This window comes from Schistocerca cancellata, chromosome 8 (genome assembly GCF_023864275.1).
Source record: "Schistocerca cancellata isolate TAMUIC-IGC-003103 chromosome 8, iqSchCanc2.1, whole genome shotgun sequence".
NCBI lineage: Eukaryota > Metazoa > Arthropoda > Insecta > Orthoptera > Acrididae > Schistocerca > Schistocerca cancellata.
In genome coordinates this window covers 149,243,533-149,315,621 of record NC_064633.1, presented here as the reverse complement: position 1 = coordinate 149,315,621, position 72,089 = coordinate 149,243,533, and positions in this window count along the sequence as shown.

Genomic DNA, 72,089 nt, shown 5'->3' with positions numbered 1-72,089 from the left:
GAGGACTCCTTCGTAACTATGAAGCCTGTATTATTTGTTGAACATCTGGAGGATAAGATTGGGAATGTTACTGATGTGTTGGCAAATGTGCCAACACCTTGTAGATAGAGGAGGCCGAAATGCACGCTATAATCTAATGCAGACGGGCGTGAGGTCTGGAACAGGATACGTAATGAATGCTATAAAGAAAAGTACGTAGCTGCTAGAATACTTAACTTTACTCCATCATTTGTATACAGCATTCTTGATGATACAAGTGAGACTCTTTAAATACAAGCACTGTAAGGCTAATGGCGCCTTGCTAGGTCGTAGCCATGGACTTAGCTGAAGGCTATTCTAACTGTCTCTCGGCAAATGAGAGAAAGGCTTTGTCAGTGTAGTCGCTAGCAAAGTCGTCGTACAACTGGGGCGAGTGCTAGTACGTCTCTCAAGACCTGCCGTGTGGTGGCGCTCGGTCTGCAATTACTGACAGTGGCGACACGCGGGTCCGACATGTACTAATGGACCGCGGCCGATTTAAAGCTACCACCTAGCAAGTGTGGTGTCTGGCGGTGACACCACAGTTACAAGGCTGTCCAAAAGGAAAAATGGGTCACTCTTGATTCAGTCAGCATCCCCAGCCCAGTCACAGGTGTTGCTCGCCTGTGACCAGCTGACACATATTTCTGTTTCCGCCACCCCATAAAAGCCTCAACATGGTCCAGAGGGCGACTCTCTCTTGCAGTCTGATGATGAGCTCCGCGCCAGTTGAGAACGGCGGGGTGTACACTTCATCTGGTGCGTCTATAGGGGACTCAAAGACAATAGGGTTGCTGCGAGTGCTTTCATCTTGGCCTATGAGGGTAATTCATTTCCTGAAATAGTCAAGGTGATGGTTTACCAATGTGACGTAAAACCATACTTCCCTCCCCCTATGCACTGTTTAAGTGCTGAAAATTCATTCACACCTCTTCCTGCTGCAATTCCAGCGCCACGTGTCGTGACTGCAGACATCCGGGGCAACCAAATACTTTATGTACGCCTCCTGCCACTTGTGTCAGCTGTGGAGAGCACCACCCCCCTGGCCTACCAAACTGCACAATACTCCACAAGGAGCAGAAAATTACAGAGCACAAGACCCTGGAGTAGCTGGCTTACAAGAGGCTGAACATAAATTTGAATGGCTACACCCCATCTGCTTGACATCTACATATGTTGCAGCTATGAAGACGTCACCTTCACTTGTGCAGGTAGTTCTGACACCTCTGCCACATACAGTGGGCCCTTCGAGCCGCCCAAATACATCCGCATCCTTGGTGGTTGGGCCACCTCTTTCTCCTTTGCTCCCTGAGCACGTACTGTGGGAGCAATAACCCCCCCCCCCCCCCCCCCGCCGTCCAAACATTGAGGACATCGGTCTCCTTCCCAAAGCCCACAGCCTCCTCTGGCTCCTCTCACAGGGAATGGGTCCCTTGGGACTCTCCAAGGTCTCCACTAATGGTAAAGTGGACATTCCCCAGTAGTTGAAGGAGCCACAAGCTGATAGATGAAGGACTTCAGTCTTCCTCCGTGCCTGAAGTTGTTTCGGAGAAGTCCTCCAAGCAAGCCCCTAAAGAGAAGAGAGAGGTCAATTAAACAAAGAATGTATGTGCTAAGAAACAGGCTCCCCCCCAGTGGCCCCAACACCAAGACTCCTTACCAGTTCTGTGTTGTCAGAAGTGGCAATGGATACAAATACTCAACTGGAGGCAGCAGGTGCTGCTGAGGCATGACCTGCCTCCATGATCATTTCCCCAACTCCAGAAAGCGTCATTCTCTAGTGGAATTGCAGCGGTTTTTTCTCCCACCTGACTGAGTTACAACAACTCTTAAGCATTATGCCTGCTTTTTGCATTGACCTTCAGGGGATCTGGTATCCCGCAATACGGAACCACGCCCTTCATGGCTGTCAGGAATAATACAAAAACTATAAGACTAATAGGTAGAGTTTGTATCTCTGTCTATAGAAAATCTGTGTCCCTTCAAACACCTTTCGAAGCTGTGGCTGTCAGGGTGAGGACAATGGAGGTAATTACGGTCGGCAACATCTACCTCCCTTCAGATGGTGAAGCACTGCACTGCCCCATCTATTGGCTACACTAATTTCCCAACTCCCCCCACCTTTTATTCTTGTGGGTGGTTTTAATGCCCATAACACTTTGTGGGGTGGAACCAAGGTTACTGTCAATGGTAAAGATGTCGAGGACCTACTAACTCATCTTGATCTTTACGTCCTAAATACAGATGCCCCCTCAGATTTCAGTGTGGCACATGGCACATACTCGACCATTCATCTATTTGTTTGCAGTACTGGCCTTCTCCCATCTACCACTGGAGAGCTCATGATGACTTTTGTGGTAGGGACCACTTTCCACTTTTCCTGTCCCTCCCAGTGCCCTCATATGGCCGCTTGCTCAAATGGGCACTTCCCAACGCTTACTGGAACGCTTTCACCTCCGCTACCGCCACTGAAAATCCATTGCACTTCAACATTGATACGGTGATCCATATCATGAATACTACCAATGTTGCCGCAGATATATCGGCGATCCTTTGTTCTACAGTTCACTCCCAGTGGAAGTCAGTGCCCTGACGATCGCCGGAAATCGGTGAAGCCACTAGAGACCATAGACAGGCCCTCCAATGTCATAACCGCCATCCATACCTGCAAAACCTCATTACCTTCAAACGGCTTCCTGCTCAGCTCCTCCTGCTCGTCAGACGACAGAAACAGCAGTATTGGGAACGCTATGTCTCCTAGCCAGGAATGACCCAAGCTCCGACGACTTTACGGCTATCAGACACCTGTAGATGTACCTAGAATTTCTACACATGGAGCTTTATCTACCGATCCAGGCATTATCACAGATCATCTTGTCGCTCTGTGTCTCATAATTACTGTCCTGCCTTTCGTCTCTTCTAACAGTGGGTGGAAGGATAACATCTCTCTTTTGCTCCGCGCCACCTTGAGCCATATAATGCTCCCTTCAGTGAGTGAGAATTTCTGAGTGCCCTTGCCGACTGCCCAGACCGTATCCATTTCCAAATACTTAAACATCTGTCGGCGGATTACCAGCGCCACCTCCTTGCTGTCTTCAACTGCATCTGGAGCAATTGCGAACTCCTGTCGCAGTGGCGGCAAAGTATCAATGTTCCAGTGCTAAAGCCTGGTAAGAACCTGCTAGATGAGGATAGCTATCTTCCTATCAGCGTAACCAACGTTCTGTGCAAGCTGTTGAAAGGTATGGTGAACTGGTGGTTGTGTTGGCTCCTTGAGTCTCGGTACCTTCTTTCTCCGTCCCAGCGCGGTTTTCGACAAGAGCACTTCACCACTGACAACTTGATCCACCTGTAGTTTGTCATTCTATCGACATTTTCCTGGCGAAAACACTTTATTGCCGTCTTTTTTGACCTGACAAAGGCCTGCAATGGCGCTTGGTGACACCATACCCTCACTACTCCGGGGCCCACGTCCGATTTTTATACAGAACTTCTTGTGGTTCCGCACTGTCAGATTTCTCGTCTGTGTTTCCCACAGAGCACCCTGTAAACAAGATATTGGGGCATAGCAGGGCTCTGTCCAGAATGTCCCACTCTTTTTAATTGCAGTCAATGGTCTTGCAATAGCGGTAGGGTATTAGTATTCCCATCCTATATGCTGACGGTCTTTGTATGTCCATCTACACCTCTTCTATTGGTGTGGCTGAACGGCAGCTGCAGGGAGCTACATGAAAATCGCAGGCGTGGACCCTCATGCACTCGTGTCGTCGTCGTACTGTCCACCCCCATCCAGAACTTTACCTCAATGACCAACTACTTTATGTAGTGGAGACTGGTCACATTTTGGGACTACTCTTTAATGTCTGCTTAACTTGGCTTCCCCAGCCTCGTCAGCTTAAGGACAAGTGCTGGCGACATCTTAGTATTATTGTTTGGTTCAAATGGCTCTGAGAACTACTCTGCTGCAGCTCTGCAGAGGCCTCGTACAGTCCTGTATCGACTACAGGAGTCTAATGTATGGTTCATCATCACCCTCCATACTGCCCCTGCTTGTCCCTATCCACCAGCAAGGAGTTCGGCTCATGATGGGAACTTTTGGAATGAGCAGAATTAACAGCCTCCTCATGGAAGCTGGCGTTCCTCCATTGCGACTCTGGCGGCAACTACTGCTTGCAAATTCTACCGCCCACATTCATAGTTCGCCTCGCCGTCCAAATTATAATTTCCAGCAACGTAGGCCCAAAACTGGGAATTCCCTTACTGTCCCTGTCTGGTCGCTTCTTACTGAACTCGCCGCTTTCCTCTACCACCTTTCCTGCGGATCCACTTAAGTACACCTCCATGATCCATGCTCCGGTCACAGCTTCGTCTGGACCTATCACAAGGCCCAAAAGTCTCAGTTCTACCTGAGGCCCTCTGCCAGCTATTTTTCTTTCTCCGCGAGTTCCAGGGCTCAGGAATAATCTACACTGATGGGTCAATGGTCGACGGTGTTCCTGCCTTCACTTACACTCACACTGGATGCACTGTACAGCGCTCTTTGCTGGAATACTGCGGTGTTTTCACAGCAGAGTTGGTAGTCATGTATCACCCTCTTGAGCATATCCACTCCTACGCCAGTTAGTCCTTCGTGATCTGTAGTAACTCCTTTAGCAGCCACAAGCTCTCGACCAATGCTTCCCTTGACATCCTTTGGTACTGACTATCCACGAATCAGTTTCTACCCTTGGCAACAGAGGACATTCAGTGACCTTCATTTGGACGCCAGGAAATGTCAGGGTATTGGGTACTCCACTTGCTGACAGCCTGCCCAAACAGGCTATTGGTAAACCAATTCTGATGATCGGCCTGCTGGAGCTGATCTCCGATTGGTCTTCTACCATAAAGTTTTCACGTTCTTGGATACTGAATGGCACACTCTCAGTTCACCAAATAAACGTGTTATCAACGAGACAACGAATTTGTGGTAGTCACCCATGCGAACCACTCACAGGGACTCTGTGGTCCTTTTCTGGCTCCGTATCGGCCATACCTGGCTAACACATGGCCACCTCCTCCAGTGCGAAGACCCACCTTGGTGTCACTTAGGCTCCAATATGACTGTCGTCGACATCTTGTTTGGACTACCCAATTTTAGCCACTCAGCAGCTGGGGTGGCCGAGCGGTTCTAGGCGCTACAGTCAGGAACTGCGCGACCGCGACGGTCGCAGGTTCGAATCCTGCCTCGGGCTTGGATGTGTGTGATGTCCTTAGGTTAGTTAGGTTAAAGTAGTTTTAAATTCTAGGGACTGATGACATCAGATGTTAAGTCCCATAGTGCTCAGAGACATTTGGACCATTTTTTTACCTTCCCAGCACCCTAGTTAGAGGGGGTGACAATGCCTCAATAGCTGACTTAGTTGTACGTTTTATTCGTGAGGTTCTTTTTTATCATACAATCTAAAGGTGGACGTCTGGCCTTCTCTCCCAGGCCTTCCCCTTCCCTCCATTTTACCTCTTCATCACTCCTTTGCATTTTGTTGGGTTTGGTGTTCGTCTTTTCCCTATGTGTGTTCATCTCGCCTTGTCCTTTAGGTTGGAGATTTTAGGGTGTTGCAGAGTGGCTGGTTCATCCTTAATTTTCCTTGTGATCAGCCAGCCTAGGCCATTTGCTATATGACTTTAATACCTTCCTCTACTTTTAATTTAGTGTACGTCTCCCCTTTTGGTTCGCTTCTTTCTATTTCTCTTTGGGTGTGGTTCCCCATAAGTCTTACACCCTTTTATTTTCCCCAAATTCCTTTGGTAATTGTTTTACCTCGAGAGTTGTTTGCATGAGGAGGAAGGGACTGGTGACCCTGTCTGTTTGTCCCTTTATGCTCCAACCTATCCAGCAACCTTGTACCCTTAAGTCTGTTGCCGGGATTATTGATTTATGACATGATGAGTATGTTGTTTGATTTTTAAAAACTTTTATTCGTAAATTTTAGTGTTTATTGCAGTGCGCAACTACTACAGGATCTCTAAGTCTTCTTGCCAACAGATTCTTTTTTTGTGTCATTAATCTGCTATTTTATGGTGTTCTACTTAAGTTATGAAGTAATCAGATTGCAGTTATAAGTGTGTTACTAATGTTGTGATATCCCCTCCTAAGTATCAGCGACTACCAGCTGATACACCTCTGATAGAACAATCATTCTTCACACCACATACGACCATACAGTTTCCTTTGAATGCTCCTTTGTGTAAAACACTCGTCATGTTCGAGCATGTCTATATCTGGGTATTAATTACTATCTGTTTTTTGTATGAATATTATGTATAACCTGTAACTCTCTAAACTTCCTAGACACTGTATTCACTAACATTGTAGACACAGGTCCTACTATCCTACTTCAAAAAGTGGTGGTAGAAGACGTACAATAGTCACAATCAGAGTTCCTTACTGAACAGTGGCACTTTCTTTCCGAAGCACATACTCCGTGTGATAATGGACTCCTTACCGCCATGAAATGAAGTGTCGTCCTCTCACGGTGTTTATTGTCTACGTGTGCTACATAAATGCTGTTTCACTTACTTAATTCAACTGAATCACCTCTCAGAAAACCGTTGGTGCTTCATAGGGAGCTAGGGATGGGAACACTGCGGACAGTAGTAGATCGAACTCGAGCCAAAGGCAGAACTGTCTTGTGCGCTACCAACTAGGCTAGGAGAACAACTGACACTAATGGCATTTGGTGGACCGCTAGAATTTGCGCGCAACGATCTGATTCTCTAACTTCGGTTCCCGTGGAACACAACAAGGTTTGGCAAACCTCCATTAGAATCGACATAATTTTTAGTTCTAGCAGTCGCTGTCTTAAAGCACACATATATTAATCAATTTTTCAAGGACAGACTGCACACTTGTATGAATGATATGGCTCATAAATATGAGCAACACAAGTACGACGGATGAACAAGAGCGTCGAGCATATGTACTTTTCAAATGAGCGTGGGTAGTACCGCTATATATACTCCCTACAGCCCCATAGTAACATTACTCCCTTGAACACAGCGTTTTATGGACTTCATTACGTCATACCCGTTTCGGCATTCAGCATTTACAAGGGGTCGACAGTAAAATGGGTATCAATGAGGAATACGTGATAACATCTAAAATAGCAAGTACATCACGACAAGCTATGGAAAGTCAAAACCTCCCAAAAATATTACACAATGTTTTACGGTAAACAAACAGCAGAATAAATCTATCAAATACACTGTGAGAAGCGTGCAGGGCTGTTGCAAGGTAGGTTGTGCTGAGAAATAACTGTTAAGAAAAAATTGGATACGTTGCGCCGTTTCCGAGTTAGCTGTTAACATCATAGCTTGTTGTCTTCGCCATTTTGACGATACTATTTTTTTCTTTTAAATTTTGTTGTGATTTCAGTGTTATTAGTTATGATATAAAACTTCAGTTATCAAGAGTAAAACAAACTTTTCTCACTTGTTAAAATTTTATTCACGAGTCACTCTGTACCAGTTATGGACGTGTGGGGTGTCGCATTGTTCTGTTGGAATTGCCCAAGTCCGTCGGAATTCACAATGGGCATGAATGGATACAGGTGATCAGACAGAATGTTTACGTACGTGTCACCTGTCAGTGTCATATTTAGATGTGTCAGGGGACCCATATTAATCCTACCTCACACGCCCCACACCATTACAGAGCCTCCACCAGCTTGAAAAAATTAGCAAAATTTGTGGTAAGTTCTTATGGGACCAAACTGCTGAGGCCATCGGTCCATAAGCTGACACAGTTCTCAATCACACTTAAACTTACTCTAAGGACAACACAAACAACCATGCCCGAGGGAGGACCCGAACGTCCGACGGGGGTAGCCGTGCGAACCGTGACAAGGCGCCTAAGACCGCTCGTCTACCCCACGCGGCACCAGCTTGAAGAGTAACCTGCTGACATGCAGGGTCCATGGATTCATGATGATGTCTCCATAAGCATACACGTCCATCCGCTCGATACAACTTGAAAAGGGACTCTAACGACTAGGTATCATGTTTCCAGTCATCAACAGTCCAATGTCAGAGTTGACAGGCCCAGTCGAGGTGTACAGCTTTGTATATTGCAGTCATCAACGGTAGAAGTAGTATTGGGGAGCCGAAGGCCCACATCGATGATGTTTTGTTGAATGTTTCGCACGCTGACACTTGAACCCAGAATTGAAATCTGCAGCAATTTGAGAATGGGCTGCCCTTCTGTCACGATGAACGATTATCTTCATTCGTCGTTGGTTCCGTTCTTGCAGGATTTTCTTCCGGCCACAGTGATGTTGGATATTTGATGTTTTACCGGATTCCTGATATTCACTGTACACTCGTGAGATGGTCGTATGGTAAAATCCCCACTTCATCGCTACCTCGGAGATGTGGTGTCCCATCGCTCGTGCGCCGACTGTAACACCACGTTCAAACTCAGATCTTGATAACTTGCTTTTGTAGCAGCAGTACCCGATCTAACAACTGCGCCAGACACTTGTTTTTATAGGCGTAGCCGACCGGAGCATCGTATTCTACATGTTTACTTCTTTCTGTATTTGAATACGAATGCCTATACCAGTTTCCTTGGGTCTTCAGTGTATGATATAACTGTGATCGCTGGGTAAATGTTGGAATTTCGGTAGAGATATAGTTTTGTGAAATTTGACACCGTGTCTCCATCTGAAGTCTATTGAAGTATGCTGTATTTTCTTTACTTCTTTACTGACATATAGTGGTAAAAAAAAAATTACTATTTTACAGCAGTAGGTCGCCACTACTTTTGGTGAAATTATAGGCGCGTTTGACGTGATATGTAAGTATGATCTATATTACAGCTTAAGACATGTAGATGTTCATTGTTACTCAGGAGGTGCCGCGTCGAGATGTCAGAAAATAGCAGATTACATTTAGAGCCACTGCCGTTAGTGAAGTGGACCATCCAGGAACTAATGCTGCAACGGGTCCGCCGTAGTGCTTGTGAACGTGTTTTCTCCCCGTAACTGTGGGTGTCTGAATGCTGTAGCATGGCATGGGTGGTCGTCAAGCCATAGTTCACGACTATGGAATAATTTATACCGAAGGAATAAAAATAACGAGCTGGAAGCAGCACTGTCTGTAATGGCAAAACGAGACAACACACATGAATATCCACTCTGTTGTTGGATAAGTGTATAATTAAATCTGATAAAATGTGCAAACTGACCTTTGTGTACCTACGAGCATCCACACTCCTTAAGCGATACCAACACAAAAATGTCAAACGACTGTGTTAGACCAGCCTTATCAAGACGTACAACAGGGTTTAGTATATACAATATTTAATTTTGATAATAAGCTAGAGTGCAGATATCTATGACTGATATCTAAATGAAGTTAAAATACATTGGCGAGTCTTTTTTTCCGTTGCGGTTATAGAAGCCTTTGAACTTGAACCATTGTGTCCTTCGTCGGACATGCAATTATTTTGCTGTATATCAGGACTGATCAGAACTTTGATTTACTTTTTCGAAATAAAGCATCTTGAACGCTTGAAAGCCGGTCATTGCCTTTAACGATAATCTGCAGAAGATATTATTACCCCTATTTTAATGTCATCAAACATGCCCCTTTTATAATGAAATTTGATCCACACGTGAACAACAACGCGATATAAGTAACATTTTACTTCATGTGCTGTAATGACCAGGAACAATGCATAGTGCACCGGAATAATTAAAGGGGGGATTTCACAGACGTGAAGCCAAGATTACTAGAAACCATAGCCCTTCGCGAAACTATTGTCATTGGTCCTAGAATTGAATTCTTGCGCTGGAACGGAGATGATGTCCGTGCTGATGCCACAAATGTTTTACTGAGAACATATCAGGGGTACTTTCTGGCCACAGTAGTGTCTCAGTATAACGCAGATAGATCATAGGGACACGTGCCATGCGTGGACGAGCTTGGGCCTGTGAAAACTGTCACGACGGTACCGTCTCAGAAGAGTTAACACAGGAGGACGCATCTAACATTCTGCGTGGTGTCTGTTGTTCTATGTCGTGTCTCCCTACCATTTTCGCGCAACGACGCTCTGAGCGTGTTTTTTAGGGAATTGACTAGTTTGAACCTCGGACCTGTTGCTGGTAAGGAGGCGCCAGACCACACATGACATGTAGAGTTCAGAAGAGTTCTGTGAGACTAGCGATGATATAACCAAATACTTAATGACTTCAGCGTCAGCTCCACTGCACTCCCTGTAAAATAATCTTAATACTAACTAAATTTAGTGGAAGGGGTTCAAGGCTTTCCTATTTTTAGTGAGCTGGTAAAATAACGTCGAAAAAGTAGTTAAGTTTACCATTGGAAATTTTATTCTACTCACAAAACATTGTTTATAAATTGCACTATTGATAAAAGGAAATGTTTTAATACGGGATGGTAAAAACCAACTTCGTTCAACAAAAATGTGAACGAATATTCCCTGAGTGGGTTTCCAAGTTCTACAATGGATCGAAGGATGACCTATGCCATATCACATCTATAATCTAGGTTTAAATTAAGTTTCACAAAAGAGAAAACTATCAAAATGGTCTACAGTGACCCTCAATTATCTTTAATTACTTATCTGACTTGTCGTAAATGACAGTGGCTGATGTGGCTTCTCAATAATTATATAACAGAAAAATCATCGCGTTTCAGATTTTAACTTACGTAGCAAATGTGAATACCATGAGCTTTAATTGACGATCGACACTAGTATTATGCATAACGGGGGTGTAACAGATGAGACTTCTGCAGTTCTGAGTGAAACTGTATGCGCTGTTATGCGGGATCGCGTGCGTTCATTACCTTGTCGTTGGTTAGGCAGTGTCAGGGGGTGTCGGTCCGCACAGCTCCACGCACCTCGTCGACTCGGAAGCAACTCTCTCCTAACTTCTCCTTACTACAATTTACCGAAGTTGGCTTAAAAAAAACTATCTGGCTGTGATTTCATCTGACCAATCAGGGTCTCAATGTTAACCTTAAGCTCCGCCTACAAAAATTCTGTCTATCCAATGAAAAAAGTTAGACTTTTTGTGGTGGGGCAATGTTTTTAAAGTCTGCAACCTAACAGAGACGCGAAAAAGTTTCACGCTAAAACTTGCAGCTAATGTGGCCCTTTTAGTGTTATCGTAAGATCTATACTATTCTTCTGGAGGGCTCTAGCTTGTAAAATGGGCTGGGGGGCTGTTCCTGGTGGTTAGCTGGCGACGTGGGTGTCCGTACCTTATCGTAGGGCATTCTAGCTTAACACAGTTCTGCTTTCGGCTTCTGTTCTCGTTTCTCCCCTCGGAACTGCGTCTGTCTCACGGTGGGAAGATATGACGTGCATTTAGGCATTCTTGTGTTAGTCTGTGGTATTCCATTTGCTCACTCGTTACTCGTATTACATTGGTTAATTTAATGTCACGATTTATTCGGAGCTATGTGACATACTACTGGATTTGCTTATCATGTCAGGGTTTTCATGGAAGGTGTTGGATTTGCCTGACACCTTACACGCAAAATATCCATGACATATCGTTGTGCAGTCACATTTCACTCAATCACTACCAGACGTGACCTGATGTCATCTCTCTACAGCACGAAGCCGGCAGCTGTGCCTTTCCAAAACAGGGGAAGGTTCGGACCTCTGGACAGGTAGCCACTATATTGCCTGACGATGCTCATTCGGGGTACTGCAGAAAACGGATTCATAGTTGTAGACAGTAACACACCGTTTATCAACATCTCATGATTCACAGTCACGGCATCACTCCAAACGTAGTCGTTTCTGTTATGGTGTTAACGGCGGCCTACACATGAGATTGCATTTGCCCAATCCAGCTGCTACTAGTCTCCAACCCATGATGCCGGATGACGCAGTAGGTTGCAGAACGTTGGATACATTCTCTCGCATGGTAGTCGGATATGTGAAATGGTTCTGGTGTGTCTGGAGCACAGTATGGTCGGGTATGATCAACCGCAATCTTACCGATTAGTATACCTCACATCAAGTTTCCGTGCAGCCCAGTATTGGGTCACTGACCACCCGAATGCCCAACAAATCTAAATACTGAGGAATTCGGCCGGCCTGCGATATTGAGACTAATAATGAGATCCACTTCTAACTCTGACAAGTCCTGTTAATGGTCACACTAGTACGCGACATCTCCGTGTACTTCGTGTATTGTTCACGCTCCTTATATTAGTGCGTGTGGTTTACGAGCGCCCGACGATGAGTTTATCAGCGCACTTATATACGCTACCACGTTTGGTAAGAACACTAAGCACTATGGACACTAACGCACTCTGGTGGTCGTTCAACCTAGAGAAATGCAACTCCAATCTGTTACACGTCAGCCGATGGTAAGTACATGTGTGACATTACATTGGCATCCCGTCAGTTCTTCTGTGCTTCACTAAGCTGAACCTCAATCTGTCATCACAATCCACACTCCAAAAAGCTTACGGAGAAAATAAAAATAGTCACTGTTATGTTACAAGAACTCACGGGCAACAGATGTCTTTACACAGGGGGTGAGAGTCGACGTCTGGTACCGAAAGTTTCAGACAAACTCAAAATAATTTATGAGGAGCCAATCTAAGCCACGGTTATGTTCAGTATTTACCAGACTCGGTGATCATCTGTCATGGTATTACGTTCCAGAGGCTCAACTTGGATTCGGGCGGTATCACGGCCTACCGGATCAAATGCGCGGACCGCTGGAACGCGAAATGGGACCTGTCGGGAGGCCCAATCGCTGGAAATCAAAATTAACAGGACGAAGAGCCAGGGTGACGGAGAGACGGATGGGGGACGGTAGGGGCGTGTACGTGTGTCTGCTGGGCAGGCCTAATTACGGTCGCGTCACGCCAGCGTCACGTCAGCGAGAGAATTCCGCACCCGCTGCGCTGTCACGAACGCTACCCGCTGTACAGGCAGCTCGGCCAGCGGTAGGGGCGCTTCCGCAGCGAAAGAACCCTACGGCGTGGCGGTATGGTTGCGATCTACACACGCTGTTACATTGAAGCTCTGTATGAATTGTGAAAATTGTAAAGATGGACAGCAAAAGTAATCAAATGAATCCAGTAACAAAATGCTGCAGCGTGCATAACTATAACAGAGGAAAAAAAAATATGGATGAAGCTGGGAGGAAAATATAACTGTGGGAAAGAAAGTTCAAAGAAGTTGCGTGGTGGAATTCAAAATGTAACGAAAGGTCGAAGTGCCAATCTAATAGAAGATGGGATAAATGCCTTTAAATATATCATGCAGTAGCAAGTGACAAGCGGAGGCCACGACGTTTGGAACGCGGATTTACTGCAAACTTTGTACACACGTCGTACTCCAAGAAGACAACAAAATGTGTAAGTAGTAGCGCGTACTTCTCAACCATTATTGAGAAAATCGCAAGATAATTTCAGTCGTCAAATATATATCTGGGCATGGCCATTTTTACCGTGAAGATGCAGTAGCCGAGTGGTTAGCGTTCAAGCACCAAAATCGCCGTATCGCTGGATCAAGTCCCGATCGTCAGTTATTTTTTTATTTTTCAACAGAGTCGTTTTCTTTACTATTTATATTACAATTGATATAATGGGGAAAATACGTGTAATCGGATGGACTTTTATTAAATTTACAATGTTATTTGGCCGTCTACAAATTTTTATTGTCACAAATAATATAATATTCATAAATTTATGTTTTCCATGTTTTGACGAAAAATACCATCCTGCAACTTGTACTTGTAATGTCGAAAGTGACGATTAATTGTACATCTTTCGCCGGGTGAGCCGGTCAAAACTTACAGGTAACAGGTAGTTTCGGGCTCCTTCCAGGTATAAGGGATATCTCAAATCACGGACGAGCATACATTCTCAGTATCACCTTATGCGTTTGGTCGTTTACTAGTGGACAGTTATGAATATAACTTGAGAAGTACGCGCTACTGCTTACACATTTTGTTGTCCTCATGGAGTACTACGAGCGTACGATGTTTGCAGCAAATCCGCGTTCCAAACGTCGAGGCCTCCCCTTGTGAGATGTGGACAGATAAGAGCATAATGTATGGAAAACTATACAAGAGTGGTTTACCCAAAAGCGCATGTCAAATGGCTGACGTTCATGAGTGATGTTTCCTTTCCCCACTTGCCATCACCGATATACACAGCGTTTCTGATGACATAATCCCCACGTTGTTAGAAGATATGTCACTCTTCATATTCGTACACGAGTGTGGTTCCAACATGATGTGCGTCGAGTATCGAGAGACCAGGAGGGCATTCTGTTCGAAGTGAGATCCTGCTCACTTCCAGAAAGTTGCTGTCGCGGCCAGCTCGCCGAGACACAGTCCGAGTCAGCCATCGGGGAGCGAAGAGACTTAGTCTCTCGTGGACTGTTCAAAATGGCTTTGAGCACTATGGGACGTAGCTTCAAAGGTCAACTTAGAACTACTTAAACCTAACTAACCTACGGACATCAAACACATCCATGCCCGAGGCAGGATTCGAACCTGCGACCGTACGTGTCGCCTGGTTCCAGACCGTAGCGCCTAGAACCGCTCGGCCACACCGGGTGGCTCTAGTGGGCTGTGCTTATGCGTCAACGCTATCAGAACTGTGTCAAAAAGTGTCGACGATCTTGTGTTTTCTAGGAACTGTACTGAAGCCACAGTACAGCGATTCTGAACTTGTAACAATGCGCCACTCATTAATCGTGGCTCATTCAGTGTGTTCTGAACCACAAGTCCTCGTGTGCTGTTTCAGAGTCACAGTCGAGCCTGGAGACTAAAAATAAATTTTGTTGTAATTAACAAAGTAATACTTATCCAGAGTGTGCTAATTAACTGTATTATTACTGGCCACGTCAGTGTCCGAGAGGCTGGACACAACAAGTAGAGTGACGCCAAGGATGTAGCTCGCGATTGTCTCACTGTGGCATATTGTATAACTAACCTCTGTTGCAGCAGTGCTATTTTTCTGTTCGTGTGTGTTGTTACATTGTGTGTTCACGATGACTCTCGGGCATGTGTCTTTAATGCAAGCTGCAGAATGGCAGGGACAAAGGATTGATTAATAATTACAGGACAGCAAAGAATTGTGACAGCTGCACAACTGCCACCCCGTCTGTTCAATTTGAAAAAAACTCTACAATTAAATTGCGCAGCTCACGGAGCATTTCAACGCCTGCAGCACAACCAGTAACCAGTGTATTTTATCATTTTATCTCTACCGTAGGCGTAGGTGTATTCCGGTTGGTAGTAAAACTGCTTCCCTATCGCCATCCTCATGAGGTCCCCTACGACGAGATAGTTGGGAAGCTGTCAAATCATTTTAAACCTCAAGTGCAAACAGTAGCTGCTTGTTATACGTTGTTCAAATTAAATCAGCAGCCACGACAGTCCTATAAAAAGTGGGTAACAGAACTTCAAGGCCTCACTAGACAGTGTCACTTGCAGTGTTCATGTGGGTTAAGTGATAGTGATATTATGAGGAGAGATGCGATTACTCAGAACATGCCCGATTCCTGAGATTCTAAAATATCCAAACCCAGACCTCCGTACAGTATTGTCAATTATTGACTCTCAACAGAATGTCGATGTAACTGCACATGGTTCTGAAGCATTTGCAATATTTTTTTGACAACAGCCCCCACTTCCCCCCCCCCTTTCCGATCAGTTCAGACGTCGCCCACTGACCGGGTTACGTACGCACCAGTCGCACCATCAGGCCATGGCGCAGCCCAGACAGTCACGGTGTCCCGACCCGTGTTGCTTTCAATCAGATGATGGGTCACAGTGCCCGTGCCGTAGAGTCAAGTGTTCCGCATATGGCAAACAAGGCCACTTACTTTCGGTATATTTAATTATAAATGGCATTAGGCAGTTTTTACATTCCTTTTCAGACAGAGATTCTAGCGAGGTTATGTTGTGTCAGTTGCACAACGTCCCACCGATCCTACTGTTGTTTCATCAGATTGCCAGGACTCAAACTCTGAACTTATCAATCGACGTTCCAATAAGTTGCATGTTCAATTGCGTGTGCTCAACAAGTATGTTAATTTCAAATTGGATACTGGTGCTACTGTTACACTTCTTACCCTCAACTTCAGCAATCACGTAGCTCGTCAGCATACTATGTGCAGTCTGTTCCAGTGCTTGGAGTTTTCAGTTTATTTACCACGTTTTGTGGAACTACTAAAGTAGTGTTCTTCCATGTGTTGTGCTCTCGCGTACCTAGTAACATTTGTAGATTGCATAGTTATGAGCTTTTCAGGTCGTCAGTTCACAGCACGGTTTTACAAATTAATGCACCTGGATTTCTGTCAAACAGTAATGCGTTGTGTGACAAATAAGTTTCTCTGTTCCAAGGTAGTTTGAGCAAGGTCCTAGGGTTCGAGGCCCATGTGACTCTGAAAGGCAATGTGCAGCCCAAGTTATTTCATGCTCGTCTTGTCCCTCATGCGTGATGGGACTGGGTCGCCACAGAGCTGCAGCTGTTGCAGGACAGTGACATCGTCAAACCATTGTCAGCCAACCCATGGGCGTCACCTATTGCGATCCTTAGTAAACCGTCAGGCGGGTTGAGACTCTACGCCGACTTTAAATAAACTGTCAATGCACAAACTATTGATTCTTTTCCGTAGTCCCTTTCTGAGGCTTTAATGGCAAAACTAGGTCAGAGTCATTTCTTTTCAAAAATTAATCTCCATGAGTCCTATCTGTGACTGCCTTTAATGAGGAGTCAAAGAAGACTTTTATGCTCAACACACACAAGGGATTATTCTAGTTTCACCCGTTACCAATCGGTAGCGCTTCCGCCTCAGCTATTTTTCGAAGGTACGTTGAGCAACTGGCGACGCAAGTACCTTCTTGTTCTATTTCGATGAAATAGTTGCCTGTGGACGTACGCTAGCAGAACACGTACAAAACATAGAGGCAAGTGATGTCCAAAATGGTACCGACGTGCAACCGTTCAAAGGGTTCCTTATTTCTCACTGAAAATGAGTATCTTGGCCACGTGATTAATGCGCTTGGCATCCATCCTTTACAGTCGTTCTTAGTGCCCATTTGCGACTTGCCAACTAACCAATAATTACCGACTAACCAATATTTCAGGATAGCAAGCTGTAATGAGAAAGCTAATCTATTAGATCCATTTTATCCTGAATGCCGCTCAGATCGCGGTGCTTCTAAATGTACTGCGCCGCAAGGGTGTTCCGTTCGAGTGGGCTCCAATGACACACCAATTGCGTTTGCGTCAAAGACATTGACCAATGTCCAATGCAACTGCAACCAACTTGAAAAGGAGGTGTTGGATATCATTTATGGAGTCACGCACTTCCATCATTATCCGTACGGCTGCCACTTTTCTTTAATGATGGACCACAGTGCATTGACGGCTCTGTTTGGGTCCCGTCAGCGTGTCCCAGCAAGTACAGCACGGAAGTTACCACAGTGGGCCCTTCTCTTGTCCAGTTATCAGTACGAGTTGTCACATCAGCCCATCACAAAACACTCCAACGCTGACCTCTTGTCGAGGATCCCTATTGGCTCCAATGTTATGACTGACTCCTCTGAGGACTCCTGTCATCTCATTGATTCAGAAGAAATCTGGCTTTTGGAATATTTTCTGGCCACAGTGCGCCCTATGGCGCAGGAGAAGGCATCGGGCCCGGCGTTTCAGATGGTGCTTGATCTTGTTGGTTGGTTGCTGGAGATTCATCACCCGGTGGTTCGTCGCTACTTTTGTTCATCAGCCTACCTTATCTACACAGGAGAGCGTCCTCCTAACGCATACCGACAGTGGTGAGTCAAGATTCACGGTCCCTTACTCCATCCAGCGGGAAGTTCTTTGGTTGTTGTACCAAGGAAACTGGGGTATTGTTTGCTCCAAGCAGTTGGCAGGGCGCCCTTATGCATGGCCTGATATGACTGCATGAATAGAGGCCATGACTTCATAGTGTGCAATGTGCGCAATCTGCTGTTCCACAGCAGCACTTTCAATGGGCATTTCCTGACAAACTTTGGCGACCCTGCACATAGGTTCTACTGTGCCATACTGGAACATACGCTGGCTAGTGGGTGTCGATGCACACAGCAAGTTATCCGCGACGTTCCAATGAAATCTATTATATCGGTCAGCAGAGTGTCAGCTTTTACGCTGATCTTCTGCATTGAAGGGTTACCTGAGGTGATAATGTCAGATAATAGGTTGCAGTTCACGTGTTGCGAGTTTGACACTTTCGTGCAGACAATGGTATTCAGTATGTCCTGGCAGCGCCCTTTCACCCGCAGTTCAATGATGAAGCTGAATGCTTCGTAAGGACCTTCAAATTACAGACGGACAAATTGCGAACCATCCACACACGAGACCAGACTTTGAAAGGTTCTCTGTTGTCATATAGCTCCCTGCTCAAAGATGGAAAGTCGCCGACGGTGCTATGCATGGTCTACCCGTTAGGACTTTGGTCCATTAACTAAATCCACTGCCACTACCTTCTGTCCCTCCTTTCGAGTCACAGTCTCGGCCTCAGCAGTCAGTGTCTTTCCGTGTGTTTGGCAGGGACGCAGTTGTAAACGGGGTGTGGTGTCTGAGGTGTTGTCCATTTCAACCCAGATCATCCACTGTCCGATGGTACAGGTGGCATGCGAACCAGATTCGCTCAATCCGATCGGGCGATTTTGCCACCCCATTTTTGTTCACAGATCTAGCACGCATCCAGAGCACACAGCAGATATCGTTACAGTAGCAGACGTCGACTCTGGCAGCACGGTCGTCTTTGCAATAGGAGACGCCCATGGACGTCAACCTGGCGCCGCCGCCACCATCGCCGTCGTGCAGGCACCCCTTGACGAAGCCAGCGACCGGGTCGCACCTGGTCGCCTGGCCGCACAGACTGGAGGACCCGGACTTCCCCTCCAGAGACCCTCCTGTGGCATCGACTGCCTCTGTGCCTATTGCCGCCAACGCGCACTCTGGTTTCTCGGTCAGCATTCCCAGCCAGGGAGGATATCGGAGTGCGGGTGCGTGCTCGTTGCAGACAGAAGTTTCGGCACCGTCTTCCTCCCCCCCCCCCCGCCCCATGCTTCCCCTAACCCTCACCACCGTGTCCCGTGTCCTATCTCCATACCCGTAGCGAGGAGGGATTTTTGGGTGGATAGAATGCAGTGTGGTCGAATATCGAGAGCGACGCAAGAAATATCGATCACCGCAGAGATACTGCTCTGCACAACGGCATTATAAGGCCCAAATATGGTAGGAAGAAGCGTGCCTGCCATAGTTTCGAGGTGCCTCCGCCGTGCTTCTGCCATGAAATAAGGTCGCCAAACTCCAAGAGGGCCATGGCACAGCTCGTGTCAATAGTCAGGGAGTGAAGAGATTTCAGTCTCTTACGAACTGTGCCTACCCTTCAACGTTTCAGAATTGTGTCAGCAGGTGTCTACGACCTTGTGTTTTCTAGTGACTGTAATGAAGTCAGAGTACGACCATCCTGAACTTGTAACAATTCGCTACTCAGTAAATGGCTCATTTAGTGTGTTCTGAACTTCAGTCCACATGTGCAGTTTCATTGCCACAGCCGAGCATGGCGAACAAAGAAAAGTTTCGTTGTTATTAATGATGTATTACCTATTCAGAGCGTGCTGATTAACTATATTATTAGTGGCCACCTCAGTATAAAAGAAAACGGACGAAACACGATGCACATCTTTCTCGTGAACATCTGCGTCAGACATATACCGGAATGTGGTTTTAGTCATGTTTAATTGGTTGGTATTTTTCAGCACGCAGAGTGGGCTGCACCCGGCACCTTTGCTTAATCCATTTAGTGCCTCACAGAGAAAAAAATACATCATTTTCAGTTTGAAAACCACTGATAAAGCCAAACCATACGTTTGACAGCAAATCGTGTGAAATGAAATTATCAATTATCCTTAAGCCCACTGAATTTTCGACAATTTTAGCAAACATTGATGGTATAGATACAGGTCTGAATCTGTCTGCATGATACCTTTCACCCTATTTATAAAGCGGCTTTACCAGTAGGTACTTTAATCGTACAGGAAACAGCCTTTCCTAAAGGAAAAATTACAAAACTGCCTAAGTACAGGGATAACACGTGTTGCACAATACTTTCGTATTCTGCTAGATACTCCATCATATGCCCGATAGTCCTTAGTCTTCAGTGATTTAATTATGCTATGTTCAGAAAGTGCTTCTTGAATACTGTACATATATCTGACTTACAAGTAACAGAAACATTTTTACTACATACAGACTTTATATCCTCGAACTTATGCTGCTGACCACACACTACCTTCACGACTGACCATACGTTTTCAATTTTATCCTGTGAAACAGGTATTCTGTTTGCGTATCACATATTCTTGGGCATCCTAATAACATTTTTCAGTACCTTGCACCACTGTATCTAATGGGCTACCGTACCTCGGTTGTAACATTTTGATATAATTTCCACTTCGTTCTGAATGATATTGTTATGCCACTACTCAGTCACCCAACCTGCCTCTCACTGCTAACACCCTGTTTTGAACGTTCTAATGGAATGTAACTTTCAAAGAGCATGATAAATGTCCTAAGGAAAGCATTATATCTATTATTTGTGTTATCAGACTACAAACATCCTGCCACTGTTGTTCCTTAACGAGGTTTAAAAAATTCCCTACTGCCGTTGGATTAGGTTTTCTATATTGTTTGTAATCATATATAAAGATTGAGTACAAAACCCATTTAGTGTTAAAATTTGTGCAACGTGGTCGGAAAGGCTACTCATCCATTTACAAACAGAATGCCCATTTAGGAATGAAGAATGGATAAAAATATTTTCTATGGCTGTGATACTGTTCCGCCGCACCCTGGTTGGAAAAAATACGTTGTATTTTGATTACTTTGAATTAGGAGGTCAAATTTATTATACTGCCAAGGTACCATAAACCTTCGTATGTGACGCACGTTTGAACTGGATACAACTACCCGTTCCTGAGAAATAGGGTTGTTAACAGCCGGACAGACAGACAGACAGAGAGACGGACAAAAAGGTGATCCTGTAAGGAATAAAATCTTCTCGGTTTTCAAGCCGCGTCATTTCGAATAAAATTCTCGAGCTCTCGATGGGTAGCTCCGTTGTGGTTGTCAGGAGTAAAACTACTGACTGCCACGGCTGGCACGATTTGCCGCTTACGTATCAACGATTGCGGCTGCTGGCACCGATCAGAGAGAGTCGCAGGCATATAAGTGGGAAATAGTACCAGCTCCGGCAATCAGTAGTGTTGCTCCTGACGACGTTGGCGGAGCTATCCATCGAGAGCTCGAGTGTTTTATCGGAACTGACGCGGCTTGGAAGCCAAGATGATTTTATTCAGACATATCGCCGCGAAAGGCTCTGACGTCACTGATCCTGTAAGGGTTTCGTATTTACTAATTGAGGTACATAACCCTAAACACGCATTTTATCAGTTGTCACTCAGTGACGTGATACATTTTAGGTTGTTTACCGGACGAAAAAGTGTCACTTGTTTAAAAAATGCGAATAATTTCGGCACCAATAAAAATCCATATTAGAATGCGCACATAAAACTAATAGCAGCAAAAGCAAATGCCAAGTTGAGGTACGTTAGACGAACCTTTAGGAAATGTACCCTATCCACAAAAAAGTGCCCTAACAAACCATTGGATTGGCGAATCTTCAATATTACAGGCTCGGACGCTTGCCATGGTGGATTAACAGAAGAGAGAGATAGAGAAGTTCCAACAAAGAGAACCAGGTATCGTCATGGATCGTTTGCTAAGTGCAACAGATTTTAGGATATACTAAATAAACTCTAGTAGCAGACGCCACAAGATGTGAGAGAACAAAAAATCAGGAACGAGGTTAAGCTGTGCTCCTTATTGTATCATAGTTCTTTAACACGAATTTTGAACAGCTTAAAAGAGAAAACAAGAAAAATAATTGACCTTGAACCACGATTGTGTAAGATTCGTTGACGAAATTGTTCTAGTTACAGCATGAGAAAAGGGCATGAACAACATGCTTGAAGTATTGGCTGCTTCTATAAAATAATACGAGTTAAGGGTAAACTCGTAGAGGGCAAGGATCCAGGTAGTGAGTAGGACCCAGCAATCGAATACTGCATTTGCAAAATTAGACTATTCAAAATCAATCCAGTGAAACAGAGCTGTTGCTTAGGAACCGTAATCTTGTAGATACGAGTAAGTTCTAACGCAGAAAATTTCAGAAAACGTGCTTTCCAGAAAGAAGAATGTTCTGAAAAGGCAACCTTTACAAAGATTTTACCAAAGATTATGTCTGTAGCTTATTCCCATATGAAAACAAAAACTGGACAATGTTCAGGTCGTATCAGTGCAATTTAGAACAGTGGATGTGGAGCAAAGTAACTGAAATGAGTTGGACAAATAGCAAAACGAATGAGGAATTGGGTGAAGGAGCGACTACCTAAATAAAGTGGGAGAAGGAAAGCATAAAACCTTTGCAGAAAAAATATTAAGAATAGACACAGGAGATGTTACACGTAAGATTTCATGAGAATCATGGTAACCAGGGACTATTAGTGAATGAAGCAAGACACGTAATAACAAAATAGATGATTGCAAAAGCAGAACTTGGCCATTTCAATGTAACATGACGTGTTTGTGTAATTATATGTTATTTACATAGTTCGTGTTTGATCGGTCCTGACTCCTTTCCTTGTTACGCTGCGTGGCAATGAATAAATACATGTATGAGAATTTTTCACGGATATACTCACAATTAATTCTTCACAAGAGGTTTAGTTACTTGTTTTAAGTTAATTTAAGCAGCAATTATATAAGTAAATAGCATTCCCATTATTTTCGAAATTTTTCTTTTTAATTTATTGTGTAATGTGTGGAAATCTTTATGAACGATGATTGAGTTATCCATGACAACATTATGACAAAGCAGTACTCGGCATACCATCCCGATTCTGCTTCAGGTTTTCTGACGATGTCCAATGGTGGTCGATACAGTACGGCACTTAAATATGTCAAGGTAAATATTCAATGTAAACGTCGAACATTGTCTCCCGAAAAAAGTTCAGAGACCTTTTCATTTTTGGCTCACATGCCAATATAGAAAATAACGTATAAGCTACGGAGGTACGCTTGTGAAACCCTGGAGACTGGGTAGAAACCAGGCGGATTACATCACATGTATTTTACAGAAAATATGTATACGAAGAAGGTACCTTTGAAGAAACCGTGAGTGAACGAGTTAACTAACGAAAGATGCAGACAACAGAAAACGGGATGGAGTACACTGGGGGACTCTACGAGATGGAGGAATTGTCAGCAACGTGATGGAAGAAATGATGGTATTTGAAGGATATACAAGCTCCACTAGTAGAATTTGAAACCATTTTGGAAGGTTTGATATTGAACAATGAAGAAGGCACAGATGAAATTCCTTCGAAATCTGTAAAAGCGTTCGGAAGAATATTATCCACACAGTCCCGAAGATACCAAAGGCACAAATGTGTGAGAACCATCGTACAATCAGTTTAATAGCTCATACATCCCAGTTTCTGACAATAAAAAGATACAAAAGAATGCAGAAAGGGATTGAAGATCAGCTTACTCCGTGACCATTATGGCAATGATACTGAGGGCGCCACATAAATGGTCTAAATACTAAATGTCTCTTTCAAAAACTGTTTCATAGACGAAGATCGCGCTGTAGTACCTCTTTAAACCGTCGCAAGAACGACAAAATGGCTGATATCGAAGTAAGTGACATCGGATTATATACACTACTTAAATCGCTCGACTGCGGAAAGTCCACTGTATGTGACGGTATACCACTACGAATCTACATGGGGTATGCTAAAGAATTGGCCCCTCTTCTAGAAGCAGCGTACCAGAGTTACCTGGAGGGGCAAAGTGTTCTTGATGATTGCAAAAAAGCTCCGACCATTCCAGTTTTGAAGAAGGTTCGCCGAATACTCGCACAAAATTGTAGGCCTATATTTCTGTCTTCAATATACCGTACAATGTAGGAACACGTTTTGTGCTCGCGTATTATGACAATTTTGGGGACCGAAATCTCCTCTGTAGTAGTCAACGTAGGTTTCTAAAACAACGATCGTGTTAAACCCAGCCAGCTCGGAATGCTGTTGATCCCGGCGTGCTGGTCGCATCCTTGTTGACTTCCGTTCTACACAGATCCGGACTGCCGTCTAATGAATAAAATACGAGCTTGCTGTATATCTGACAAACTGCGTGATTGGGCTGAAGAGTTTCTAACAAACAGAATACAGCATATCTCTCTCAATGGAGAGAGGTCTTCATACGTAAAAGTAATTTAGTGGGTACACCTAGGCAGTGTCATGGATGCATCACTTTTCACAAAATATGTAAATCTAGTGGACAACATCGAATGCTGCGTGACTTTTTTTGCGGATGATGCTGTTTGTGTACAGAGAAGTCATAATGGTAGAAAGTTTCAGCGAACTGCAGGAACACCTACAGGTGATGGTGCAGGGAGTGAAAAATGACCATCGAGATAGAAGAAAAATGTAACGTATTGCGTATACATAGACGGACATACCAATTGTTTTTGATTACATGATTGCAGAACGATCGCTGGAAGCAGTTACGTCCATAAAATGTCTAGGAGTACGCACATGTAGCTAATTGTAGGAAAAGCGGATACCAGAAAGAAATTCACTGGAACAACACTTAGGAAAAGTAGTGCGTCGACAAAGGAGGTACCTCATTCGACCAATGCCTGAATATTGGTCTTCCATATGGTATCTGTACCAGACAGGATTAATGCACGAAATATAGAAGATGAAAAGAAAAGCAGCGCATTTCGTTACAGGTTTACTTAGTAAACACGGAAATATCACGTTGATGGTGAACCATCTCGAGTAACAGACGCCGCAAGAGAGTCGTTACACATCATGGTGTGGTTTACAGTTAAAGTTCCGAGTCAACGAACATATTTTTCTCCTATCTGTATCTCGCGAAAAGATCGTGAAGAAAAAATCACAGAGATTCGAGCCCTCACCGGAGATTGCCGGCAATCGTTCTTCCCGCGAAGAATTTACAACTGGAACAGAAAAGCAGGGACGTAGTAATGGAAAAGAACTAGGCTACGCTACATAGAACAAGGTGGCTTGTTGAGTTCATATGTAGGCGCTGATGTGGATAGGATTGCCGTCACGAGGTTATAACTTGCGTAAATATTGTTATTGGTGAATCAATGAACTATTAAAAACATTTATCGTGATCTCGTTTACAAGATATATACTTCCCTTTATTCATGCTTTAGTTAAATGTGCCTCAAGTAGAGAGCAGCCAGTCTTGTTGTTGTGGTTCCACGTGTAGTTACTTCTGAAGAAAAAGTCAGTCTGATTATTATACAGGTATTTACGGCCACTGGATTATTGTAGGAGCTTCACAATAGTATTAAGTACAATGCCCTTCCATGCTAGCTACTTATCAGAAATTGAATAACCATAAGACGACTTGTGTTGTGTCGCTAGGCGCTGGTGTGTTACGTGTTGCAACACTGTGTCACAAAACTGTTATAATTTTTCTACACTGGGCAAGAGAATTAAAGGGTCACTTATTCGAAACCTCGTATTTCTGTCTCATTAGGTTTCAGAAGTTTCAAATTTGGTTTAAAGGTGCTTACAGCCCTCTTCTGTAATGGTGGAAACGCGTGGAAAAGCGTGGCTCCCTGCGACGTGTCCATTGGGCTCTTCGACGCTTCAGACAGCAAGGTGTCGACACATGCGAAAAAAGGACTGAGGTCAGATGTTCAAGTAAATATATGGGTATAACATTACATAATGGATATGTGAATTTCATAATATCTACATCTGCATTATACTCCGCAGTCCACCTAATGATATCTGGCGGAGGGTACTTTCGGTACCACTATGCGATCCCCCGAACCCTGTTCCTCTCGCGAATAGTGGGTGGGAAGAATTATTGTCGGTAAGCCTCTGTATTGGCTCTAATTTCTCGAACTTTCTCCTCGTGGTCAAAAGGCGAGATGTATGTGAGGGGAAGTAATATGTTGTCCGACTCTCCCTAAATTTCAATACTAACTCTCCCAGTGATGCACAACGCCTCTCTTGTAACGTCTGCCATTGGAGATTGTTTAGCATCTCCTTAACGCTCTTTCGCCAGCTAAATGATCCCGTGACGAAACGCGCCGCTCTTCGTTGGATCTTCTAAATCTCATCTGTCAGTCCTACCGCAGTCCCAGGTGGATGAATAATACTCAAGAATCGGGTGAACAAGCGCCTTATAAGCCACTTCTTTCGCGAATGAGTTGCATTTCGTTAAGATTCTTCCTATGACTCTGAGTTCTGTGTCGGCTTTTCCCACTATCTGTTTTATATGGTCATTCCGGTTAAGGTCACTCTGGATAGTTATCCCCAGATATTTTACGGCAGACATTGTCACCAGCTATTTGTCATCAATAGTGTAGCTGTACAGTAATGGATTTCCTTTCCGACGTATGCGAATATGTTACATTTATTTACTTTCAGGGTCAACTGTCAGAGTCTGCACCAACCATCACTTCTTTGCAGGTAATTCTGCAGATTCTTACTATCTTCTGGCGTTGCTATTTTGATATAGACAACTGCATCATCAGCGAATAGCCTTAAAGAGCGTCCGACGCTTTCTACTAGATCATTTCTATATATTGTAAAGACCCACGGTCCTACCGTACTTTCCTATGGTACTCCGGATCTTACCTTCGCATCTGTCGATTTTGTTCCGTTAAGCGAGGTGTTCTATCTGCAGTATACAACGAAGGGATGCCAGAGTCCTAACATGTATTTGTATTACGTATTCTTCCTTTGATTAAAGAGACTTCATATTGACCAAAATAGTATTAAAATATCATGCGTAAAACAGGAGCTGTAACATCATCTTTATTTGGAGTAAAGATAACAGGACCTCTGTGTTCAGTAGCCACCTCTGGACCATTTTTGACGTAATGAGTTATACAGTGATCTTGAAAAAAGCCGAGAAGCTATTTCTTTTCAGCGTTGTAGCCAAGCTGTGTACTCAGCATAGACTCCTGGTCGTTATGGCATGCTGTGGGTTTTCAAAAGTCAGCGTGAGCTAGTGCAACGCACTGTCCTGGAATTGCGAAAAGCGCACCAAAACGAGGCAGTTTCCTAGTGCTAAAAGAGGCTCCCAGCTATCGCACACATCCCGCTGTTGTGTCTTCAAATTTGCGCATTGCTATATCATTCGACAAAATGCCGCCACACCTCACGGACAATGATGTCTTACTGACACCAGACTTCACCACAATTCTGTCCTGCGCCACTTTATACTTATCACACGATGGGTTTGTCGTCACAACCATCCTTACTCATATTTGATCCCTTCTCTCGACGCCTCTGCTATGGAGGTCAGAACCACGAAGCTCAACGTTGTAGGCAAGCTCGTTTTTATGGGTGCCCGAGGAATACATTTAAGAGACATCGTCATTCAGCATCGACAAGAAAAGGCCTCAAGGGGTGGCACAAAGGGCGCCACCACTCCTTTCCTTGGGACGTTGATTCCCTTATATTTCGAGGTCTATGTCGTCAGTTCGTAGTGATATGAGCAACTGGACGATGTCTTGCCAACCATTGACACAGATGGCATCCTCCAGACATGGTGGACCGGCAATCCCATTTAAACCTGATCGTGTCCCTTTAGAACGTAGCACGACGGCAATTTTTGCTCTGGTGTACAGAGTGGAAACGCTAGAGACTGTTCAAAACCATTCGTCGAAACCTGTACGTGATTCGAGAAATCAAATGTTTTTCATGCTTTTGCAGCCCTCCTGTTTAGCACCCTGCTCTAGCGTGATCACTAGAGGCTGCGGCGTTGACACGTGAATGAATACTACGGCATAGGATCACTCTAAGCCCCCCACCCGTTTGGAAACACCTTCAGTGCCACCTACGCATCTTTGTTGGGCACTTCAAAAATGGTCATGTACAGTGACAGCCAGTCATTGATTCCTAGGCACCGTCAAGACAAGCATACCTTTCGGATACCCCTCAGAATACGCAAGCGGCCAGCGGACAGTAGCTCAGCGGCATAGAGTCCTTCAGGGTAGGACTGTAGAAATCGTCGCCTGTCACCCCGGCACTTAGGAATCAACGTCTGACTCTCTCTCTACCGGTACTTTTGTAAAGCACTCAGTAAAATTGCATGGGTGGCACCGATGATGTTGCCGAACTGGGAGAGCTTAGGTGGGCAATTTTCGTTTTATTAACGCACTTGTCAGTGTCGCAGCCTCCATTATCACACCACAGCAGGGTGTGAGATGATGGATGAAAAAACATGAACACACTTTGCCACTTCGGAACACTTTCAGATTTCGTTGATGGTTTTTAAGGGGCAGTAGCCTTTTCAATAGTTGCAGGGGCAACAGTCTGGATGATTGACTGATCTGGCCTTGTAACATTAACCAAAATGGCCTTGCTGTTCTGGTACTGCGAACGGCTGAATGCAAGGGGAAACTACAGCCGTAATTTTTCCCGAGGGCTTGCAACTTTACTGTATGATTAAATGATGATGGCGTCCTCTTGGGTCAAATATTCCGGAGGTAAAATAGTCCACCATTCGAATCTCCGGGCGGAGACTACTCAAGAGGACGTTGCTATCAGGAGAAAGTAAACTGGCGTTCTACGGATCGGAGCGTGGAATGTCAGATCCCTTAATCGGGCAGGTAGGTTAGAAAATTTAAAGAGGGAAATGGATAGGTTAAAGTTAGACATAGTGGGAGTTAGTGAATTTTGGTGGCAGGAGGAACAGGACTTCTGGTCAGGTGAGTACAGGGTTATAAATACAAAATCAAATAGGGGTAATGCAGGAGTAGGTTTAATAATGAATAAAAAAATACGTGTACGGGTAAGCTACTACAAACAGCATAGTGAACGCATTATTGTTGCCAAGATAGATATGAAGCCCACACCTACTAAAGTAGTACAAGTTTATATGCCAACCAGCTTGCAGATGACGAAGAAATTGATGAAATGTATGATGAGATAAAAGAAATTATTCAGGTAGTGAAGGAAAACGAAAATTTAATAGTCGTGGGTGACTGGAATTCATCAGCAGGAAAAGGGAGAGAAGGAAACATAGTAAATGAATATCGATTGGGGCTAAGAAATGAAACAGGAAGCCGCCTGGTAGAATTTTGCTCAGAGCATAACTTAATCATAGCTAATACTTGGTTTAAGAATCATAAAAGATGGCTGTATACCTGGAACAACCCTGAAGATACTAAAAGGTATCAGATAGATTATATAATGGTAAGACAGAGATTTAGGAACCGGGTTTTAAATTGTAAGACATTTCCAGGGGCAGATGTGGACTCTGACCACAATCTATTGGTTATGAACTGTAGATTAAAACTGAAGAAACTGCAAAAAGGTGGGAATTTAAGGAGATGGGACCTGGATAAACTGAAAGAACCAGAGGTTGTACAGAGTTTCAGGAAGAGCATAAGGGAACAAATGACAGGAAAGGGGGAAAGAAATACAATAGATGAATAATGGGTAGCTTTGAGGGATGAAATAATGAAGGCAGCAGAGGATCAAATAGGTAAAAAGACGAGGGCTAGTAGAAACCCTTGGGTTGTTTTGTTGTTGTGGTCTTCAGTCCTGAGACTGGTTTGATGCAGCTCTCCATGCTACTCTATCCTGTGCAAGCTTCTTCATCTCCCAGTACCTACTGCAACCTACATCATTCTGAATCTGCTTAGTGTATTGATCTCTTGGTCTCCCTCTACGATTTTTACCCTCCACGCTGCCCTCCAATGCTAAATTTGTGATCCCTCGATGCCTCAGAACATGTCCTACCAACCGATCCCTTCTTCTAGTCAAGTTGTGCCACAAACTTCTCTTCTCCCCAATCCTATTCAATACCTCCTCATCAGTTACGTGATCTACCCACCTTATCACTTCCATACATGGGTACACTCCATACAAATACTTTCAGAAACGACTTCCTGACACCTAAATCTATATTCGATGTTAACAACTTTCTCTTCTTGAGAAACGCTTTCCTTGCCATTGCCAGTCTACATTTTATATCCTCTCTACTTCGACCATCATCGGTTATTTTACTCCCTAAATAGCAAATCTCCTTTACTACTTTAAGTGTCTCATTTCCTAATCTAGTTCCCTCAGCATCACCCGACTTAATTTGACAACATTCCATTATCCTCGTTTTGCTTTTGTTGATGTTCATCTTATATCCTCTTTTCAAGACACTGTCCATTCCGTTCAACTGCTCTTCCAAGTCCTTTGCTGTCTCTGACAGAATTACAATGTCATCGGCGAACCTCAAAGTTTTTACTTCTTCTCCATGAATTTTAATACCTACTCCGAATTTTTCTTTTGTTTCCTTTACTGCTTGCTCAATATACAGATTGAATAACATCGGGGAGAGGCTACAACCCTGTCTCACTCCTTTCCCAACCACTGCTTCCCTTTCATGCCCCTCGACTCTTATAACTGCCATCTGGTTTCTGTACAAATTGTAAATAGCCATTCGCTCCCTGTATTTTACCCCTGCCACCTTCAGAATTTGAAAGAGAGTATTCCAGTCAACATTGTCAAAAGCTTTCTCTAAGACTACAAATGCTAGAAACGTAGGTTTGCCTTTTCTTAATCTTTCTTCCAAGATAAGTCGTAAGGTCAGTATTGCCTCACGTGTTCCAACATTTCTACGGAATCCAAACTGATCTTCCCCGAGGTCGGCTTCTACCAGTTTTTCCATTCGTCTGTAAAGAATTCGCGTTAGTATTTTGCAGCTGTGACTTATTAAACTGATAGTTCGGTAACTTTCACATCTGTCAACACCTGCTTTCTTTGGGATTGGAATTATTATATTCTTCTTAAAGTCTGAGGGTATTTCGCCTGTCTCATACATCGTGCTCACCAGATGGTAGAGTTTTGTCATGACTGGCTCTCCTGAGGCCATCAGTAGTTCTAATGGAATGTTGTCTACTCCCGGGGCCTTGTTTTGACTCAGGTCTTTCAGTGCTCTGTCAAACTCTTCACGCAGTATCTTATCTCCCATTTCATCTTCATCTACATCCTCTTCCATTTCCATAATATTGTCCTCAAGTACATCGCCCTTGTATAAAACCTCTATATACTCCTTCCACCTTTCAGCTTTCCCTTCTTTGTTTAGAACTGGGTTGCCATCTGAGCTCTTGATATTCATGCAAGTGGTTCTCTTCTCTCCAAAGGTCTCTTTAATTTTCCTGTAGGCAGTATCTATCTTACCCCTAGTGAGACAAGCTTCTACATCCTTACATTTGTCCTCTAGCCATCCCTGCTTAAACATTTTGTACTTCCTGTCGATTTCATTTCTGAGACGTTTGTATTCCTTTTTGCCTGCTTCATTTACTGCATTTTTATATTTTCTTCTTTCATCAATTAAATTCAATATTTTTTCTGTTACCCAAGGATTTCTATTAGCCCGCGTCTTTTTACCTACTTGATCGTCTGCTGCCTTCACCACTTCATCCCTCAGAGCTACCCATTCTTCTTCTACTGTATTTCTTTCCCCCATTCCTGTCAATTGTTCCCTAATGCTCTCCCTGAAACTCTCTACAACCTCTGGTTCTTTCAGTTTATCCAGGTCCCATCTCCTTAAATTCCCACCTTTTTGCAGTTTCTTCAGTTTCAATCTGCAGTTCATAACCAATAGATTGTGGTCAGAATCTACATCTGCCCCAGGAAATGTCTTGCAATTTAAAACCTGGTTCCTAAATCTCTGTCTTACCATTATATAATCTATCCGAAACCTGTCAGTATCTCCAGGCTTCTTCCATGTATACAGCCTCCTTTCATGATTCTTGAACCAAGTGTTAGCTATGATTAATTTATGCTCTGTGCAAAATTCTACCAGGCGGCTTCCTCTTTCATTCCTTCCCCCCAATCCATATTCACCTACTATGTTTCCTTCTCTCCCTTTTCCTACTGACGAATTCCAGTCACCCATGACTATTAAATTTTCGTTTTCCTTCACTACCTGAATAATTTCTTTTATCTCGTCATACATTTCATCTATTTCTTCATCATCTGCAGAGCTAGTTGGCATATAAACTTGTACTACTGTAGTAGGCATGGGCTTTGTGTCTATCTTGGCCACAATAATGCGTTCACTATGCTGTTTGTAGTAGCTAACCCGCACTCCTATTTTTTTATTCATTATTAAACCTACTCCTGCATTACCCCTATTTGATTTTGTATTTATAACCCTGTAATCACCTGACCAAAAGTCTTGTTCCTCCTGCCACCGAACTTCACTAATTCCCACTATATCTAACTTTAACCTATCCATCTCCCTTTTTAAATTTTCTAACCTACCTGCCCGATTAAGTGATCTGACATTCCACGCTCCGATCCGTAGAACGCCAGTTTTCTTTCTCCTGATAACGACGTCCTCTTGAGTAGTCCCCGCCCGGAGATCCGAATGGGGGACTATTTTACCTCCGGAATATTTTACCCAAGAGGACGCCATCATCATTTAATCATACAGTAGAGCTGCATGGCCTCGGGAAAAATTACGGCTGTATTTTCCCCTTGCTTTCAGCCGTTCGCAGTACCAGCACAGCAAGGCCGTTTTGGTTAATGTTACAAGGCCAGATCAGTCAATCATCCAGACTGTTGCCCCTGCAACTACTGAAAAGGCTGCTGCCCCTCTTCAGGAACCACATGTTTGTCTGGCCTCTCAACAGATACCCCTCCGTTGTGGTTGCACCTACGGTACGGCCATCTATATCGCTGAGGCACGCAAGCCTCCCCACCAACGGCGAGGTCCATGGTTCATGGGGGGGAACCCTTGGGTAACAGATGAAATATTGAATTTAGTTGATGAAAGGAGAAAATATAAAAATGCAGTAAATGAAGCAGGCAAAAAGGAATACAAACGTCTCAAAAATGATATTGACAGCAAGTGCAAAATGGCTAGAGGACGAGTGTAAGGATGTAGAGGCTTATCTCACTAGGGGTAAGATAGATACTGCCTACAGGAAATTTAAAGAGACCTTTGGAGAAAGGAGAACCGCTTGCATGAATTTCAAGAGCTTTGACGAAAACCATGTTCTAAGCAAAGAAAGGCCGGCCGCGGTGGTCTAGCGGTTCTGGCGCTGCAGTCCGGAACCGCGGGACTGCTACGGTCGCAGGTTCGAATCCTGCCTCGGGCATGGGTGTGTGTGGTGTACTTAGGTTAGTTAGGTTTAAGTAGTTCTAAGTTCTAGGGGACTTATGACCTAAAATGTTGAGTCCCATAGTGCTCAGAGCCATAAGCAAAGAAGGGAAAGCAGAAAGGTGGATGGAGTATACAGAGGGCCTATACAAGGGCGATGTACTTGAGGACAATATTGTGGAAATGGAAGAGGATGTAGATGAAGATGAAATGGGAGATATGATATTGCGTGAAGAGTTTGACAGAGCACTGAAAGACCTGAGTCGAAACAAGGCCCCCGGAGTAGGCAACATTCCATTAGAACTACTGACAACCTTGGGAGAGCCAGTCCTGAAAAATTCTACCATCTGGTGAGGAAGATGTATGAGACAGGCGAAATCCCCTCAGACTTCTAGAAGAATATAATAATCCCAATCCCAAAGAAAGCAGGTGTTGATAGATGTGAAAATTACCGAACTATCACTTTAATAAGACACAGCTGCAAAATACTAACGCGAATTATTTACAGACGAATGGAAAAACTGATAAAAGCCGACCGTGGGGAAGATTAGTCTGGATTCCGTAGAAATGTTGGAACACGTGAGGCAATACTGACCCTACGACTTATCTCATAGGGAAAGGCAAATCTACGTTTCTAGCATTTGTAGACTTAAAGAAAGCTTTTGACAATGTTGATTGGGGGCAACTTCTGACGATGGCAGGGATAAAATACAGAGAGCGAAAGGCTATTTACAATTTGTGCAGAGAGCAGATGGCAGTTATAAGAGCCGAGGGGTATGAAAGGGAAGCAGTGGTTCGGAAGGGAGTGAGACAGGGTTGTAGCCTAACCCCGACGTTATTCAATCTGTATATTGAGCAAGCAATAAAGGAAACAAAAGAAAAGTTCGGAGTAGGTATTAAAATCCATGGAGAAGAAATAAAAACTTTGAGGTTCGTCGATGACATTGTAATTCTGTCAGAGACAGCAAAGGACTAGGAGGAGCAGTTGAACGGAATGGACAGTGTCTTGAAAGGAGGGTATAAGATGAACATCAACAAAAGCTAAACGAGGATAATGGAATGTAGTCGAATTAAGTCGTGTGATGTTGAGGGAATTAGATTAGGAAATGAGACACTTAAAGTAGTAAAGGAGTTTTGCTATTTGGGGAGCCAAATAACTGATGATGGTCGACGTAGGATATAAAATGTAAACTGGCATTGGCAAGGAAAGCGTTTCTTAAGAAGAGAAATTTGTTAACATCGAGTATTGATTTGTCAGGAAGTCGTTTCTCAAAGTATTTGTATGGATTGTAGCCATGTATGGAAGTGAAACGTGGACGATAAATAGCTTAGACAAGAAGAGAATAGAAGCTTTCGAAATGTGGTGCTACAGAAGAATGCTGAAGATTAGATGGGTAGATCTCATAACTAATGAGGAGGTATTGAATAGAATTGGGGAGAAGGGGAGCTTGTGGAACAACTTGACTAGAAGAAGGGATCGGTTGGTAGGACATGTTCTGAGACATCGAGGGATCACCAATTTAGTATTGGAGGGCAGCGTGGAGGGTAAAAATCGTAGAGGGAGACCTAGAGATGAATACACTAAACAGATTCAGATGATGTAGGTTGCAGTAGGTACTGGGAGATGAAGAAGCTTGCACAGGATAGAGTAGCATGGAGAGCTCCATCAAACCAGTCTCAGGACTGAAGACCACAACAACAACGGTTTTTAAGGGTCCCAAGTGATTCACCCAGAATACCGAGCATGAATTGAGGTGGCGCTAGGCTGAAAAGGCGTGGGCTTACATTCAATGGGATTTCATACCCACGATGACCATAGAAAAGGTTTGAATTGTCCGATGGGTCTCAGAAACTTTCAAGGTGCTTAGGAACGGCGTCCTGTTGCACATCAAACTGCGAACAGTCGTTTTCGACCACGAAATTTGTAGAAATCAACGCTTAAAGGTAAGGTGTGGTTTCATTGACGCCATTTGTGCCCCACTAAGACCGATTCGTATTGACACTGAGCAGCACTGTGTCTGAAGTGATTTCCTCGGCCACCCATAAGAGATCCCCGTGATTTTAATTCTGCATGGCGCGGTGATGACTTCCATTGTAGAGACGTCAGAAGAAGGGATGGATTTTGTGCAAGAAGGGGTGCGATGACCTTGTCTTTGCGTGATGCATCCACGGTGGCGTCGGGCGGAATTGTGGTGTAATTCGGTGCCAATGTGACAAGATTAACCCACCTCACACCCCATGAGATTCTGATCTCCGGCCTTTTCATCGCATATATCGACACTCCACTGTTTCAACCATCGCTCAGCCAAATGGCAGACAATTGCGGGGTTTCCAAAAAATTACAGAGTAACAGTGGTGCACAGTGTGGCATCCGGCCTTTCGCCGACTACTCCTGCTTCCGGCACTACGCCTGTGGCTAGCGATGGCACTGCTACAGAACTGCAGGCGCTCCTCCTTAGGCGACTCTTCATGCACCTCTGCAAAGAAGTTGATACACCTGCCTAATATCCTGAAGGGCCCCCATCAGCATGCATAAGGGCCGCAACACGACGTGTCATGGACTCAACTAATGTCTGAAGCAGTGCTGTAGGGAACTGACACCATGAAACCTGCAGGACTGTCCATAAATCCGTAAGAGTACGACGGTATGGAGATCTCTTCTTAACAGCACGTTGCAAGACATCCCAGATGTGCTCAATAATGTTCGTGACTGCGGGGTTTGGTGGCCAGCGGAGGTGTTTAAACTCAGGAGCCACTCTCTAGCAGTTCTGGACGTGTGGGTTGTCGTATTGTCTTGCAGGAATTGCCCAAGTCCGTCGGAATGCACCATGGATATGAATGGATGCAGGTAATCAGGCAGGATGCTTGCGGACGTGTCACCTGACAGAGTAGTATGTAGACGTATCAGGGGTCCCATATCACACGAACTGCAAACGCCCCACACCATTACAGAACCTCCACCAGCTTGAACAATCCCCTACTGACATGCAGGGCCCATGGATTCATGAGTTGGTCTCCATACCCGTACACGTTCCAACCATTCAATACAATTTGAAACGAGACTCGTCCGACTAGGCAACATGTTTCCAATCATCAACAGTCCAATGTCAGTGGAAGGGCCCAAGCGAGGCGAAAAGCTTTGTGTCGTGCAGTCATAACGGGTACACGAGTTGGCCTTGGACTCCGAAAGCCCATATCCATGTTGCACGGTTCGCACGCTGACACTTGACCTGCCAGCATTGAAATCTGTAGCAGTTGTGGAAGGTTTGTACTACTGTCACGTTGAACGATTCTGTTCAGTCATCATTAGTCTTGTTCTTGCAGAATCTTTGTCCGGCCACAACGATGTCAGAGATTTGATATTTTACCGGATTCCTGAAATTAAGAATAGCCTGGTGAAATGGCCGTATGGGAAAATCGTCACTTCATCACTACCTCGGAGATGCTGTGTTCCGCGGGCCGGAGTGACCGAGTGGTTCTAGGCGCTACAGTCTGGAGCCGAGCGACCGCTACGGTCGCAGGTTCGAATCCTGCCTCGGGCATGGATGTGTGTGATGTCCTTAGGTTAGTTAGGTTCAAGTAGTTCTTAGTTCTAGGGGACTGATGACCTCAGCAGTTAAGTCCCATAGTGCTCAGAGCCATTTTTTTGCTGTGTTCCATCTCTCGTGGGTGAACTATAAGACCAACTTCAAACACGTAAATCTTGATAAGCTGCCATTGGTGCAGCAGTAACTGATCCAACAACTGCGCCAGAACCTTGTTGGCTTATATAGACGTTGCCGACCGCAGCGCCGTATTCTCCTGTTTACATATATATCACTGTATTTGAATACACATGCCTAAAGCAGTTTCTTTGTCGCTTCATCATATATATATATACACTGAAGCGACAAGTCTGGAAATTTTACTGTCGATAAATAATGTGTTAACACATTCATTGCTGTCAGGCGATGTCTGATAAAGGGCGATAATTTCAGTTGTTATTTTACTTGATGCTGTCCTAAAAGGATACTTAAATGCAACATTGGTAATAGGTCTTATCAGTCAGTTATCTGGGTGCAGCCTTAACAACAAAAGATATGAAATATCTTATGTATAGAAGAGATGGATCTCAACTAAATGATCTTTCAGATAGTTGATAATTTCTGCAATCTCAATTTGTGGCTGCACAACTGGAAACCGGCCTCACTGTCCAGCTGGTTACTATTTGCGACAAGTTAACACACGTTAGCACAGGCGGTTGGTTTGAAGAAGCAATTCGCTCAAGTAATCTGTATTATTTTATAAAATGTTGGCTTTTATCTTTTCTTTATCTTGAAGTATGTAAAAGTGTGTGTTGTGTGATTACTTAATAGATGTTTTCGAGTTAGGTAGTGAATCTTATTCCTTAGTCTTTACATATTTTATTCCGCATATCACGATAATACCATAGTTTGTTCGTCACTACTGTGAGAGTGGTTGAAGCAATTTCAAACGCAAACACATCTTTCATTATCAGAAAAGTACCTTTACTTCTTATTTGAAAACATGTAACACTGAAAACTGAAATAGCTGATTAAGCAATTACCTTCACCTTGATTTTGATTTAGTCTGTGAGATCAAGCATAGCATATTCACGTTAATAATGTGTCTAACAATTGCTTGCAGGAAGCTATTTCCTCAATACCCTTACGTGAGCAACACTGGAGTCGTTTTGGATGATGTGGCTGATATTTTAACAATAGCACATTCGGTTATCTTACGACAAACAGTTCTGGGGTAACACGGAAAGGCCACGTGCACTGAAGTCAGTTTATTGTTAGCTGCACTCAGGTTATTAATGTGTGCACATATATGCAATATTGACCTTGTTTAGTGTTGCAACAGACTTTACCTTGCTTGATATCTTATTTTAGCATGGTTTAAGTATTGTAACAGCATTATCGTATATTACTAGAAGGCAGAATGAGGGATAATTAGGCAGATGACTGAAGAAGTGATTGCTGAAACTGAAACAGATGATTCTGAAGATGGAGAAGTCGATTGTGAAGATATTCAGGACCCAGTATGTAAAGATGATTCTGACAATGAATAATAATCATCGGGTGATGGAACAGGAGACAGTGATTACGGCATAGATAATGAAGTGTTTGTCGGTAAAGACAGAACAGGATGGAAGTCACTTGCTCTGTTAAAGAACTAGGGTACACATTTCAATAACATCGTAAATCATTTACCACGTGTAAAAAAGCGCTGTAGAAAGTATTACAAATCCTATCCAGTGCTGAGAACTGTGTATTGATAAAAAAATTGTGCACACACTAGTTTACAGGTTGAAACGTCCCCTTTGAACAATTTATACACGACTGTGCTTAACCTGACACACAATATTATTTAGCGCAACGCAATCTGAGTATCAAAGATCCCTGCGAAAGAATGGCCCTGAGTAACATTAACCTATACCTTTCACAAATCACTTACCTCACAAAAATCTTCATTACTCGAACTACTGCAATACAGCGAGCGCCACTACTGCCAGTTAAATAAAAGGGGTTCAAACTACTGAAGGCACTAACTACTGATAGGGATAGTTAGCAAATGAAAGATTTCAATAGAGAACAAACAATGTATTTACCTTAATAGTCATAATATATATATCAGTTCATGACCGCCAGCTCTCTCCACACATCCACCACTGCTGGCGGCTCACCTCCAACTGCCCAACTCTACGCGCTGTTAACATCCAGCTGCCCCTCTACAATGGCAGACAACAATGCAAACTAGCCACAGACTGCACACAGCACAGCCAGTGATTTTCATACAGAGCGCTACGTAACGTTGCCAATAAGAAACATAAACAGCCTAGCTTACATAGCCCGTGCAGCCTGTGATTTCGTACAGAGCGCTACGTAACGTTGCCAATAAGAAAATATAAACAGCCTACTTACAAGGTCTAACAGTTACATTCAAATTATACAGGGGACCTTTTACTAGGGAGACAGATGCCCAAAAAACTAATAAGGGTTAAATGAAGAGTTGTGGTTATTGTACTATGCTGGTAGTATCAGTGCTCTTCGACTAAATCTACTAGTATTGTGGTGAAAAAATGGCACTGGAATTGAAATATTTTATCTCACCCTGGGCGAAAAATGATTGTTTTCTGTTTCGGTGCCTCAGATTCTGCGATAAAGAAACAAGATGTATAGAGGAAAAGAACAGATCATATGGTGGTTATAAGACAAGTTTTCACCCTAGTTGTAGAAAACTTTCAGGCAGTATATAGCGATTTTGAATTTCTGATGGTTGAATTAATGTTAGGGCCTGATGAGACATTTCGTCTGATTTCATGCAGCCCACATAACACAACCGTTATGCGTTTCCATCATGATGACAGTTCTCGGTCGCTGGGCCACTGAAGATGTTCCTGTGGCGTTTTTGATTGGGAAGTCATTGATCACTTATAGTAATTTGCTCCCCCCCAAGTTTCATCTCTCCCCATCTAACCCGCTGGCTATGAAGAAAACATTGTGGCACAGACAACAAGCTGTAGACCAGCGTAGGGAACATGCGTTAATCACAGACGGCTACCTTCTATGGCGAGGATATTGGAAAGTTGGTACAACGCTACGAAAAGTCAAAGTCGGAGCGGTGACTATGCAAAGGAGTGGATGGAAGGTATAGTTGCCTACTGTAAATAAAAGACTTTGGTTTTTCAGAGTGGTTTCCTTTTCGTGACCGATCGGAACATACTTTCCGAGCAGCCCACGTACACTATCCCATGCCAGAAAGTGCTATGAATCAATGGCAGGCCCATCCATTACTCATTGCTATTCAGAGACGTATGGTACATTAGGATGGAGCAGTATCAGTACAGATTTGCAGAGCTCACTGACGTGCACCTTGTGTGTAGGGTAGTAAGTTGCAATGCTCTCGCTGCCCAAAGCATGTATAGGGAACGTTTCCTAACAGGCCTCATCCGTCATGACGAGTGTGTATTTCTCTCGATCGACGGATGCGGGAGACTGCTTCATTGTAAAGAAGAAGCGAGGGACCTGGCAATATGAAGACCACTCTTACACCCGATTTGGAAGAGGAGGGGCTGGAACGTGTTGTAGCGGACGCTACTACATGTACTCGTCGTATTATACGTGAAATGGGCGCTGCACTTACTAGCGTGTGGCTGGTACTCCAAGAACAACAATTACACCTTTATTATCCTCAAGGAGACCAGGCAGTGCTTGTAATGACTTTGCACCAAGGGCCGCATTGTGTCAGTGGTTCCTCCAACAATGGATTGATCGACCAAATTTCCTCCAAATCGTGCTGTTTACTGATGAGGCCTCATTTGATCGAGATGATATTTCGAACAGCGGGGAAAGCCATGTGTGGGAGGAGGAAAACCCTCATGCAGTAGTAGAGTCACATCATCAAGTGTTTTGCTGTGAATATCTGGGCTGGTACTGCAGGCGACAATCTCTTTACCCTTGATTACTTCCTATATGGACATCTAAAGTCACCTGTGTAAGAGACACCAGTGGATACGGAGATGTAATTAGTTGCCAGAATTGTAGCTGCCTGTGATGTGATAGGAAAGGGTGTGTGAGTATCTTGTTCGCCGATGTCATTCTTGCCTTGAGATTCATAGACGTCAGTTTCAGCACATTTTGTAAGATACAGTACAAATGGTACGTTCTTTGCGTGAATAATGGTATTTGCAGCTAATTGTATCTAACGTAAATGAAAAAGTACAAAGTAATGTGATTTTATTCCTATTATCTTCTTAATCTGGCTTCAGTGACCCCAGGTTCCGTACCTCAGATTGTTCAGTGCAGCATCCTCTAGGTCCTGTTAAAATTTGCCTGCTCTCCCAGACCAAACATGTTCAATTCTTTTGAAGACATTTGTATCTGAATCTGTCTTTCTATAGACAATATTTTCCTCAGATATGGTGGATCTCGCCAATAATCTCTCAGGAGCTGATCTGGCAATGTTGCTGCCCTCGGAAGTACCTCAACGTCACACAAACAGCTCTCACATATACGTGCCATATATGGACGAGCGCTGCCCTGTTGAAAAGTGGCAGAACGATGCTGTCGCTTGAGAGTCAACAAAGGAACGATGTCTGTGACGTTCTCTTTTGCAATCAGAATTCCTTCAGTCACAAGCAGTCGTGACCGTAAGTCATACCCTGTGGCTCCCCACATCATAACTCTAGGAGAAATATCACCATGTCTCTCCAAAATAATGACAAATGGGACCTCTCCCCATGTAGCCACCACTCACCCTGGGTAGTGCCGAACCGATACCCTACGCTCAACGCATGCGATGCTATTAATCAGCAGTCCATGTCTTCTGATCACGACACTACTCCAAATGCACTGTTTCTGTTGTGATTTGTGATGTTACGGGCGGTATACTACGCATGGGACAGTAATTCCCCTGTCTAGCTGCTGCTAATCTCACGTCGATGGTGTAAGATGACAAAGAATGCTTCAGGGATTCTATTACTTGTTTCGGATGGCAGGCTCAGATGTGAAGGTATCACAATATGCTTCAGACATAACTCGGTGATCCTCCCTTGTCTCGGTCAGACTTACTCGACTGCTATCTGGAAATGTTTGCCTACCCTCACGTTCCCATTCAGTTCATGTTCGGGCTGGTGTCACATCCGAATGCCCCACAAATCCGAATATTGCACGATTCGACAGCCCTTACAAATCGAGAGTCACAATGAGGCACGTTTCAAAACGTGCCAGGTGCTGATTAAGCGGTCTCACACGAATATCCTGGCATCTCCATGTCCTTCAAAGTAATCACTCAATGTCTGACGTTGTTCACAATTTTACATACCTTGTCAGGCATGGTAAGAAAACTAAACGCATCACTAACACATTCTGTTGGACATTCCACCTGTCGCAGAGAATTGTAACTCTAATAATTTACATACATGCCTATGGTCTGTACATGTACGAAGCTACACGACATCCGGCATTGTTTTCCGGGTTCCTATTTTTGTCAGGCAGTAGTGAGGTCTTAGAATGAAACCAATTACTGGTTAGACTGTGCGATGGAAGTCACACGTTTCGACACTTACATAAGAGGGCAGCAACCCCTCTGACTCACACACACGATTACTGTCATTATACAGGAGATCACATTATTTTGCCTGCCTTCTGAACATCCATCAAACAAGCTGTACAATGAAAAGTAATGACGCCTATTTCATTTGTACACAAACGGTTCTGACTGGCAGACTCACCTACTGAAACAAAACAAAAAAACAAAATGTTATTAAGTATACAAGTCTCTTACTGTTGAGTAAATGCAAAACCTTTTAATTATTAGTTTACTGCTTATTCGTGTCAGAAACAAATATAATATATGGTTATGACCATTAAAAGCAACTGAAAGAGAGAATATTCAGGTTACACTGCCTTTAACCAAAATCCTGTAACTTCAGTGCTGGGAAGGAGGTAGGACTGTCGACCTCGAGATCATACAAGTCGTTTGTAGTCGGAGTCACAAGCGGAAGATCAGCCCCTGTACAAGACGCAGTGCACAGTTGACATTCCAATATGCATTCCTTGGTCTGTGGTCCTCCGCAGTCACAACTAGCGGTATCGAAAGAAAAGTATCATTTCTGCAGGTTGCTCCTCGATCACCCAATTCCAGGATTCCAGACCTGCACACGGTCCAGACCTTTTCACGCTCAGGTGGGACGCTATCCGAAGGGGAAGACCAAGTAGAGCTATTCTGAAATCTAGAAATCCACAATTCTTTCCTTCCTGTAGCTGCTACAGTTTGGAGCACTGGAATAGATTTGAGGAAGCTTCTTCCGGTTCCCAACACTGAGGCTGCTGAACTTTGCGTGTGTAATGGATGGGTTTCCTGGCGGAGATTCGAGTCCCCCTCGGTCATGGGTCTGTGCTTCCAGAATGAGATTTTCACTCTGTAGCGGAGTGTGCGCAGATGTGAAACTTCGTGGCAGATTAAAACTGTGTGCCGGACCGATACTCGAACTCGGGACCTCTGCCTTTCGTGGGCAAGTGCTCTACCAACTGAGCTTCCCAAGCACGACTCACGCCCCGTCCACGCAGCAGTTACAGGCAGAAGTAAAGCTGTGAGGACGGGGCGTGAGTCGTGCTTGGGTAGCTCAGTTGGTAGAGCACTTGCCCGCGAAAGGCAAAGGTCCTGAGTTCGAGTCTCGGTCCGGCACACAGTTTTAATCTGCCAGGAAGTTTCATGGATGTGTGCGTTTATCCTCAGAATAATTTAGGCTAAGTAGTGTGTAAGCCTAGGGACTGATGACCTTAGCAGTTAAGTCCCATAAGATTTCACATACATTTGAACATTTTTTTATGGGTTTACTGACGATCCTGGTTTGTTCTCTCCGCGTTGACAGCTACTTGACGACGAGTATGTAGTGACGCCAAACGTGAGAACTGATACAGTTTTACAAGTGGTGTAAGTTTCAAGCAACTTCTGTTAAGCTTATAGTTTTCGGCTAGCGAGATGTCAACTATGTCTGGGTAGATTTGTACCAGACTGGGCATGCATAATCTGCAGCAGTGTAACATGTTGCTGGTGCCATCGTTCTCAGGCTTCGTGGTCCAGTGCTCCACGAGCTACAAGCAATCTTGCGAAGCATGTTACTAAGGACATTATTTCTGACCTCTACCTTCATTCTCGTATTCTTACAATATTATTTGTACGTGAGAGTGCGATAAAGACTGACTCCTAGAGAGTTTAGATAGGGCGTATTTGTTAATTGTATCTCTTTCCGTCTGATATTAAGTGTGCAACATTCCTAATTGTGTTCAAAATGAAACGCACACCTTGGGGTTTTGGCTTTGTATAGACGACGCTGACTGTTAAATAGACACTAAATTCTCTCGACGCGCCTGTCAGATATACTTTAACAGCTTCCGAAGACTTGCCTTGATTTGTTAATGCCAGATCATAGACATAAAAGAAACTCCTTGTGTTCGATAGAAGTGGTTTGTTATTGGTATCCATGTTAAATAACATTGGTGAACGAATACAGTCTTGTAAGTCCTCTCTACAAAACTTCAGTCATCGACATTGGGAGTCAGAAATCCACGACGGATTCTCTGGTGTTAGTGTGGACCACAACAAGAAAAGAAGACCATTAAACTTGTGGAGATTTGTGCCACTGTCGAATATGTAGCTATAATATCTGGTATCTTGTAGTTATAAAATTCTGACGCGCTTCGAACACAGCCACTGTTCAACTCAGTTGAGTACTAACGCTGAGGGATGGCACATGTGGCTCCATACTATGTATGAAGACTTTTGAGTCGTGGCGATTTGAGTCGTTGATACCGACACTCGCAAGGTCTTGTATCTTTGTTTGGCCACGGGTTTCCCGACTTGGCGTGTAACCGAGGTCTCTCTCCGGTCGGCGTTCAACGAGGCATCATATTTTGAAGGCAGGCCGTCGTCTCGATCCGCTGTGACTGGGACACGCCGTCCTCGCCGTTTTGCCGCGCCGGGTGTATGGTGTTGATTAGTCGACGCGTTTGCGTGCAAAATGGTGGCGAGTCCGTCATCTCATGCTGGACATACTTCTCATCGCGTAACTGGAAGCATTAAGTTACGTATGGTTCCTATTCTGCTGTTAACCTGTGAAGATTAGTGAAACTTATGGTGGCATGTTGTATCTGCCGGATATCAGTTAAGGATGGTTATGAAGAAGAGAGTGTTATACTGAAGTTACGAAGTCTACGGCTTTAAAGTGTTGTTTCCGCGGAGCGGAGTCTAATTATTTCTGAAAATGCAAAAGGGAATAGTGTTTTACTGCATGTTTTAAAGGTTCCTTGCAGTTTTAATTTGATGTAGTATGTTATTGTGCTCTTCGCCCAGTTTTGGTTTTAGACTTTCTTTTAATATGAAGGGCAGAGCTTTTGTTAAGTCAGTGTAATTTTAAGTGTTCTTTTATTCGATAAATGTCCCGGTTTGGATTGCTGTTATGTTAGAGAGAGCCACGTAACTAGTAAGCCTTGTATGCTCTTGAAAAAGGCGAATGACTAGTTGAATTTGTCTGCCGCGTGAATTATTTGATGTTACAGAAATAGTCTGGTATGTGGGGCAGATGGGGTTTGTCACCTTGGCGGGCTGGCTGAGATCGTGTGTGTGTTAGGCGTGTTTTCTGCCCTGGCTTGCAGCCTGATCTTCGAAACTGCTTAGCGGTTGCTTTCTAGTTGTTTGTTCAGAATACCACCGTGTATAAGCCGCACTCCCATCCTTCAGTTAAACATCCGACCTTTCCGCCGGCACGGATGAGATATTTTCATAACTAACTCAAGGTCAATCATTAGTGTTGATTAAATTTTGGTTAGGTAATCAATGAACTTAGTATTGTGCTTATGGTGGTGACTGTCTGTGATCCTTTTGCAAGTATTATTTTTAAAATGCTGTTTGTTATATTAATTCATAATCGAATCACATAGTTTTTCTAAGTTTGGTGAAGGACAAGCGTCCGAAATTTAAAGACTTGATCTTTGGTAATTCCATATTGTATTTTGTTCTTTTTTTTAAGAGGACAAAGATCGGAATTAATTTTTATATTGTTATTCTGATTCTGTAATTCTGTAATAATGAAATTTGTTCTTTAGTTGAAATTAAATCAGCAAAGATCCCTAGCTTCCTATCTCCTTTCAGTAGCTGTGGTTAAATTGCAATTTTGGTTTCTCTAGCACGTAATTTGAGCAGTAACACAGCTCACCTTCTCTTTTTGATCTTCTGATGATGGGCTGTGCCAAACGCATTAATATAGGAGGGGGGGGGGGGGGCGCAAACAGTCTGAAAAGCTTGCAACGATGTTGCAGGATACATTATTTCTGACAGAAAATTATTAAAAAAAGTCAATACGTTGCACCGTTTCCGAATAATGAACGTTAATTTATCAATCTGGCCGTTGCGTGCGTTTTCAAACGGTCCGCCAGATACGCGTAAGTGGATCCATACTATGGTCCCATGTCCACTTTTTGTATCGCTCTATTGTTCGGTTTTAGGAAACCAATTTAGGTACACGTTTCGCGACACCGTCGCGGGCGGGTCGTTTGAGTCTTCACGCCTAATGACCTGATTATCTTCGATGCTAATTAAATGGGAAACCGCGCAGCGTATCAGATATTTCTCTTAACAATTGTTCCTCAATAAAACCTACCCAGCACCACGCTTACAAGCATTCAGACTCTTCCGGCCCACCCTTTATCAGACTATTTGAACATCAAGTGAATTTTTAACCTAGCATAAGTCTCCTCAAGTTTACGGAACGGTTGCGGGAGTCTTTCACTGCATTACGACGCATCTTCATTTATGTCTCTTAAACATGTGCTCTAATGTGTATACCTTAAGAGTAAAGAGCACATCTTCAGTAGGAGAGATATGTTTCGCGAAAGTGAAGGTGGAAAAGTTCTCACAGCGCTTAACGTATGCATTTTAGAGGCCATGATAATTGTAAATATTTTTTCTTCTTTAGGCCCACACTACCATCTCTCAAAATGTGGAAGGCAAAGAGCTTTCAGGTGCGCTGGTGTGTCTCACAGTAGCGAAGATAAACAAGCGCTCATGACTCTTCAGATATGCATTTTGGAGACTATGTTCGCCAAACCTTTTTTCCTGTTTTCGTAAGAACCTCTGATAGTCTCTCTGCTGAATTCTGACGCGCGGGGTAGCCGCGTGGTCTGAGGGCACCTTGACACAGTTCGGGCGGCTCGCCCCGTCGAACGTTCAAGCCCTCACACGGGCATGGGAGTGAGTTTTGGCCTTACCGAAAGTTAGTTTCAGTAGTGTTCAAGCCTAGGAACCGATGACCTCAGCAGTTTGGTCCCATAGGAACATACCACAAACTTCCAGTATCTGTTGAGATCTGGTTCATCTTCTGGTTTTGGTCTTCGTTTTTATGGTTCCGTGCCTCAATTTGTAAAAGTGGAACGCTAATAGGATGGCTTTGTTGTTTGTCTGTCTACCTGACTGTTAAGAACCCTTATTATCAGAAGCGGGTAAACGTGTCAAGTTCAAATTTATCTCACATATTAAGGTCCCTCGGCGATATAAAATTGTAAGCTTGTAAGTCACTTCAGTCAAAATGTACTACCACTTACGTCACAAATTTTGATTCTCGGAAACTCACTCATCAAAACATACAGGATGATTCCCGTTGACCTAAATCGTAAAATATGTCAAGAAGCAAGGACCGACCATACAGGCAAAGGAAAATTCCCGAAAATTGTTCATTTGTAATTATATAACACGAAAAAATAATTTTTATCATTTTTTATCCATTTATCCTTCTGTTGAGATCCTTTACCTCTCCAACAGTTTTGTGTTTCAAGTTCAAATTACCATCAAAACATTCCCGTTGACCTAGAATCCAGAAATTCGGAAAGAACCAGGGTTCACAGTACAAGTAGGCCTACGGTTAAAAATCTGAACATTCTTAAATTCCAATTATATCACTTAAAAAAGAATTTTGCCATTTTAACTCACATTGCACTCATCATCAATGAAAAGCATAGTATATAATGTTACTGCATGCTAACATAAAACTAAGTTAAAGTCGTGTTTTAGTAAGTAAATAATTAATTTTTTTGGTTATATCCTCTCTCTCTGCATATATAAAATGAAGTATCCCGCTCGCTTCTTTTTGTATATGCTGGTTAGTCTGAGGAACTAGTGTAGACATTTTGATACGGCCTTGGAACTCTCGGGAGAAATATTTTGCCGATAACGAGCAAGAATCGTTCAGATTTTCGATTTCCAAAACGGCTGAACTACAAATATATATAATTAAGTTTCCACGAAACCCTCAGTGCGCCAGTCCTCCTCACAAGTGGCCATTTTAAATTTTAACAATGGTGGCTACTCGTACTTCTACAGTGAGGACGGACGCTGATAACATCACTGTTTGGTGCCTAAACCTAAATCCATCCATCCGACCTGATGACCAAAATACAGGTGACATACAGCTGTTCTCAATTTCAGCGAGGGTTTGATGGTCTCTAAGTTGTGGGTAGCTCAGTGCGGTGCGCGGTTCCCGATGCGCAGATCGGCAGTTGGGCAGATTTGCCTTCCCCCTCCTTTCCATTTCAATTCCGTCGATTAGGGCCTCGCCGAGTGGGCCGCATACCGCCAGAGCGGCCCAAACAACGGGAGAGATTGCGACCGCTAATCCGACACGCCGCGGCCGCTGTTATCGGATGACCGTCACGGTAAGCGGTTTGGCCAGGATCGATGCCGCGTTCCGTCAATGAGACTACCTAGCACTCCCAATCCCGGCTCGGGGCCACGGAAATGCGCATTTTCGGGCCACCACATTTACAGCGCGAGGAAAGGGATTTAGAGCGAATTTTGGAGAAAAGCTTAATGATGGGTCTGGTAGTCTACGGAACGGGACCTCCTCTTTCTCACATTGCAGGGGCATCGTATCTGCCAGAACGCCAGATCAGTTTAGGCTGAGAGAAACTAGTACTTTAGATAGCAGGGAACTCAAATGAATGCGAAGTTCACTGAGCGTTTTCTCGTTCTGCGCGTGGCGTCGATATAACAGCACTTGGAAGTGGGCGGCACTATTGTCTATCGAGGTACTTAACGGTATTCCGTTGTTTACTTCAGTCGGTGGTGTTTGTCTTAAAATGCCTGGCTGTGCTGTAACGGGATGCCTGTCGTGCAAAAGAGAAATAAAAGGTCCGAATATACGACGGCTATTCGGAAAGTAAAGTCCGGGAGATCGCGAAATGGGAACGACAATGCAAATCCGTTGAAGCTTTAAACAGATGTGTTAGACAGTGCCTGTCGATCGCACCACGTCGCTTTTTTCAGTTCTGATCACAAAATGAGCACTTTAAGATGCCTGGAACAATACTGTCTCCTGCCAAATATGGGTACCCGCTGAGAGGTTTTGCATGATTCCAATCAACCCCACATAACGTACCTGTAGTGCATCTCTTTCTTTATGACAATTCTCGGCCACAGACTGCAAAGGCAATGAGGACACCTCTGCAGCGATTCCGATGGGAAGTATCTGTTCACTCACTACACGATCTGGACTTTGCTCCGTCTGACGTCAACCTCTGGTCACATGAACTGCTCGCTATGAAGACAACATTCTGGCAAGGACAACGAACTACAGACCAGAGTAGAGAAGTGGGAAAGAGCTAGAGCGGCTGCTTTTTATGACAATGGTACTGGAAAGTTGGTACAATGCTACGTCAAATATCTAAGTCAGAGTGACGACTATGTAGAGAAGTAGCGGGAAGGTGTACCAAACTGTTGCATATAAAACCTTTTTGATTTTCACTGTGGTTTCCGTTTCCCGTGTGATCGGACCATACTTTCCAAATAGCCCTCGTAATATGCCGTCCGTTCCCGAAAGACATTCAGTTGCAGGAAGTCTGGATTATCATGTCAATCCGAAACGATCGCCCCAGTGTTTCGACATCAGCCATATGTTCCTTATACTTCACGCCTACGAGATCGTCAAGTATAAATTCCTAATCTGCCACCATCGAAAATACTTGAGCTAGACGCAGTGCCGGGTGTAAATCACCAGGAGGTGTTCCCAGTGTGATTGGTAATACGAATGCAGGTGGTGTAGTTTCTCTGAACAGGGAAGACAGACTGCAGGTAAGGAAGACAATGAAAAGCGCAGTTATGTCACTCAAAAAAAGAAAAATCGGCAAGGCGACAGGTAAGGATGTTGCACAAGCAGATACATTTCGTTGCTGCACCCAGGAAGTATAATACTTATTTTTAAGATATGAGGTTGGTTTCCACTTCACTTCGAGGACAAGACTAGAAAGGTAGCACCGAACCTTCCCGGTATTGTTACGGATGTGTTTCAGGTAATGGAAGCCCAGTCATCTATTTTGCCAAAAATTATACGTGTGTATGTCCTGCCTCTCAAACTCAAGAATGTGCACGTCAGTGTCACAAACAATTCTCTTGAAGATAAGATTGCACAATAACGTGTGGTTTGTTGCGGTACGTAACTGGTTTCCACGATAGGACCAACAAGTCCGCCATAACTTTGACAGAGAGGTAACTGTTGATCAGTTAAATATTGTTTCCTGCTCCGTACAAGATTCTGAATACCACTGAACAAAAGGTCGAGCTCTATGTGAAGGTCTTAATGTGACAGACACATATTCATTCTTTCTCAATCCGAAGTATGAGCATAAACGAATGTGTTACTTTTTCATATCTTCCACATTTATTTAAAATAATCAGGAACCACTTTCTGGATGATGGAATAAGAACTCCAAGTGGGAAATTTGTTACTAAACCTATTTTAGGATGATTGCCCACGTTATAGAGTAGTTTAATGAAGCTGTATCCTAAACTGTCGCAGATTCATTTAATTGTCAAGGACAGAGAAAATCAGAGGGTTATTTAACCAAATTACCAGTAACTAGCACTACGGCCACTGCTACAAAGTACCTGATTCCCGAAGAAGAGGAGGCTGCGATTTCTTTTGAACCTGAGAACGATGTATTTCACATCCTGAGTGGCCAGAGATACAACGACAAGAATGCATGATCATGTGCTTTTGGGATGCACCAGGATGTTCAGGAAAAAAGGCAGTACAAACAGCCGCGCGGGATTAGCCGAGCGGTCTAACGCGCTGCAGTCATGGACTGTGCGGCTAGTCCCGCCGGAGGTTCGAGTCCTCCCTCGGGCATGGATGTGTGTGTTTATCCTTAGAATAATTTAGTTTCAGTAGTATATAAGTTTAAGGACTGATGTCCTTAGCAGTTAAATCCCTTAAGATTTCACACGCATTTTTGCATTTGCAGTACAAATCGTTTGCTCCCATTCCAGAAACGCATAATGACAACCATTAGCTGGTTATTCGGACTGTTGTTAGAGAGCTTCCTCCAATAAAGATGAAATATTTTCTTACTGCCCTATTGAATCAGTACGCATCGGAACATTTTTTCTCACAGATAAAAGGCAGATGACAGTGACGAATTTTTGATACCATATCAGTTCAGAGGTATTTTGGCAGACATGAACGAAGCATTGGAAGTGATAGACGGTAAAGAGAGCTGCAGGATATTATCTTGTTCAAATTGCACCAGAAGAATCAGTTACCATGGAGGGATCTGACTGCTCGGCACGAAGATTCCATTACCTGGCTGGCTACATAGAGGATATAATGCAAGGAACTATGACGACACACTGGGGACAACGTTTAGTGAGACGTAAAGTCTTCCTGGCATATGACCGGTACATTTTTGTTACAGGCCTATGCCACGGGTGGCTTACAATTCTGACAGTTGACTGACTACATAAAGTATCTCAGTTTCAACTCACTCATAATTAATTTAACGGTTTGGGTACTATTCCGAAGAAAAGAAATATAGTGAAAACGGCTGTCCAAACCAACTATGCTGATCTTTCACAAGAAATTATACAAATGTGCGTCAGCGCTAGACTTTTCATTCTAGAACGATCCTAACTTCCCTAATTTCCGACTGATTAACTACCACGACTGTTTTAAGACAGGTTAAGACGGTTTTACAAAGTTTGTGGAGCATATAACTACTTGACGTGCTCCAAAGTAGCTCCGAGTTTAATTAACAAGTTTAAGCGAAATCAATATCCCTAGGTACACTATATATTTAAACTCTAATAGGAGAAGTGTACTAATCTGTACGTCGCCAATACACTGTCCTTTTATACCTCGTGCACGCAGTAACACGGCCATATGTATATGTGCATATCGCTATCCCATAGCTATTGCCACATCAATGTAACTCTCTCTCTCTCTGCCAGAACTTAACAAACTGTTAACACAAAGTAACACTGTTTATATTATAGTCTTACGACTTCAGATTATCACATTATGTAGCAATTCCACACATTTAATCCATAGAAATGTTTCTGAGTTATTATAAACTTGACCAAAGATGATATTAACTTACTGGAACTTTCATACATTTAATTTACAGAGACGTTTTCCAAGTTATAAGAAACAAGGGTAGAGACAATATTAATTTACTGGAAGTCACGAGTTTAAAACAAAGTCTGTTGTAAAACTGAATAACAGATTGTCTTTTGCTGTAAGCTACATTAAACTGAAACTTCGTTTTTTAGAGGTATTATTAAGCAATACCTTCGAGAACTATCCACCAATACTAATCATTTAACTCTAGTTATGGTTCATGTAGTTGTATGTTATTATCCCACACAGTATTTAACATTTGTTCATTACAAGTGATCAGAAATTTTCCTACCTATATTTGCCAAAAAAACATGCCAGCAAACCTATTCTGTTCACTTACTCTGTGCATAGTCGTTTGAGAAACTCGACCACACATCTACTTTTCGCAACCAACAGTTAACTGACAGCAATTATCACTACAATAGCAATCACAATATTTTACGTAGTTTTGCCTAAATACGTGTTTCATAGTATTCACTGTTTTGTAAATATGATAGTGAAAGTGCCAGTGTGTTGTGTTGCTTATATATTGATCTTTGCATGCTGTGCACTTTTATATTTTGTGGTGTTCAGAATTTGTTTTGTTCGATAGAACAAGACAAATGGCAGCTACTTGTTGATAGGTTCGTGAATATCGCTGAGCTGGAGCAAGTTTGCCATGACTGACTCGTTAATTATTGAAATTTATAACTACACTGAATTCGTGGCTACTTTGGAGCGTCGCACTATGGATAGATAAATTTCTGGTGATTCTAAATCGGTGCGGGATAGGATTGCATCGGATTAATATTGCGAAGCTATACAACCGTGACGGCTGCTTCATTGTGAAAATAAGTAGCCAGCCGTCGGTGATCAGAAGTTGGCCCTCACAATAATGAAACACAGTTCTGAACAATACAAATCAAAGTTCAGTACATAGAAAACGTTCAGTCAGCCTCAACTCATAATGCCGCAGAACAATAGAATTCACAGTCTCAGTTTCGGCCTTAAATATCACGTAAATCGTTCGGTTCGGTGCTTGACTAATTTCCCACGATATAGTACTGTCGTAAGTGGACTGCTCCTGTTCCTAAGAGGTAACATGTGTCTGTAGTATCATCTCCATTCTCTGCAGTCTCCTGAGATGAACCACTTAATGTTCGTAGCTGTAATATCGTCTTTCCTCTCTGATCTCTCATGCTTCCTATTCTCCGTCGATTTCAAAGGTAAATTCTTCTTCACTGAACTTCTAGCGAGCTGTAACAACAATACCGCGGCATTTGTCTTCCAGAACGTTCCATGTTCGATTCTCTTTTCCTCGTAAACAGCAGCTTTCCCTTACTCAAAAAAAAAAAAAAAGAAAAAACCTACTTCTGATGTCTTAAAAATTTCTCCTTCTTCCAACACTGACAAAATCTTTCTCTACAATTTAATGAAAATTTTGACCAATTTACATCACGCTCGCGGCCGATTCCAGTCAATGAATTCGAGTCCCCTCTTTAACCTACGTTGTTCCAAGCTGCACATTCTGTTCTTCCATACTTCAACTTTAGACCAATACTACGTACAAACATCTCTATTTACAAACGATTGCTGCCCCTTCTACCAATAGTTTGACTACCCCCAAAAACCCTTCCTAACACTGCTGAGTTCGTCCTTGAAGTCACTCTCCTATCAAGTGTCTGTCTTGTGTTTATAACACTTTTACACAGAAATAGTTTTCCCTACTTAGCCGAAGATTCTAGAAATGCACAGGCAACGTAGACGGGTACGTTGAGAATAACATTACAATTCAAAATGATAGGGTCAAATCACATAAGAATATCATATCACGTATACATATACATAGTATCAAAGAATGACAAAATAAAATTTAAAATAAATACAGCAACAAAAACCTTTGTAGTTTTATAACGCTTTCTGCGGAATTCTACATTTACGGGAGATTCTATTGCATTAATATCAAACTGGACAAAAAATGCTCGGTCCTTTCGTACGCTGTACCTGCATATGAAGCTAAAAATGCAAACGGCAGCAAGAGCAGCAGCACGAAAGCGAAAATTCCGTCAGTGGCACTCTTCATCTACTAATGAAATACACTGAAAGAAATCTCAACACTAATAAGAAATAGAGCGACATAAATACAAATTGGTAGGCGTGTTTCTACACCAGAAAGCTGATGTCTATTCAAATTTCGCTTGTAGCTTCACTGTGAGGATGCACTCACGTTTGCTTTAAATAAACATTGTAACGGTTGTGAGCGTTAGTTACCATTGAGATTGGACGTCTCGAGTTTATGTTGGTCAAGAATGCCTTCATGGCGACGAAGACGCATTTATCGACACCTCACTGAGTTTGAAAGAGGTCGAGTAATAGTGTTAGGAGAAGCTGGATGTTCCTTCTGTGGTACTGCATAAACACGTGGCAGGAAAACTGCCACTGTACATCATTATTGGCAGCAGTGTCACGAGAATGTACTGTCGCCAGTGCACTGGGCTCTGGGTGCCACGTGGCAGTACCGAAAGACCGTCGCTTCCGGCGTATGACTGGCGCATCGTACTGCATCTGCAGCAGCAATTTGAGCAGCAGTTGGCACTACAGTGACGCAACGAACTGTTACAAACTGGTTACTTCAAGAACAGCTCCGAGGCACGCCGTGTAGCGTGCATTCTACTGATCCTAAGCAACCACCATTTGCGAAGTCTGTTGTGTTTTCTGGTGAAAGCTGGTTCCGCCTGGGTGCCAGTGATGGCCATATGTTGGATACAAGGAGGCCAGTTGAGGTGGTGCAACCAACCTGTATGCGTGCTAGACACTTTAGACCTACACCTGGAACTACGGTCTGGGTTTCCAGTTCGTATGACAGCAGGAGCAATCTCGTGGTTATCCCACACACTCTGACCCTAAATCTGTACGTCGGTCTGGTGACTCGACGTCTTGTGCTGCCGTCTATGAACATCGTTCCAGAGAATACTTTTAAAGTGGAAACAAACAGTCTCGAGCGCGAAAATATTTATTCTGATTAGTAGCCCGTTTCGGTCAGTTTTTGAGCATCTTCAGACACTCATACCCAGATGTCAGGTGGTGGGGGATTATTGAGCGGGTTTTGGAACTCCAAGAACATCAACTACCAATCTTTTCAAAAGCTACTGATTCCAGAGGGTGTGTTCCGACAGGATAACGCTCGCCCACATACCGCTGTTGCAACCCAACATGTTCGGCAGATTGTCAACATTTGCTTTGGCCTGCTCGATCGCCACATCTGTCTCCAATTGAGCACATATTGGACGTAATTGTACGACAACTGCAGCGCCATCCATAACCAGCATTAACCGTCCCTTTCTTGGCCGACGAAGATCAAGAGACATGATATTTCATCCCACAAACTGACATCCGGCTCCGGTACAACACAGTGCATATTCATCTGTATGCTTGCTTTCAGCTTGGCGGTTAAATAGGTTAATAATGTATTTGCACTTCACATCTGCAATGGGTCTGCCGGTCTGAGTGCCCGAGCGATTCTAGGCGCTACACTCTGGAACCGCGCTACCGCTGCGGTCGCAGGTTCGAATCCTGCCTCGGGCATGGATGTGTGTGATGTCCTTAGGTTAGTTAGGTTTAAGTAGTTCTAAGCTCTAGGAGACTGATGACCCCACAAGTTAAGTCCCATAGTTCTTAGGGCCATTTTTTTGCGATGGGTCTCGTGCTTACATCAATCTGTGATACTGTAATTTTAATCATTTAAATATGTTACATAGACAAATATATTCCCAATATTTCACTACTACACATTACTTATTTTTGGTGCTGCGATTTCTTTCCGTCAACGTATCGACAAGTATGTCATGAGTTTCAAATAAACTTCTTAAAACTTTTGGATGCTATAAGAAGCTTTTTTTTTGTTCTCGAGAAGTTCGCTGCTGTCTAACTTTCCTCCTATAGTGACGTTATTGCACCAGCCAATCGCAGCCCATTTCGCTTCTGGACCGACTTTCTTTCTCATAACCCAGTTAGACAGGATTCATGCGTGTGGGTAAATACTGTACACAGTTGCAGGTAGAAAATGATAAGATATTCTTGAAATATTAGTTTTGCTCTTTGCACCTTTATTTATCAAACGGAAAAATTCTAATTCTTCTGAGGTGGAAGCTTTAGTCGAGAACTGCTTAAAGTTGTGTCTCTGCAAGACGGTGCGCTTTTGTCACATTTAAATGTATTTCCACATTACGGTTGTTGTTTTCGCACACAGAAGTGATTATTTGATGGGATCAGAAAGCTGCCAAATTCATCAGTTGCTTTTTGCTATAAGCAGGCAATTACCTCAGATTCCGAAAACAGCCAGTCGCGATGCAGAGATAAATTTTAAATTTGACAAATGTCTGCGGTTTGGCAGTATCATGGGTTCCAGCATTAACTGAGTAATAGTTTTACATGGTGTTTCACAAGCGTTACGAATGCTGCGTTAATGGGAAGGAATATTAGGAGCGGTCGTTCCAACAGCCACACAGTTCCCGTTATGAAAAATAACTTTTGATACCGTCTCAGATGCATCGATGGTGTGTGCCTGATGTAACTGATGGTGTGATTCTAAACCCCAGCGTCGGCTGTCCTACGAAAAAAGTGCAGCCCTATTTTATCACAGACAAAACGAACATTTCAGGGTCAAACTCTCAAACCTACACAAACCCCAATACCCAGACGCAGTACTGACGTCGAGGAACAAAATCTGAAATAGTCATTCGATGCACAACTGTTATTTTTCATGGTTAATGATGTACGTACTACTTCATGGCAATGATAATGATTTGGCATAACATTACAGACATTATGACAGCCCTGGTATTAATTACACTGCCTGACAAAAACAGTGAAGCATCCAGAAGACAAGGTCGGTTGTCAACTTAAAGACGCACACTTACATACCATGTGCTGGTATGTAAATGATTCGAGTTGTAACTCTCTGTGGCAGGTATGCCGGACATCAGAATGTGTTAGTGTAATAACAAGGGTGTTGACAGTGTCATATCATGAATTATCACTGTGAAGGACACGGAGGTGCCACATATTCTTGAGACAGAGTTAGCAAAGGGCAGCACGGTACTCTCGCTTGGGAGACGACAAATGAAGCCGCATGACGTCCGTGATGTCCTACCTTTGTCCAATCAGAATCCCTTGAATCGCCACTATTCGTGACCAGAATTCGTACCCTATGACTCCCCGAAACATAACGCCCGGAGTAATACAGCCGTGACCCTGCAAAATGACGGAAAAATGGGACCTTCCTCAAGGTCGCCCCAGTTCTCGCCGACGATAGCGCAGAACCGATATTCAACGCTCAACACAATGCGGCGCTATTTCAGTAGTCCATGCTTTCTGATCACAACACCACTCCAAACGTTGCTGTTTGTGTCGCGATGTTAACGGCGGTCTATGCACGGGACGATAATTCTGCTGTCCGGCTGCTGCTAGATCAGGCCGATGGTGCAGGATGACAGAGAATTTGCACGGAGTCCACTGCAAGGTCTCGGATGGCAGACGCGGATTTGAAGCGGTTGCGATATAATTATTGCGCAACCTGGCTATCCTGCCTTGTGGAGATCAGACATCGTCGACCGGAATCTGGACAACAAATCTGCCTGCCCTCACATTCCTATGCAGTCGAACTTAGGGTCGTTATCGCGTCCAAGTGCCCCACAGGTCAAATGGAGACTCACAATGAGGCCCCTTTAAAACCGCCAGCGCTTATTAACGTGTCTCACCCGATATACCCTGGCACCTCCGTGTCATTCGCAGTAATCAGTCAATATCCGACAACTCTTATACACAACCCTTATACACCCAATCAAGTATGGTAACAACATCGAACACAAGGGACACTAACGCACCGTGGTGGGCATTCTACATGTTGCAGAGAATTGCCGCTCTAATGATTTACACACATGCCTACGGTGTGCACATGTACGAAGTTACATTCACATAAGAAATTGTCTTCGGGGTGCTTCACTGTTCTAGTCAGGCAGTAAAAGAGGTATCAGATTCGAAATAAGGTTAGAGTTATGTGATGGGGGTCACATGTTTCGACACCTACACAAGATGGCAGCAACCTCCCTATACACACACACGGCACGCTTTGAGTATTGTTATAACACAGTAGCTCATATGATTCTGTCTAAGCTCTACACATCCACCAGACAAATTTTACAGTGAAAACTTGTGACGCCTATTTCGTGCGTACAAAAATGCTTCTGGCAGAGTCTCCTACTAAAATAATAAAAACAACTTCTCGTACTTCTATCTGAATGCAAAACACTACAATTATTCGTTTATTATTATTCGAGTCAGAAACGAGTACAATACATGGTTATAACAATTACAAGCAAATGAAAGAGAGAATAATCTAGTAACAACACTATTGACCAAAACCCTACTACTTCAACTGTGCTCGGCTGAGGAAAGGACCTTCGACATCGAGATCCCCGCGCGGGGTAGCCGCGCGGTATGAGACGGCATGACACGGTTCGCGCGGCTCCCACCGTCGGAGGTTCCAGTCCTCCCTCGGGCATTGGTGTGTGTAGCGAAAGTTAGTTTAAATTAGATTAAGTAGAATGTAAGCTTAGGAACCTATGACCTTAGCAGTTTGGTTGGTTGGTTTTTTGGGGAAGGAGACCAGACAGCGTGGTCATCGGTCTCATCGGATTAGGGAAGGATGGGGAAGGAAGTCGGCCGTGCCCTTTCAGAGGAACCATCCCGGCATTTGCCTGGAGCGATTTAGGGAAATCACGGAAAACCTAAATCAGGGTGGCCGGACGCGGGATTGAACCGTCGTCCTCCCGAATGCCAGTCCAGTGTCTAACAACTGCGCCACCTCGCTCGGTAGCAGTTTGGTCCCACAGACTCTTACCACAAATTTTCTTTTACGTCGAGATCATTGGAGTTGGTTTTGGTTGAAGCTGAAGACCATCTTCTGGGCAAAACCCACAGCACAGTTGGCATTCAAGTATGAGCTCCATGGTTTGCGGTTCGCCGCAGTCACTGTTTGTGGTATCCAAAGATACGTGTCATTTTTGTAGGCTACTCCAGGATCTTCCAACTTCAGAACTCCCCAGAACTGCATGCTGAGGTCGGAGGCTTTCTGAAGAGTGAGACCAAGAAAAGATATTTTAAAGTACAGAAACATTTTCTGTGAAGAAAGGATGCCACAAACTCTCATCAGGCAGAGTTTGCAAAATGCTTCATTCCAGGTCTTCATATGGCATTCCGAAGTCACAGTGATCCGATGTTGGACTCTATGGAAAAGTGAGAGAAGACATACTCCTTGGCAAGGCTCCAGTCGACCACTCTGACTGAAGCGAGGTTCGCCGTACTGTATACCACAATACACCACGCATACCGTCGAGCTTACAGATCTGATCCTGCATTCTGAGACTTCCTGCAAACGTTCTGTGTAATCCTGCACCAATGTTCTGAGACCAACAGGAATTGGGAATTAGCGTTCCATGCGTCTGAGCCGTGATTTATTTTCAAAGAATATTCTTATGAATTTATTTTATTTACTAGCGATTTATCAAGAACATTAACATATTTAATCACACTATGTAAGCATGGAAGTAGTTGCCAGGGAGTAACTGACGAAATCATAACCAAATTCCTTTTAACAAATGGGAATTTTATTCACTTTAATAATGCCTAAAAACATTTTTTAAAAGAAACAGATTTAAAATTATAATCAGAAATCACCCTCTAAATATCAAAGTTACAATTTATTCAGAGGCAGAAAGAAACAAGTTTTGATTGTATGAGCTTTCGGGCAGAGAACCTTGCCGCTCCCTTTAGACACGGAAGTAGTTACGACTGCTCACCACAGCCTCTGAAAGACTACACTGGTGCCAATCTGCAACACACCAGATAACTTTAAACTAAATTTACACAAGCACATGAACTATGCACTCCCCCGTAGGAGTGATGGAAATGGTACAAAACACTAACAATTAAAATATTAACCTTGCCACCGAAGGTGCAACTTGATTTTAACTTCTAAGAAAAGTCTCACGGTTAAATGGTGGCAACTTTATATACTAAAATGATCATTTCAATACAATCCCTGAAATGCAATCTTATATAAAATCCACAAGGTTAGCCAAACAATAGTTAAGATGCTCTACAGTACACAGATACCACCTCTCAAGATCATGGGCAATAATATCAAAGTTTCCAAAGATCAAAACATATTTAAGGTATTAGGACGTTACACTCCAAGCAATAAATTCGATAACACGTCAAATCCGACAAACGTGACAGAGGCGGCTACTAACGTACGGTAGATTGATAGGGAGATTACCCAACAACCCGACCCGCAGGTTGCTCTAACCCGCCCCTACTCCACAAGGGAAAAACGGACCACCCAATTTATAAACAACCACCTTCCCGCGGGTGGGCAAACGGAGAAGATTGGTGGGACGACCCCAAAGCAAAAGGGCTGGTGACCTCACCAAGAAAACAACTGGAATTTAACAAGAGTAAATCAAACAACATATCAAAAGTCACTTCTAATAAACTGCTATTTCTCGAGAAGACCTGGCGCAGCACCCCCACATCGCCGCTTCAACGGACGTAGGAAGGCGCGCCGATCTCCCGTCTCACGGCGTCCCAGCTAGCACCGGCCAGACCGATGTCGTGGGTTTACTCCTGTTGCTCTCGTGTCGACCGCGTTATCACTACCCCTCGCTATACGCTGCGGCCCACTGGACTAACGTGGCGACATGACATGCGCGGACGCTCAAGACGGACAAGTCATCTTGTGTCTCAGTGCGTGACCGCTGAACCGATCGATCCAACAGCTAATGACCATTGCCTGAGCAAACTCGAGCAGACTGGCAGCCTAACGCACATGCTCAGATGCAGGAACTAAGCCCCGACCGGGCGACCACTCGCTGAGTTCTCTTACTGGCGGAGTGGAAAGACTCTCATTTTGCCGGCTTTAAAGGTTGATCCGAACGGCAGACATACTAGCACTCCGGACGACAGACAGACACTAACTGCCTAACAAATGCGGACGAGAGACAGAATAGCAAGCTGGGGACGAGAGACTGACCCAGACTGACTCACTCGCGAGCTCATAGCGCCCCTTAAATGCACGTGAACAGGCAACCTTTCCCACCAGAGGGAGACACCAAAGCTGCGATTGCCACAGCGGCGCCACCGCCAGAAACGGAGGGCGACTGCTTCACACTACGCGCTGCGGCGCGCTCTTCAATTTTTACCGCGGCTCAGCGTTGACTTCCGTTAACACCACAATACAGACGGCTGCATATCGCGTGGCGCAACGAGCGGAAGGCATGAACTGCCGATGAGTGGCACCGCATTGTGTTCAGCGAACAATAATAGGTCTGCACTGCGCTGGTTGGCCAGGTCTACGAGCATTGTCTCGCACCGGGTGAGATACCTTTAGCCAACACTTTGGAGAGGCACACTGGTGTTGCTCCTTGCGTTATCCCGTGGAGAGCCATGATTTGTGGCCATGGTTGGGTGTGACTGAGGCAACTATGACGGCACAATGGTACGCCACGGACATCTTCCGACCTTGTGTCTTAACTCTCATGCGAAAGTATCGTGGTGTCATCTATGAAATTGACAATTATCGTCCACAGTCGCCACGTGCCTCTAAGTACTATAACGAGTCGTTGAGTACTCCTGAGGCCACCAATATAAATGTGTGTGAAATCTTATGGGACTTAACTGCTAAGGTCATCAGTCCCTAAGTTTACATACTACTTAACCAAAATTATCCTAAGAACAAACACACACACCCATGCCCGAGGGAGGACTCGAACCTCCGCCGGGATCAGCCGCATAGTCCATGACTGCAGCGCCCGAGGCCACTCGGCTATTCCCGCGCGGCCCACCAATATAGCCGTATCGGTTCCCAATAGAACATTTGTGGGACAGACACGGCCGTGGACTCTATATACGAAATATCAAGGACTAGTTACAATATCTGTAGGCCGTCGTGCCTCAGAACATGATACGACATACTTATGACATACTCCAAACCGAATGAGAGCGTGTATCCAGGCCAGATGGAAAGCATCATCGTACTGATAAGTAGGTTCATTCTTAGCTCGATTTAGCAATCACTGCAAGAATATGACACACTCCATCAACAGTGAAGTTTCATTTCGTTTCATCCTCGCCTTATGTCTTTTTTGGCAAGTAGTGTATACAATAATTTAGTTTTTCTTATAGTTCCTACGAATAGCCTCTTGTATGATGCCGAAGTAGTTACCCGAAAAAAAAGTTCTTTAATTTAATCAAAAACTTTGATACAGGTCGGGCAGCTTGTTGAATACATGCGTACCCGTTTATTTGCTTCCTTTCTGTACTGATACTAAACCGCTGAAGTCTTTCTATTACCTTATTCTGGTCCATGCCCCCTTCGAGTGGCACCAAGGGTATATACCTATGAAAGCTGCCAATAATCTTTAAAGCGAGGGATAAAACAAACCAGTCCAACCGTCTGGATGAAATGTGTCACTCGGCTGGTGTAATTTACCAGTGGGCTAACTACGCTTTCTCTTTCTAGAAGAATGTCTCTAATACTGACTATCCTTGATTCTGACGTAAGTGTTACCTTCTACGATGGTATCACTGGCTCTGATCGCTTTGGACACACAAGAGGAACAAGATCCGTAGCGGACTTCTTGGCATTTGTTATTGCAATTTACCTGAAGGTTTTATCCTTGTCCACAAACACACTGTGGTGACAAAACTCATGGTACAACGATATGTACATGTACAGATGGCGATAGTATCGCGTACACAGGGTATAAAATGGTAGTGCATTGGCTGAGCGGTCATTTGCACTCAGGTGATTCATCAGGAAAGGTTTCCGACCAGGTTACGGCCGCAACACCAGGATTAAAAGACTTTGAATGCGGAATGGAAGTTGGAGCTGGACACATGGAACATGCCATTCCGGATATCTTTAGGGAATTCAGTGTTCCGAGATTCCCAGTGTCAAGAGTGTACCAAAAATACAGCATTTCAGGCATAACCTCTCACCATAGACCACGCAGTGACCGACGGAATTTACTTAATCAACGAGAATAACGGCGATTGCGTGAGTTGTCATTGCTAACAGACAAGCAACACCGCATGACATAGCCACGGAAATCATTGTGAGACGTACGACGAATTTGTCCGTTAGGACAGTGCGGCGAGATTTGCTGTTAATGGGCTATGGCAGGAGAGGACCGACGCGAGTGCCTTTGTTAACATTACAACATCGTCTACAGCGCCTCTCCTGGGCTCGTGACCACATCAGTTGGAACTTAGACGACTGGAAAACCGTGCCCCGGTCAGACGTATCCACGTTACAGTTGGTAAGAAGTGATCGTAGGGTCCGAGTGTGGGGCAGACCTCTCGAAGTCATGGACTCAAGTTAACAAGAAGGTACCGTACATGTTGGTAGTGGCTACTTAATGTTATGGGCTGGGTCCTCTAGGCAAACTGAACTGATCATTGACTGAAAATAGTTATGTTTGGCCACTTGTAGACGATTTGTATCCAAATTTTTATTTACAGGGTGTTTCAAAAATGACCGGTATATTTGAAACGGCAATAAAAACTAAACGAGCAGCGATAGAAATACACCGTTTGTTGCAATATGCTTGGGACAACAGTACATTTTCAGGCGGACAAACTTTCGAAATTACAGTAGTTACAATTTTCAACAACAGATGGCGCTGCAAGTGATGTGAAAGATATAGAAGACAACGCAGTCTGTGGGTGCGCCATTCTGTACGTCGTCTTTCTGCTGTGTGCTGTTCACAACGTGCAAGTGTGCTGTAGACAACATGGTTTATTCCTTAGAACGGAGGATTTTTCTGGTGTTGGAATTCCACCGCCTAGAACACAGTGTTGTTGCAACAAGACGAAGTTTTCAACGGAGGTTTAATGTAACCAAAGGACCGAAAAGCGATACAATAAAGGATCTGTTTGAAACATTTCAACGGACTGGGAACGTGACGGATGAACGTGCTGGAAAGGTAGGGCGACCGCGTACGGCAACCACAGAGGGCAACGCGCAGCTAGTGCAGCAGGTGATCCAACAGCGGCCTCGGGTTTCCGTTCGCCGTGTTGCAGCTGCGGTCCAAATGACGCCAACGTCCACGTATCGTCTCATGCGCCAGAGTTTACACCTCTATCCATACAAAATTCAAACGCGGCAACCCCTCAGCGCCGCTACCATTGCTGCACGAGACACATTCGCTAACGATATAGTGCACAGGATTGATGACGGCGATATGCATGTGGGCAGCATTTGGTTTACTGACGAAGCTTATTTTTACCTGGACGGCTTCGTCAGTAAGCAGAACTGGCGCATATGGGGAACTGAAAAGCCCCATGTTGCAGTCCCATCGTCCCTGCATCCTCAAAAAGTACTGGTCTGGGCCGCCATTTCTTCCAAAGGAATCATTGGTTCATTTTTCAGATCCGAAACGATTACTGCATCACGCTATCTGGACATTCTTCGTGAATTTGTGGCGGTACAAACTGCCTTAGACGACACTGCGAACACCTCGTGGTTTATGCAAGATGGTGCCCGGCCACATCGCACGGCCGTTGTCTTTAATTTCCTGAATGAATATTTCGATGATCGTGTGATTGCTTTGGGCTATCCGAAACATACAGGAGGCGGCGTGGATTGGCCTCCCTATTCGCCAGACATGAACCCCTGTGACTTCATTCTGTGGGGACACGTGAGAGACCAGGTGTACCGCCAGAATCCAGAAACAATTGAACAGCTGAAGCAGTACATCTCATCTGCATGTGAAGCCATTCCGCCAGACACGTTGTCAAAGGTTTCGGGTAATTTCATTCAGAGACTACGCCATATTATTGCTACGCATGGTGGATATGTGGAAAATATCGTTTCCCAGACCGCAGCGCCATCTGTTGTTGAAAACTGTAACTACTGTAATTTCGAAAGTTTGTCTGCCTGAAAATGTACTGTTGTCCTAAGCATATTGCAACAAACGGTGTATTTCTATCGCTGCTCGTTTAGTTATTATTGCCGTTTCAAATATATAGGTCATTTTTGAAATACCCTGTATGACAATGGGCTGTGTCACCGGGCCACAATTGTTCACGACTGGTTTGAAGAACGTTCTTGGAAAATTCGAGCGAATAATTTGGCCAGCTATATGGCTCGACATGAATCCAGTCGAACATTTATGAGACAATTCGAGAGGCCAGTTCGGGGACAGAATCCTATACCGGCAATACTTACGCAATTACGGACGGCTATAGAGACACCATCGCTCGATATTCCTGCAGGGGACTTCCCACGACTTGATACCGTGCTATGTCGGGTTGCTACACTACACCGGGAAAAAGTAGGCCGACTCGATATTAAGAAGTATCCCACAATTTTTAACACCTCAGTGTTTATCAGTGTCATCTCCTGGCAGGCAAATGTTATGAATTTACACCAATGCTATTAAGAAGGAAGGAATATTAGAGGTTGAAATGTCATCGACAGTGAGCTTACTAAAGAAAAACATTGAGTTGCGTACATTGGAGGAAAATTAGTTCCAGCTGTAACTAAAATGCCATACTGACTTAGCATGAAATTTTTTAGAGAAACCTAGCAAACGTAGACATCGATTGCCTCGTCAGTTCATGAATGCGGTTCTTGCCGCCAAATTAATTACTTATACATTTTACTGCAGATTGTAAAGACAAATATCTGCTTCTATGTTGGATATGTTGAACAGAAACTAATAATAACTTCGTATAATATTTACTTAGTGTGTAAGGTAGAACGATGGCCACCCCAGAATAATTATACAAAAGTTCTTCAAGAATCCTAATTTTGTTGTTTCCCTTTTCTGTTCATGGAGACCAGAGGAACACTATTCACGACCGTATTCAAATTTTAGTTCAAACTCTTTCCACAAGTCCCGCTGGAACAGCACTCCAACTAGGTGGCTGTTGCGCCTGATGTTCGTTTCAAGCATCGTGCTGTTATGGAAATCTTGTGAGTACAGACAATGACAAACATTCACAATAGAATAGAGACGATATATGGGGATGAAGCTGTTGATCGAGGTCTGAAGATGACGACTTCCTAGTGAAGACTGCTCAACACTGCCTCTAGGCTTCTGGTCCTGTTTTCTACCGCGTAGCTACATGGGCATTATATTAGCCTCACGGTGGGATAAGACAGTTTAAAGGGTTGGAGACTGTATGGAGAATGATATTTTGCCTCTATAGAATGTGTGAATGCACCGTTATAGAAGATAAATCTGATTACAAGAAAAATCATCGAACTGTAATTTTCGAATGATCCTCGTACTTCTAAGAAATTGATTTCGTGAGGTTTGAAATTGGTATTCCATCGATTCTTAGTTACCTATAAGTGTTTTCTTCACATGGTATAGCACACAAATGCGAATTTCACCCATGGCCAGCTTAATATAGCTGTCAGTACCAAAAATTAATGATGACAAGAAGACAATGAAAAGGTTCATGTTGCTAACGGCTTCATTACATGGATCGAACCAGAGGGTTTCACAAACTCACTTTCCTCTGACGTCACGGAAATCGAGCTATATTCAAGCAGTGTTAATGTTATTTCCAATTACAATGTTGGTTCTTCTAATTCTTTAGTGCCATACTATCATCTTGCCAGCTTTAGGACGTCCGTTCCAACTGTCCGATCTACACTCGGTGTTCGACAGTATTTATGGAACCACTCTCTTCACTTCTATTTAACCCTTTTTTGACTTTCTGCAGTCTCCTTTAAGAATTGTACTTGTTTCAACAGTTCGATCTCTTTTTACAATTTTCACTGCATTCCCGTTAGCTGTTATTGCTTTGGGTCTTCTCCTATCAAAGTGTTACCGTCTTATCCTCATTCAAATGTTTACTAGTTATGTTAACCACAAAAAGGTTACTGCTGTATTTCCTGTGAGTGTTATTGGTCTTCAGTTTTGTTTCCGCTCTAGTGAGGAACTTTCAGATTGCTTTGTTAACTGTAAATTCCCATTATATATCCGAAAATGTTTTTGTATCGCAGCCCGTTGGCTGACGAAACAATTGCACAGATTGGTAATGTTTTTCTTTGTATCTGTTATTTTCGTGCTACGATTTGTGCTACTATTTTGAGAAGAGTATGGATTATAACAGCTTTAACTCTTCAGAAGTATATCAGAATCCTCTCTTCTCTTTCAAAACCAACCACTCCCCCATATTTTCTTCACAATTATTCTTTCCATTTCCCCTGACAAAAAGTAATGAATCATTTCATAAGTTTTGATCTCCTTTAACTTATTGTATCTTTCTTGTTCTAGAAGATATAAAAATAGACGACGAGAAATTAAGGATCGTGAATTATTTCACAACATTTTTTCCACTGACATATTCAAATAAAAGATTCGAATGGACACATAAATTTGGCAGCTGCGGTAAAAGCTGGACAGTGACATAGCCTTCTTAGCTCATGAGAGTTACGACTTGTTTTCACACCATTGAACTTGATTATACGGTGTTCCGGGAATCGTGGACCTTTGTTATATAATACTGATGCTTTTGGGGAACGCTTAGGTAGAAATATTCTAACAGCAACATAATTCCAGTAAGAAAACGTAATGAGGTTTTTATAATGCTTGTTAATTAATTATCAAAATAGAGGTTGTATTCGTGTGTTTCAAAGACAGAAAAATACTGAATGCTCTTGACGTATATGCGTGGAGGTAATAACCACCTAAAATCATATAACTTGTAAAAACTATGATTATTAGTCGGCAAATGACGTAAATACTGATGTTGTGTACCTGGGTACACTGTACTCAGTCAGCAATCGAAATGTCTGCATTTGTACCCATTACTCGCCACATAAATGTACATCCATTTCTTTATGTACAGATTGCAGTAAAAATATACGAAATGAAACAGTGAAAAATACAGACAAAAATTATTTTCAGTTCGTCGAAGTTAAAGACCGTGAAAATAGAGGAGCAGGCATCTTTTCCCCAAGAGCAACTGTTCATGGCTGGAAGTGCCATTTGAATTTTTCTAAATTAGTGCTGAGGTTGTTTTAAGCTTTGTTCAAATGGTTCAAATGGCCCTGAGCACTATGGGACTCAACTTCTGAGGTCATCAGTACCCTAGAACTTAGAACTACTTAAACCTAACTAACCTAAGGACATCACACACATATATGCCCGAGGCAGGATTCGAACCTGCGACCGTAGCAGTCGCGCGGTTCCAGACTGTAGCGCCTAGAACCGCTCGTCCACTCAGGCCGTCTTTTAAGCTTTTTAAACTATTAATTCATTCAGGACGAAAAACGTGTAAGACATTTTTCTTAATTAGCTCAGTTAAGAACTTGATATGGATGAAAATACAAGTAGCTGTGGTCCAAGATCTAGTTCAATCTTTGTTATGTAATATTTTGATTACTGGTAAAGAAAATTGACATTTCAGAAGAATGATTTACGTCACTGCATTGCGTAATGGAAAAGAGGACACGGTGGTTACCTCAGGTACTCCTGAAATGAGTTTTATCAAAGCATAAGCGAAAGACAAGAGCTATGAATATTTCAGATTTATATGCGACATTCTGTTCTTGATCTCTTGTGAGACCGTATACGAGGGCTGTTTAATAAACAACGCAACTTATTATATTTACCTGTTGAAAAAATTAGTAATTTCATGTGGGACATCGTGGAATATTCATTCTTAACCCCTTATGAATATCATGAGATTCCGTTTGGTGACGGCACAAGACTTAGCAATCAAAATAGCAACTGTAAAGGAGGTGCATTCCCAGCAGAGAGCGGTCATTAAGTTTCTTTCCGCGGAGAACCATAGCATCACAGATATTCATAGGAGGCTGCAGAATGTTTACGGAGAACTAAAAGCGTACAAGAACAAGGTGCGTTGTTGGGAGAGGCATTTGTCATCGCAACAAGATCGCGTAAACCTGTCAGAGTTCCTACCAGCAGTACACAGCTGCGACTCCTGCAGTGTTGGAACTGAAGATACAAGTTTATCCTGTTCGTCACCGCAAGAACTTAAACGAAGTTCTGCTCCTCCATGACAACGCGAACGCCTCATGCCTGTGTGCGCACCCAATTTTTTTTTTTGTCATCAGTCTACTGACTGGTTTGATGCGGGCCGCCACAATTCCTTTCCTGTGCTAACCTCTTCATCTCAGAGTAGCACTTGCAACCTACGTCCTCAATTATTTGCTTGACGTATTCCAATCTCTGTCTTCCTCTACAGTTTTTGCCCCCTACAGCTCCCTCTGGTACCATGGAAGTCATTCCCTCATGTCTTAGCAGACGTCCTATCATCCTGTCCCTTCTCCTTATCAGTGTTTTCCAAATATTCCTTTCCTCTCCGATTCTGCGTAGAACCTCCTCATTCCTTACCTTATCAGTCCACCTAATTTTTAACATTCGTCTATAGCACCACATCTCAAATGCTTCGATTCTCTTCTGTTCAGGTTTTCCCACACTCCATGTTTACCATACAATGCTGTACTCCAGACGTACATCGTCAGAAATTTCTTCCTCAAATTAAGGCCGGTATTTGATATTAGTAGACTTCTCTTGGCCAGATATGCCTTTTTTGCCATAGCGAGTCTGCTTTTCATGTCCTCCTTGCTCCGTCCGTCATTGGTTATTTTCCTGCCTAGGTAGCAGAATTCTTCAACTTAATTGACTTCGTGACCATCAATCCTGATGTTAAGTTTCCCGCTGTTCTCATTTCTACTACTTCTCATTACCTTCGTCTTTCTCCGATCAAACCATACTGTGTACTCTTTAGACTGTTCATTCCGTTCAGCAGATCATTTAACTCTCCTTCACTTTCACTCTGGATAGCAATGTCATCAGCGAATCGCATCATTGATATCTTTTCACCTTGTATTTTAATTCCACTCCTGAACCTTTCCTTTATTTCTATCATTGCTTCCTCGATGTACAGATTGAAGAGTAGGGGAGAAAGGCTAAAGCCTTGTCTTACACCCTTCTTAATACGAGCACTTCGTTCTTGATCGTCCACTCTTATTATTCCCTCTTGGTTGTTGTACATATTATATATGACCCGTCTCTCCCTATAGCTTACCCCTACTTTTTGAGAATCTCGAACAGCTTGCACCATTTCATATTGTCGAACGCTTTTTCCAGGTCGACATATCCTATGAAAGTGTCTTGATTTTTCTTTAGCCTTGCTTCCATTATTAGCCGTAACATCAGAATTGCCTCTCTCGTCCCTTTACTTTTCCTAAAGCCAAACTGATCGTCACATACCGCATTCTCAATTTTCTTTTCCATTCTTCTGTAGATTATTCTTGTAAGCAGCTTCGATGCATTAGCTGTTAAGCTGATTGTGCGATAATTCTCGCACTTGTCAGCTCTTTCCGTCTTCGGAATTGTGTGGATGATGTTTTTCCGAATGTCAGATGGTATATCGCCAGACTCATATATTCTACACACCAACGTAAATAGTCGTTTAGTTGCCACTTCCCCCAATGATTTTAGAAATTCTGATGGAATGTTATCTACCCCTTCTGCCTTATTTGCCCGTAAGTCCTCCAAAGCTCTTTTAAATTCCGATTCTAATACTGGATCCCCTATCTCTTCTAAATCGACTCCTGTTTCTTCTTCTATCACATCAGACAAATCTTCACCCTCATAGAGGCTTTCAATGTATTCTTTCCACCTATGTGCTCTCTCCTCTGCATTTAACAGTGGAATTCCCGTTGCACTCTTAATGTTACCACCGTTGCTTTTAATGTCACCAAAGGTTGTTTTGACTTTCCTGTATGCTGAGTCTGTCCTTCCGACAATCATATCTTTTTCGATGTCTTCACATTTTTCCTGCAGCTATTTCGTCTTAGCTTCCCTGGACTTCCTATTTATTTCATTCCTCAGCGACTTGTATTTCTGTATTCCTGATTTTCCCGGAAGACGTTTGTACATCCTCCTTTCATCAATCAACTGAGGTATTTCTTCTGTTACCCATGGTTTTTTCGCAGCTACCTTCTTTGTACCTATGTTTTCCTTCCCAACTTCTGTGATGGCCCTTTTTAGAGATGTCCATTCCTCTTCAACTGTACTGCCTACTGCGCTATTCCTTATTGCTGTATCTATAGCGTTAGAGAACTTCATACGTATCACGTCATTCCTTAGTACTTCCGTATCCCACTTCTTTGAGTATTGATTCTTCCTGACAAATGTCTTGAACTTCAGCCTACTCTTCATCACTACTATATTCTGATCTGAGTGTATATATGCTCCTCGGTACGCCTTACAATCCACTATCTGATTTCGGAATCTCTGTCTGACCATGATGTAATCTACTTGAAATCTTCCCGTATCTCCCGGCCTTTTCCAAGTATAATTCCTCCTCTTGTGATTCTTGAACAGAGTATTCGCTATTACTAGCTGAAACTTTTTACACAACTCAATTAGTCTTTTTCATTCCCTGTCCCAAGCCCATATTCTCCTGTAACCTTATCTTCTACTCCTTCCCCTACAACTGCATTCCAGTCGCCCATGACTTTTAGATTTCCGTCCCCCTTTACATACTGCATTACCCTTTCAATATCCTCATACACTTTCTCTATCTGTTCATCTTCAACTTGCGACATCGGCATGTATACCTGAACTATCGTTGTCGGTGTTGGTCTGCTGTCGATTCTGATTAGAACAACCTGTCGCTGAACTTTTCACAGTAACACACCCTCTGCCCTACCTTCCCATTCATAATGAATCCTACACCTGTTGTACCATTTTCTGCTACTGTTGATATTACCCGATACTCATCTGACCAGAAATCCTTGTCTTCCTTCCACTTCACT